The sequence below is a fragment of the Cherax quadricarinatus genome, chromosome 19 (genome assembly GCF_038502225.1).
Source record: "Cherax quadricarinatus isolate ZL_2023a chromosome 19, ASM3850222v1, whole genome shotgun sequence".
Lineage (NCBI taxonomy): Eukaryota > Metazoa > Arthropoda > Malacostraca > Decapoda > Parastacidae > Cherax > Cherax quadricarinatus.
In genome coordinates this window covers 48233940-48296060 of record NC_091310.1, presented here as the reverse complement: position 1 = coordinate 48296060, position 62121 = coordinate 48233940, and the positions used below count along the sequence as shown (strand labels likewise).

Here is a 62121-nt window from a genome sequence, read left to right as displayed (position 1 = left end):
CTGGCCGTCTTCTTGTCATCAGTGCCGTGGTTGGGAGACCACTCTCTCCTGTCTTCGCATTGGCCACACTCGTCTTACTAACAGGTATCTCATGGAGAGGCACCCTGTACCTCTCTGTGAGCAGTGTCAAGTTCCTGTATCGATTAGCCACATTCTGTTAGACTGCCCTCTCTATCAACGAGCACGCAGAATTTACCTCCAACGCCGTCTTCGTTCGACTACTTTCTCTTTACCTTCCCTTCTTGCTGATGGACCCTCCTTTAATCCTGACTCTCTCATTGACTTGTTGACGACGACTGATTTACTCCACAAACTCTGATGATGATACCTTACGCACTCCCCTCAGCCCTTTCTAGCTCAGTCTCTTGCTGCCCTTTACCCTTTCAACATCCACTGCTCCGCTGTTATCCGTAACCTATTACTTGTCCACCTCCCTTTTGCCACCTGATGCCCTCGCTTCCTTCCTGCCCTGCAGCGCTGTATAGCCCTTGTGGCTTAGCGCTTCTTTTTGATTATAATAATAATAATTTAAACATGAACCAAAACCTTTGTTGGCCAATTTAATTAGATGACAAAGATGAGCCAGGAAAAAAGAGAATGACTTCATATGCCTATACTGCAAAAAAAGATATTTGAATCCAAGTTATTTTTTCATCAAACCACAATTGAAATTTGTTGTCCTTCCCTCACTGTCAGTTGTAGAAAGATAGGCTCATACCTGTGTATTTCCCACTCTGCTCACACATGGTCACTTGGAAAAATGTCCAGTTCCACTCTTGAGAATTGATTCTCATTTATCGTTCATGCCATACTGTATGACCCTTGTGGGTTTAACGCTCAGTTGTTATAATATTGTTCGTGCCACTTTTATTATTTACCTTTTTCATTGCCTGACTTACTCAGCTTGTCACTCTCTTTGAAGGTTGTCCCCCTTTAATGCAGATTTTGTCTTAACTTCTGCACTGACTGTGAACCCTTCACCAATACGTACCTCCATCTCGCTCCCTCACTTTTATGTAGTGCTGAATGACCTCACATGGGTTAAATGTTTTCTTTTAATAAAATAACACTTTCCATGAATAATAATTGGAATGCAGCCGTGCCTTATGCAACACCATTGTCGACAGAATATTTTTAATTGTATGCTCCGAGTATGTCATGTTTCAAATAGTTATTATTTATTACCTTGCTGTTATGAGATCAGTAAAATTTTAATTTTATTGTAAATATTGTAATGATTTTTTTTACTAAATTTAAAATACTTGTTATAAAGAATTTTTTGTAGTGTGCTAAATGGTACCAGTGCTTGGTAAATATTATAAATCAATAAATTCTCATGCCATGTTCAAAACTTCAAGTATTTTTACATAAAACACTTTATTCTGTGTCCTGAAGGATAGTGGTGTCTTGATGCCAGCGAGGGGTTTTGGATCCAAGGAACTGGACTTATCCTCCCCTTCCTGGGCTGAGACATGACTGCTGTGGGTTTTGCAGTTTCCCCAATTAAAAATAAATAACCATATAAATAAGGGTAAGTTATGTCAAGGAGGGTAGTAATTCAGCTGGGTAATGCTGATAACAAAATAATGGACTTTTGTAATGAGTTTAATTTTTTTGCTGCCTCAGCAGCAATCTCACACTAAGGTAGGATGACTTTATATTAGTCATTTTGCAATTATAGCCTTTCAGTTAAAGTAGGCAATTTTAAGCATCATCTCATGGTTTATGCTAGTTAGGAAGTGTTAACCATGAAGTATTGTGGATCTGTCTGGTTTTAGATTTTTTTTCAGTCATGAAGAGGTAGGAGACCCAAACAGTTATGCTGAGGTTATCTCCAGTTTATGAAGGGAGTGTTACTAATGTGACATTTATTGTGGCAACGTTTCGCTCTCCAGGAGCTTTATCAAGCCATTACAAACAATACATGGACACAGAGGGTATATAAAGGCTCAGAGTGAGGTGTAATGCTAGTGAGGTACCATTTCGATGTTCACTAGTGGTAGTAGTAGTAGTAGTAGTAGTGGTAGTGACAAAAGTAATACAATATGGTAGAGCAATTAATTCGTACATGAGTAAAAGGATATAAAAGCTATTACTTGGGTAACATAAAAATAGGTTGGACAAATATAGAGTGGAATGAGGCAGCTTGTTTCAGTGTTCACTCTCTGTGCTTTGTGTAGTATAACAAGAGAGACTATGTGATGGCAGGGTTTACTGTTTTCAGGAGGATTCTTGCTAAGACTTCGGAGATGGTGAAGCTGCCGTTGTTTTGTTTAATTGTATTCGAAACAGCGATCAGTGCTGATTCGAGGCACTTGCGTCTGCGGAAATTAGTTTCTTTGATCACTAATTGGGCATCTCTGAATTTCATGAGATGATTGGTGGAATTTCGGTGTTGTACACAGGCGTTGTTCAAGTTATCGTTCCTACATGCGTAAATGTGTTCATTGAGGCGGGTGTCGAGGTTTCTGGCTGTTTCACCTACGTAAATCTTGTCACAGCCTCCACAGGGTATAGTGTAAACTCCTGCATTGACTGGTTCGTGGTGCTTGGATTTTGTTCTGGTTATATCCTTTATTGAAGTGCTAGAAGCGATGGCGACTCTGGTGTTAGCTTGTGAAAGTACTTTTGAGACGTTCAGTGCAACCTGGCTGTTGGGAAGAATTATAACTTTGCTGGGAGTGGTGTTGATTCCCAGCAGTTATAATTCTTCCTAACAGCCAGGTTGCACTGAACGTCTCAAAAGTACTTTCACAAGCTAACACCAGAGTCGCCATCGCTTCTAGCACTTCAATAAAGGATATAACCAGGACAAAATCCAAGCACCACGAACCAGTCAATGCAGGAGTTTACACTATACCCTGTGGAGGCTGTGACAAGATTTACGTAGGTGAAACAGCCAGAAACCTCGACACCCGCCTCAATGAACACATTTACGCATGTAGGAACGATAACTTGAACAACGCCTGTGTACAACACCGAAATTCCACCAATCATCTCCTGAAATTCAGAGACGCCCAATTAGTGATCAAAGAAACTAATTTCCGCAGACGCAAGTGCCTCGAATCAGCACTAATCACTGTTTCGAATACAATTAAACAAAACAACGGCAGCTTCACCATCTCCGAAGTCTTAGCAAGAATCCTCCTGAAAACAGTAAACCCTGCCATCACATAGTCTCTCCTGTTATACTACACAAAGCACAGAGAGTGAACACTGAAACAAGCTGCCTCATTCCACTCTATATTTGTCCAACCTATTTTTATGTTATCCAAGTAATAGCTTTTATATCCTTTTACTCATGTACGAATTAATTGCTCTACCATATTGTATTACTTTTGTCACTACTACTACTACTACCACTAGTGAACATCGAAATGGTACCTCACTAGTATTACACCTCACTCTGAGCCTTTATATACCCTCTGTGTCCATGTATTGTTTGTAATGGCTTGATAAAGCTCCTGGAGAGCGAAACGTTGCCACAATAAATGTCACATTAGTTGCACTTGTGTCCTTTTACTTTACATATTGTCGGTAATTCTACCAACTTTATTACAAGGGAGTGTTATCCCCTCCCTCTGGAAGGGGAAAGGGGGTAATGACCCTCTCCAAAGAAGGTAGCCCCCTCAGAAGGGTTGCTTAATTAATATTATTGGCAGATGGCATAGTTAAGAACATAAGAACATAAGAACGAAGGAACACTGCAGAAGGCCTACTGGCCCATGCGAGGCAGGTCCAAGTCTCCTACCGGCTTAAGCCAATGCACCCAACCTAGACAGGTCAGGTCACATTGACTTAAGGGAGGAACACGGCAACCGACCTGTTAGCACAAGCTATCAGGTCTAACTCACACCCACCCACATCTACTCATGTATTTATCCAACCTATTTTTAAAGCTACACAACGTTCTGGCCTCTATAACGGTACTTGGGAGTTTGTTCCACTCATCCACAACTCTATTACCAAACCAGTACTTTCCTATATCCTTCCTGAATCTGAATTTTTCCAACTTAAAACCATTGCTGCGAGTCCTGTCTAGGCTAGATATTTTCAGCACACTATTTACATCCCCTTTATTTATTCCTGTCTTCCACTTATACACCTCAATCATATCCCCCCTAATTCTACGTCTTTCTAGAGAGTGCAGTTTCAGGGCCCTTAGTCTATCCTCATAGGGAAGGTTTCTGATACATGGGATCATCTTTGTCATCCTCCTTTGTACATTTTCCAGAGAATTTATATCCATTCTGTAATACGGTGACCAAAACTGTGCAGCATAATCTAAATGAGGCCTAACCAAGGATGTATAGAGTTGAAGAACAACCTGAGGACTCCTATTATTTATGCTTCTTGATATGAAGCCAAGGATTCTATTAGCTTTATTGCGAACACTTATGCACTGTTGTCTTGGTTTCAGATTACTGCTAACCAGAACTCCTAAATCTTTTTCGCAATCCGTAATATTAAGATCTACATTATTTAGTTTATATGTGGCATGGTTATTGTCCTGTCCAACATTTAGAACTTTGCATTTGTCTATATTAAACTGCATCTGCCACTTCTCCGACCACTGCATCAGTCTATTCAAATCTTCCTGGAGTGCTCGAATGTCCTCGTCAGAATGAATTCGACGGCCTATTTTGGTGTCATCGGCAAACTTGCCGATGTCGCTCTTTATGCCCTCATCTATGTCGTTTATGTAGATTGTGAACAGCAGGGGGCCCAACACTGACCCCTGTGGAACACCGCTCGTGACACTTCCCCACTCTGATTTCTCCCCATTTATGCAAACTCTCTGCTGCCTATTTGTCAACCATGCCTCTATCCAGGAAAAAATTTCTCCTCCTATTCCATGTGCTTTAATTTTCCTCAATAGTCTCTGATGTGGGACCCTGTCAAAAGCCTTACTGAAGTCCATATACACAATATCATATTCATTACCATGATCTACCTCCTCAAATACCTTAGTGAAAAAAGTTAATAAATTCGTAAGGCAGGAACGCCCCTTTGTAAAACCATGCTGAGATTCGTTGATTAATTTATGCTTTTCAAGGTGGCTACGAACTGCCTCGGCATTATTATTATTATTATAATCAAAAAAGAAGCGCTAAGCCCACAAGTAGACTATACAGCGCTGCAGGGCAGGAAGGAAGCGAGGGCATCAGGTGGCAAAAGGGAGATGCCACAAGATGAGTAATAGGTTACGGATAACAGCGGGGTAGTGGATGGTGAAAGGGTAAAGGGCAGCAAGAGACTGAACTAGAAAGGGCTGAGGGGAGTGCGAAAAGTATCATCAGAGTTTGTGGAGTAAATCAGTCGTTGTCAAGAAGTCAATGAGAGAGTCAGGATTAAAGGAGGGTCCATCAGCAAGAAGGGAAGGTAAAGAGAGAGTAGTAGAACGAAGACGACGTTGGAGGTAAATTCTGCGTGCTCGTTGATAGAGAGGGCAGTCTAACAGAATGTGGCTAATCGATACTGGAACTTGACACTGCTCACAGAGAGGAACAGGGTGCCTCTCCATGAGATACCCATGAGTAAGACGAGTGTCGCCAATGCGAAGGCGGGAGAGAGTGGTCTCCCAACCTCGGCACTGATGACAAGAAGACGGCCAGTAACCTATGCTCGGTTTAATAGAATGAAGTTTGTTACCAAGCAGAGTTGACCAACGTTGTTGCCAACGGGTGCGAAGGTGGGTAGCTATTGCAGCAAAATAGTCCAGAAATGGAACACCTCGATAGGAAATTGGTAGGTCATGTACTGCTGACCACGCAGCAGTGTCTGCCTGTTCATTGCCCTGTACGTCGACATGACCAGGGACCCAACAAAAAACAATATCTTTATGTTTGGTAGAGATACGGCGTAGCCAAAGTTGGATACGGAGAACTAGGGGATGAGATGTATCAAATTTTCGTATAGCCTGTAGAGCACTAAGGGAGTCTGAGACTACTACAAATGATGACACAGGCATAGATGCGATACGAATAAGTGCTGCAAGAATGGCATACAGTTCAGCAGTAAAAATGCTAGCTGAAGATAGTAAATGCCCCCGTACGACGCTGTCCGGAAACACTGCTGCGAATCCGACGCCGTCTGAAGACTTAGAGCCATCTGTGTACACAGCGGTGGCATGAGAATGGGAGTGGAAGTGATCAAGAAAAAGAGAGCGGGAAGCCACCGTAGGCAGTTGAGCTTTCGAGCAAGGGAGTGAGAAAGAACAGACCCGAACAGCTGGAACTTCCCAGGGGGGTAGGGAAAAGTGAGATGCTACATGAACATATATTATTATTATTATAATCAAGGGGGAAGCGCTAAACCCGGAGGATTATACAGCGCCTGGGGGGGGGGATGTGGAAGGCATTCAGGCTCAATTCGGGGAACTGGAGCACAGATCCAATTCCCTAAATCAAGAGCCCCTCACATGAACATATAAAGGTGGTAACTGAAGGGAAGACAAGAGTGAATGTAGGCGAAGAGAAAAGGGACGGAGCAAACAGGGGCGGCGAACGAATAAAGAATGTCTACTAATATCGGTGACCATTCTATAAATGGAAGGATTGTGTAGATCGTGAGAGCGTACATAGTAACGAAGGCAATGGGCATCACGGCGATCAGACAAGGATGGAACATTTGCTTCTGTATAGAGGCTCTCAACAGGGGAAGAGCGAAAAGCACCAAGGCACAAACGTAAGCCTTGGTGATGGATAGAGTTAAGGCTAGAGAGAGTAGCAGGAGAGGCCGCGGAATAAATCTGGTCACCATAATCGAGTTTCGATAAAACGAGGGCTGAATGTAGGCGAAGCAGAGTTCGACGATCAGCTCCCCAGGAAAGATGAGCAAGGGTTTTAAGAAGGTTTAGCCGGCTGTGACAAGTTGCCTTCAGAGAGGTAATGTGAGGTTTCCAGGTTAACCGACGGTCAAAGAGAAGGCCTAGAAACCTGACTGTATCACGTTCGGGGATACGGGAGCCATAGAGATACAAAGGATGATCGGAGATAACAGAGCGTCTAGTGAAAGTAATTTGGTGAGTTTTGGTACTTGAAAATTTAAACCCATGTGTGGTGGCCCAAGTGGAAACACGGTCGACCGCATGCTGGAGAGAAACTGCAATAAGGTGACAGTCAGCGCCTGCACAAGCAATAGCGAAGTCATCAACATAGAGTGATGACCAAATATTGGGTGGAAGAACAGAGGCCAAATCATTTATAGCAAGGAGAAAAAGTGTTGTGCTTAGAACACATCCCTGAGGGACACCTTCAGCTTGGACGAAGTCCGGGGAAAGAACATTATTGACTCGAACACGGAAATGTCTGTCAGTTAAAAAGTTCTTAAGGAAGGATGGTAGATTGCCTCGGAGGCCTAAGGAATAGGCCTGGGCCAAAATATTATACCTCCAAGTTGTGTCATATGCCTTCTCAAGGTCAAAAAATATGGCAATAACTGAGTGATTATTCGCAAAGGCATTACGAACATACGTATCCAAGCGTAGTAAGGGGTCTATGGTAGAACGACCCTTACGAAAGCCATATTGACTAGCGGAGAGACTGTTGTGAGTCTCTAAATACCACATTAAACGTCGATTTACGAGGCGTTCCATCACTTTGCAAACTGCACTAGTAAGAGCGATGGGGCGATAGTGGGAGGCATCATGTCCTGTAGTACCCGGTTTGCGGAAAGGGAGAACAATGGCAGATTTCCACAGCTGGGGAAGAACTCCTTGTGCCCAAATAAGATTGAAGAGGTGTAAGAGGACTACAAGGGCTGACCGATGTAAATGTTGTAACATACGAATATGAATGTCATCAGGCCCAGCTGCCGATGATCGGCAAGCTGAGAGCGTTGCCTCCAGTTCTTGAAGTGTAAAAGGCACATTATACTGTTCTTCTCCGAGAGAAGAAAAGTCCAAGGGTACTAACTCTCTGGCAGACTTTGAGGAAAGAAACGAGGGGCATAGATGGAGCCCTCGGGAAATACGGACCAGATGTGTGCCAAGTTCAATGGCAACGTCGAGAGGGTTTGCTATATCAACACCAGTGACCCGTAGAACAGGAGCTGGGTCAGGAGAGTATTTACCACTCAATTTCCTCACTTTTTTCCAGACTGCACTCATAGAAGAAGCAGAGGTGATGGTGGAAACATAGTCTCGCCAACAAGTGCGTTTAGCTTCACGGATGACACGGCGAGCGATCGCACGCTTCTGCTTAAAATCAACAAGTCTCTCAGCGGTTCTATTGTACCGGTACCTGCCCCATGCAGCACGTTTCAAACGTACTGCACGAGCACAAGCAGGAGACCACCAAGGCACGCACTTCTGAGAATGCCTGCCTGAGGTTTGGGGTATAGAATGAGAAGCTGCGGTATAAACTGATGTCGAGAAGATGTGTAGGAGCTCATCAATGGAGGATGAAGAAGGAACCTCACTAAAAGCAGTGAGGTGTGAGTAAAGATCCCAATTTGCCCGATCAAATTGCCAGCGAGGGCTACGGAAAGGTGGTGAATAGGAAGGAGAAGTAAGAATGATCGGAAAATGATCGCTGTCATGTAAGTCTGGTAGAACAGACCAGGTGAAGTCTAGTGCAGTGGAGGAAGAGCAGACTGATAGATCGATGCAAGAGAGAGTATGAGTACGAGGATCAAAATGGGTGGGAGTACCCGTATTTAAAACATGGATGGGGTGAGAGGCAAGAAAAGCCTCCAACTGGATGCCACGTGAGTCACAATGAGACCCCCCCCAGAGGAAATGGTGGGCATTAAAATCACCAAGTAACAGAAGTGGTGGTGGTAAGGATGAAACAAGAAAGGCAAAGTCTGGGATAGAAAATGCTCGAGAAGGAGAGAGATATAAAGAACATATTGTAAACCACTTATTCAAGTGGATACGGGCTGCAGTGTAATGCAGCGAGGTATGGACAAATAGTTGACAGTACGGAATATCATTGTGTAGAAGGGCACTTTCCTTAAAGGTCCCATCTGAGAAAGGATCTGAAGAATACAATAAATTATAGCCTGGGAGGTTGGAAAACAGTAGAGTGTAATTTTGGTTCTTGTAAGCAAGCACCAACAGGGGAAAACCTGGAAAGCAACATCTGAAGCTCACCCCAATTACCCCTGAGGCCGCGGATATTCCACTGTAAATAGGCCATGATTGGCGATGAAGAAAATATCAGGAATCTGTAGGTAAAGGCACCTACGGACTAGAGGGGTTAGAAAAGTCAACGTGTGGTGGCATTGGAAGATGTTCAAGTAGCGAAGGAACGGAGCGTTGCGAAGAATGGGGTTGTGAAGATGGAGGAGAGGGAAGAGAAGGAACAGGAAGTGAATCAGTGTCCATTGAAGGTTTAGTCTCTGCAATATATTCTGAAATGGCTTCAAGTGTTTCTGAATTCAAAGATGTATGGGAGACCATATTGGAGATAGGAGGAGGAGGGTGAGTAAAGATTGGGACAGTAATGGACTGTACCAAAGTAGAAGGGGAGGGAAAAGTGTAAGGGACTGGAGATGAAGTGTGGGGGGGGACAGAAGAGGCAGAAACCTGGGAGGTGACAGAAGAGGGAGAAACTTGGGAGGGGACGGGGGTGGAAGGCATAGTACGAGGAGGAGGGTGAATCTCCACACTTGTAATAGAGCCAGAGAGAGGGGAAGAACTAGGTACAGAGACTGGAAAGGTAAAGTGTGGAGGTGGAAGAAGGGAAGGAAGGGGCAAAGAAGATTTGAGCAATGTGGATTTTTTGGACTTCTGAGTAGAGGGGCGATTGGTATTAGGTGTCGTACGAGGTCTTGTCGATACTGGGGCTTGTGAGGAAGGACGCGAAGATGTGAGAACAGACTGAGTTGTAGTCGGGACGTCAGAGCCAAGGACAGCAAAAGGATTAGATGCCGGAGTGGCTATGGGAGGGGTAACAACAGAGGAGGCTGCAGAAGATGGGACCCCAGAAGTGGGGGGACGTTTGGAAACACGAGAATAAGAAACACGGGGTAGTCTCCCTTGGAGGCGGAGATGAGTAACTGCCATAGCATAAGGGAGACCTTCTGCCTCTTTGAGGCAACGGATTTCACGTTCATTTAAGTAGACCTGGCAACGGCGGGAGTACGAAGGGTGAGCTTCATTACAATTAAGGCAAGATGGAGGTTGACTGCAAGATGTATTAGAATGGTCGTCGGCACCACAGACTGGGCATTCGGCCATAGATCTGCAATATTTCGCTGGGTGACCAAAACGCCAGCAATTTCTACATTGTTGCGGTGTAGGTATCACCTTTCGAACTTGTAACCGATGTCCCGCGACATATACAGAGGACGGGAGTTCTCGGCTGTCAAAAGTTAAACGAGCCACATTGCAAGGGTAACGTCTCCGCCCCCGGGCAGGAAGGACATAAGTGTCTACTTTGAGGATTGGGAGATCCTGGAGTTCCAGCTGTTCAAAAATGTCATTGCCACATGACTGGAAATTCTGTTGGACTATGGTATGGGGCAGAATGACAGTACCACTACAAGAATTGAGAGAAAGATGTTTTTCAATAGTGATAGGAGTAGTATCGATATTCGAAAGGAGAGAAAGATCATGAGCTTGGGTAGCATTCTGGACAGTGACGATGCGCGTACCGCTCTTGAGAGCGTGAAATGAAATATCTCTGCCAACATGACGCAGGAGCGCTTTGGCAATACTATGGTCAGAAAGGTAGGCAGAAGAAGAAGTTGGTCTTAAAGTAAAGAATTTAGTCCATTGTGTGGTCCGAAACTGAGCGTGGAGAGGGAGTGCTTGACGTGTCGGTCTTTTCCGAGTAGAATGGGAAGGTAACGACGGAGCATCATCAGGAGATTGACGTTGGCGTTTAGGAGTAGGACCGGAGTTAGTCCGGCATGAAATGGGTGGGCGATTCGAAAATTGCCGTACCGTAGAGGGAGAAGCCGGAAGCATAGTCAAAGGAGAGCGGAGTTCAGACAAATCGAAGGAGTCAGTCGAAGCCCCGGTACCTGAAGCGGGTGAGGAAACAGCACCAGCAAGAGGTACAGGGGCATCAGGAGTGTCCAAAGAGTGGTCTAAACACAAGGCAGGGTCAGAATGGGGTGCGGTATCAAGAAGGGGCCCGGGGGTAGTGGTTTCATGGACTAGGGCTGCCATGGTTAGGTTACTCCTTTGCTTTTTGTTTTTAAGAAAAAAAAAGAAAGAAGAAAAGAAAATAAAAATAAAAAAAGAATAAAAAAAGGGGGGAGCGGGGAGGAATAGTTCTCAGGAGGAATGAAAGGGCCGTAAATCTCCCTCCGCGCCCAAGAGGACCTCAACACCGCTAGTAGCGCAGATGCAGCATGGAACCCGTGCCATACCCTACCCTTCATGCCAGTAAACCAGCAATCCGGGATAGCAACCTCACATCTGCCGAGCTACCTCGGTGGACAAAAGAGAGGGCGGCCGGATATCCGCCACAAAGCATACCTCCTTCGGCCACCACCCCCGGAATCCAAAAGGTGGCTTCCAGAGATACACCCGTCGCCCAAAAGACACCCCAAGCTACTCCGGGATACCAGAGAGGGATCGGGACATCCCCAGGCAATCCAGATTCCACGGCAAACTACGCCACCGCCAAGAACCTCAATGGAATGGGATGGACCCCGGTGTCCTTTCCCCTACCTAGGAACTAGCGCGCCTGTGGGAGAAATCCCGAAGGCCAAAAAGAGGAAGGGCAAAAGGGAGGGGTGAGGAGGAGGAGGAGGAATGGAAAAAGGGGAGGATGGGATAGGGGAGGGGAGAATGGGGGGTAATTAGGTTCGGTCTGAGGAAGAAGACCGACAGGGCTAATTCCTCAGACCAAGAGCCTCTTCACCACGCCAAGGAGCCCCCCTTGAAGAGGTTTAAGGGTTAAGCTTATCTAATATCTTGTTTTTCTTCAAAATACAAACTCTCACTGATGCTTCTCTGCACCTCTAGAATTAATCTCATTCCTCTTGGGTGCCATAGTTACTATCCAGAGACAATATGGGATGATTTAACAATTCCTCTCCCCTCAAGGAAGGTTCCTTGATGTTGGTGAGGGGCTCTTGATTTAGGGAACTAGATCTGTGCTCCAGTTCCCCGAATTAAGCCTGAATGCCTTCCACATCCCCCCCCCCAGGCGCTGTATAATCCTCCGGGTTTAGCGCTTTCCCCTTGATTATAATAATAATAATAATAATTCCTCTTGGATGCCATAGTTACTATACAGAGACAATATGGGATGATTTAACAATTCCTCTTGGGTGCCATAGTTACTATCCAGAGACAATATGGGATGTAACAATCAAAAATCAATTGACTAACACAAGTAAAATGCCAGATGCATACGCACGAACTGAGCAATGAAAGGTTATGTACATTAAGTAGGCCCTTTTCCATAAGACAATGGCCTGCCTATAGACCCAATGAGATGGAGGAGACAGAACGTAAAGCATCTCGTATTTTTCCAAAAATTTTACTCTGTAATAAATGATACACAGCACGCTCGTGAAAAATATGCTTCAATTTTTCAACCATATTTCCCTCAAGGCTCCTTGATGCTGGTGAAGGGCTCTTGATCTAGGGAATTGGATCTGTGCTCTAGTTCCCTTAACTGTACCTGAATACCTTCCATCCCCCCCCCCCCCCAATGTGCGCTGTATAATCCTACGGGTTTAACGTTTCCCCGTGATTATAATAATACTAATTCAACCTTGTTAACACAAAAATGTGTTAATAAATCATGAGTTATCACAGTCCACTGTACAACTTATACATGTAATGACAAAGCAAAATGAATGGTTAATAGTGCCATGTGAAAGTCCCAGTATTTTTTTTTTTTTACTATTAACCCTTCAAGGGAGTCCTTTGATGCTGGTGAAGACTTTAATCTGAAGAACTGAAGCTGCCTTCTTCCTTGGACAATGTATGACCTATTTAGGCTTAGCACATAAAATAAATATCTTCCTTCAATCAAGCCTGATTACCTCCCATTCTTCAGGTGCTGTATAATCCATATGGATTTCGCACTTTCCCATGAATATAATACCATACTCAAAGATTGCCGTATGATAAATTATACTTTTAAAGCTTGATTTACCTTAGGCATCTAATTTAGTTGATAATGTAATGAAAATATTGTCATACAATTTTCACTTAAATGGCTTTTTTTTTTATATTATTATTATTATAATCAAAAAGAAGCGCTAAGCCACAAGGGCTATACAGCGCTGCAGGGTAGGGAAGGAAGCAAGGGAATTGGATGGCAGAAGGGAGGGGGGATGATCAGCAGGTTACAGAAAACAGCGGGGCAGGGGATAGTACGGGGGTAGAGGGTAGCAAGAGATACAAGTAGAAAGGGCTGAAAGTATCAGAATTTGTGAAGTAAGTCAGTCGTTGTCAAAAAGTCAATGAGAGAGTCCGGATGAAAGGTGGGTCCATCAGCGAGAAGGGAAGGTAAAGAGAGAGCAGCGGGGCGAAGACGACGACAGAGGTAAATTCTGCGTGCTCGTTGATAAAGTGGGCAGTCCAACAGAATGTGGCTGACTGATAATGGAGCTTGGCAATTCTCACAGAGAGGAGCAAGACGCCTCTCCATGAGATATCCATGAGTAAGACGAGTATGGCCAATGCGAAGACGGGAGAGAGTAGTCTCCCAACCTCGACACTGGTGATAAGAAGACGGCCAGTAACCTATACTCGGTTTAATAGACTGAAGTTTGTTGCCGAGCATAGTAGACCAACGTTGTTGCCAACGGGTGTGAAGGTGGGAAGATATTACAGCAAAATAGTCCGTACATGGAATACCTCTATAAGAAACTGGTAGGTCATGTACTGCTGACCGCGCAGCAGTGTCTGCCTGTTCATTGCCCTGTACGTCAACATGACCAGGGACCCAACAAAAAACAATATCTTTATGCTTAGTAAAGATGCGGCGTAGCCAAAGTTGGATACGGAGGACTAAGGGGTGAGGTGTATCAAATTTTTGTATAGCCTGTAAAGCACTAAGGGAGTCTGAGACAACCACAAATGATGACACAGGCATAGATGCAATACGGATAAGTGCTGTAAGGATGGCATATAATTCAGCAGTAAAAATACTAGCTGAAGATAGTAAATGCCCTTGTACGACGCTGTCCGGAAACACTGCTGCGAATCCTACGCCGTCAGAAGACTTAGAGCCATCTGTGTACACAGCAATGGCATGAGAATGAGAGTGAAAGTGGTCAAGAAAAAGAGAGCGGGAAGCGACCGTAGACAGTTGGGCTTTCGAGCAAGGGAGGGAGAAAGAACAGACTCGAACAGCTGGAACTTCCCAGGGGGGTAGGGAAAAGTGAGATGCTACATGTACATAGAAAGGTGGTAGTTGAAGAGAAGACAAGAGCGAATGAAGGCGAAGAGAGAAGGGACGGAGTAAGCAGGGGCGGCGAACAAATAAAGAATGTCTACTAATATCAGTGACCATTCTATAAATGGAAGGATTGCGGAGATCATGAGAGCGTACATAGTAGCGCAGGCAATGGGCATCACGGCGATCGGATAAGGATGGAACGTTCGCTTCTGCATAGAGGCTTTCGACAGGGGAAGAGCGAAAAGCACCAAGGCATAAACGTAATCCTTGGTGATGAATGGGGTTAAGGCTAGAGAGAGTAGCAGGAGATGCCGCTGAATAGATCTGGTCACCATAATCAAGTTTCGATAAAATAAGGGTGGAATGTAGGTGAAGGAGGGTTCGACGATCAGCTCCCCACGAAAGATGAGCAAGGGTTTTAAGAAGGTTCAGCCGGCTGTGACAAGTTGCCTTCAGAGAGGTAATGTGAGGTTTCCAGGATAACCTACGATCAAAGAGGAGGCCCAGAAACTTGACTGTATCACGTTCAGGGATACGTGAGCCATAGAGGTACAAAGGATGATCAGAGATAACAGAGCGTCTAGTGAAAGTGATTTGGTGGGTTTTAGTGCTGGAAAATTTAAACCCATGTGTGGTGGCCCAATTGGAAACACGGTCGACTGCATGCTGGAGAGAAACTGTAAGGAGGTGACAGTCAGCGCCTGCACAGGCAATAGCGAAGTCATCAACATAGAGTGATGACCAAATATTTGATGGAAGACTAGAGGCCAAATCATTAATAGCAAGGAGAAAAAGTGTTGTGCTCAGAACACATCCCTGGGGGACACCTTCAGCTTGGACAAAGTCCGGGGAGAGCACATTATTAACCCGAACACGGAAATGCCTGTCAGTTAAAAAGTTCTTAAGGAAGGATGGTAGATTGCCTCGAAGGCCTAAGGAGTGGACTTGGGCTAAAATATTATACCTCCAAGTTGTGTCATATGCCTTCTCAAGGTCAAAAAATATGGCAATAACTGAGTGGTTATTCGCAAAGGCATTACGAACATACGTATCCAAGCGCAGTAAGGGGTCTATGGTAGAACGTCCCTTACGAAAGCCATATTGACGAGTGGAGAGACTGTTGTGTGTCTCTAAATACCACACTAAACGTCTATTTACTAGACGTTCCATTACTTTGCAAACTGCACTGGTAAGAGCAATGGGACGATAGTGGGAGGTTTCATGTCCCGTAGTGCCTGGTTTGCGGAAAGGGAGAACAATGGCGGATTTCCACAGCTGTGGAAGAACTCCTTGTGACCAAATAAGATTGTAAAGGCGTAATAGGACTGCAAGGGCTGACTGATGTAAATGTTGTAGCATACGAATATGAATGTCGTCGGGCCCAGCTGCCGATGATCGACAAGCTGAGAGTGTTGCCTCCAGTTCTTGAAGTGTAAAAGGCACATTATACTGTTCTTCTCTGAGAGAAGAAAAGTCCAAGGGTGCTAACTCTCTGGCAGACTTTGAGGAAAGAAATGAGGGGCATAGATGGAGTCCCTGAGAAATACGGACCAGATGATTGCCAATTTCATTGGCAACATCTAGTGGGTTTGCTATATCAACACCGGCAACTCGCAGAACAGGAGCCGGGTCAGGAGAATATTTACCACTCAGTTTTCGTACTTTTTTCCAGACTGCACTCATAGAGGAAGCAGAGGTGATGGTGGAGACATAATCTCGCCAGCAAGTGCGTTTAGCGTCACGGATGACACGGCGAGCGATCGCACGCTTCTGTTTAAAATCAAGGAGTCGCTCTGTGGTTCTATTGTACCGGTACCTGCCCCATGCAGCGCGTTTCAAACGTACTGCACGAGCACAAGCAGGAGACCACCAAGGCACGCATTTCTGAGAATGCCTGCCCGAAGTTTGGGGTATAGAATGAGAAGCTGCGGTGAAAACGGAGGACGAGAAGAGGTGTAAAAGCTCATCGATGGAGGACGAAGAAGGAACCTCTTTAAAAACAGTCAGGTGTGAGTAAAGGTTCCAATTTGCCCGATTAAATTGCCAGCGTGGGGTGCGAAGAGGTGGCGAATATGAAGGGGAAGAAAGAATGATTGGGAAATGATCACTGTCATGTAAGTCCGGGAGAACAGACCAAGTAAAGTCTAATGCGGCGGAGGAAGAGCAAACTGAGAGATCGATGCAAGAGAGAGTATGAGTCCGAGGATCAAAATGGGTGTGAGTACCTGTATTTAAAACATGGAGGGGGTGGGTGGCAAGAAAAGCCTCTAACTGAATTCCACGGGAATCACAGTGAGACCCTCCCCAGAGGAAATGGTGGGCATTAAAATCACCAAGTAACAGAATCGGTGGCGGTAATGACGAAACAAGGAAGGCAAAATCCGGAATAGATAATGCCCGAGAAGGAGAGAGATATAAAGAACAGAGCGTATACCACCTATGTAAGTGGATACGGGCTGCTGTGTAATGCAGCGAAGTATGAATAAATAGCTGATGGTACGGAATATCAGTGCGGAGAAGAAGGGCACTTTCATTAAAGGTCCCATCAGGAAAAGGATCTGAAGAATACAATAAATTATAGCCTGAGATGTGAGAAATAACAGCAGAGTGTAATTTTGGTTCCTGTAAGCAAACACCAACAGGGGAAAACTGGGAGAGTAACATCTGAAGCTCACCCCGATTACCCCTGAGGCCGCGTATATTCCACTGTAAAAAGGCCATGATTGGCAATGATAAAGATACTTGAAATCCGCAGGTAAGGGTTCCTACGGACTAGAAGGGTTAGAAAAGTCCACATGCGGAGGCAGTGGAAAATGTTCAAGCAGCGAAGGAACGGTGCGCTGTGAAGAAAGGAGTTGCGCAGATGGAGCAGAGGAGAGAGAAAGAGCGGAAGGTGGATCAGTGTCCATTGATGGTTTGGTCTCTGCAATATATTCAGAGATTGCTTCAAGTGTTTCGGAATTCAGAGATGTCGTATGGGAGACAATATTGGGAATGGTAGGGGGAGGATGAGTAAAGATTGGAACTGTATTGGACTGTACCAAGGTAGGGGGGGGCGAAAGGGTGGAGGGAACTGGAGAAGCGTGGCAGGGGACAGAAGAGACAGGAACCTGGGAGGTGGCAGAAGAGGAAGAAACTTGGGAGGGAACAGGGGAGGAAGGTACATTACGAGGAGGAGGGTGAACCTCTGCACTTGTAACCGAGCCAGTGAGAGGGGAAGAACTAGGGACAGAGACAGGGAGGGTAAAATGAGGAGGTGGAAGATGGGTAGGAGGTGTTACCGGACCTTTTTTTGACTTTTGAGAAGTAGAGGGACGATTGGGAAGAGGTGTCGTACGAGGTCTCGTCGATACTGAGGCTTGTAAGAGAGAACTCGAAGAAGCGAGATTAGACTGAGGCGTTGAAGTAGGGACGTCTGAGCCGAGGACAGCAAAAGGATTAGATACAGGAGTGATTATGGGAGAGGTAACCACAGAGGTGGGTGTAGAAGATGGGATACCAGAAGTGGGGGGACGTTTTGAAACACGGGAATAAGAAACACGTGGGAGTCTCCCTTGGAGGCGGAGATGAGAAACTGCCATGGCATAAGGGAGACCTTCTGTCTCTTTGAGGTAACGGATTTCCCGCTCGTTTAAATAGACCTGACAACGGCGAGAGTACGAAGGGTGAGCCTCATGACAGTTAAGGCAAGAGGGAGATCGATTGCAAGACGTATTAGAATGGTCATCGGCACCACAGACTGGGCATTCGGCGATAGATCTGCAATATTTCGCTGGATGGCCAAATCGCCAGCAATTTCTACACTGTTGTGGTGTAGGGATCACCTTTCGAACCTGTAACCGATGTCCTGCTATATAAACGGAGGATGGGAGTTCTCGGCTGTCAAAAGTTAAACGAGCCACATTGCTAGGGTATCGTCTCCGCCCACGGGCAGGAAGAACGTAAGTGTCTACCTTGAGGATTGGGAGATCTTGGAGTTCCAGCTGTTCTAGAATGTCGGTGCCACATGTCTGGAAATTTTGTTGAACTATGGTATGGGGCAGAATAACGGTACCACTACAAGAATTGAGGGAATGATGTTTTTCAAGGGTGACAGGAACAGTATCTATATGGGAAAGACGAGAGAGCTCACGAGCCTGGGTAGCATTCTGTACGGTAATGATGCGCGTACCGCTCTTAAGAGCATGAAAAGAAATATCTTTACCAACATGGCGTAGGAGTGCCTTGCCAATACTATGGTCAGAAAGATAGGCAGTAGAGGAAGTTGGTCGTAAAGTGAAGAATTTAGTCCACTGTTCAGTCTGAAACTGAGCGTGGAAAGGTAGTGAAGGACGTGTCGATCGTTTCTGAGAAGAACGAGAAGGTGAAGGTGGAGAAGTATCATCAGCAGGTAATTGTCGTTGACGTTTAGGCGTGGGACCAGAGTTGGTCCGACGTGGAACGGGTCGGCGATTTGAAAATTGCCGCACCGTAGAGGGAGAGGCCGGAAGCATAGTCAGAGGAGAGCGAAGGTCTGATAAATCGAAGGAGTCAGTCGAGGCCTCAGTACCTGAAGCGGGTGAGGAAACAGCACCGGCAATAGGTACAGAGGCATGAGGAATGTCTGAAGAGTGGTCCAAAGACGAGGCGGGGTCAGAACGGGGTGCGGTATCAAGAAGGGGCCCGGGGGTACTAGGTTCATGGACTAGGGCTGCCATGGTTAGGTTACTTCTTTCTTTTTGTTTTTAAGAAAAAAAAAGAAAGAAGAAAAGAAAATAAAAACAAAAAAAAGAAAAAAAAAAGGGGGGGACCGGGGAGGGATAGTTCCTAGGAGGAATGAAAGGGCCAGAAATCTCCCTCCGCGCCCAAGAGGACTCGACACCGCTAGTAGCGCAGATGCAGCATGGAACCCGTGCCATACCCTACCCTTCATGCCAGTAAACCAGCAATCTGGGATAGCAACCTCACATCTGCCGAGCCACCTCGGTGGACAAAAGAGAGGGCGGCCGGATATCCGCCACAAAGCATACCTCCTTCAGCCACCACCCCCGGAATCCGAAAGGTGGCTTCCAGAGATACACCCGTCGCCCAAAAGACACCCAAAGCTACTCCGGGATACCGGAGAGGGATCGGGACATCCCTAGGCAATCCAGATTCCACGGCAAACTACGCCACCGCCAAGAAACCTCAACGGAATGGGATGGACCCCGGTGTCCTTTCCCCTACCTAGGAACTAGCGCGCCTGTGGGAGAAATCACGAAGGCTAAAAAGAGGAAGGGCAAAAGGGAGGGGTGAGGAGGAGGAGGAGGAATGGAAAAAGGGGAGGATGGGGAGGATGGGATAGGGGAGGGGAGAATGGGGGGTAATTAGGTTCGGTCTGAGGAAGAAGACCGACAGGGCTAATTCCTCAGACCAAGAGCCTCTTCACCACGCCAAGGAGCCCCCCTTGAAGAGGTTTTTTTTTTTTTTTTTTTTTTTTTTTTTTTTTTTTTTTTTTTTTTTTTTTTTTTTTTTTTTTTTTTTTATAGCAAAACATACCTGGTATTTATACATGTAAATATATACTGTAGAATAGAGAGCATAAATCTTTATCATAAAAATAAACATATCCTTTAAGTAGCAAAAGTACCTGAATCAAATTCATTAAATATTACTGATATGCACAAATATCATTAATTGTAAAAATAATCATAATCTTTATACTGTATAGCTGGATGTGAATATTTTAATGCAAGATACCTTGCCAACAAATTTTTATGTACAAGTCTACATACAGTATATTCTTTACCAAAAATTCAGTTCTGTAGAAAAAGATTTCAAATGACTAGACTACCTGGAGAGGGTTTCGGGGATCAACGCCCCCAAGGCCCGGTCTGAGACCAGGCCTCTAAACATTTCAACAATTAAGATACCCAACTGTTGCACATGGGTCTTTATCTTTCAAAGACCCTGATAATGTGGGGCATTAGGGTTATTGGTCTGTAGCGTTGTGTCATGGGCCTGGTCTAGGATCAATCCACGGGACCATGTACACACACACACACACACTGTACGTACGTACGTAAGCATTATAAAATAAAATAGTAATATTTAGTTATTGAGAGAGAGAGAGAGAGAGAGAGAGAGAATCTTCACTCCCTCACCTCCATCATGATTGACTATGTTTATCACAGTTCACTGTTAGTTTAGCTGGTTCAGCAAGTTCAGCTAATTAATTCAAAATGTTCCCATGATGGAAGTGTTCAATATCTTAAAACACATTAGCACAGCAATCAAGTGAGCATAAATGTCTGATATTCTCAATTCAAACTGTTTCATGAACAAGCACATACCTATATTATTTCTTTAATCGTAGTATTTGTACTTTAATCCTACTACTTTTATGGTATGGCCTATAACTGATTATCATGCTTGATATGGCTGTAAATATTATTCAATATTTATATGAAAGCATCTTTCCCAAGCAGTTTGTCTGATTTCTGGAGGATTTCTGAATGTACCGGCACTCTACATTACTCTTGCTTCTCCCATGAGCTCACCTGGAAAGACAGCAAATGTTAACCAGAATTAACAGAGATAAATATTTGTGAATAAATCAGAACAAATGGTTTTCATCAAAATATATTTTTATGAAGGATATTAAAGTAAAATAATTAGCTTGAATTTTCTGTAGTTTTATGAAAGTTTTGCATCCAAGGCAGCGCTGTATAGCCCTTGTGGCTTAGCGCTTCTTTTTTATTATAATAATAATTTGCATCCAAGTCTGACAGTTTACCTAATGGGAGGGGGGATGGGGTGGCATGATGAGATTACTTGACCATTAATCAGATATTTAGGAGTGGACGTGTCAGCAGATGGGTCTATGAAGGATGAGGTGAATCATAGAATTGACGAGGGAAAAACGGTGCAGAGATGATGAAGCTGCCTTTGTTTTGTTTGTGTTAGAAACTGCAATTAATGATGATTCAAAGCACTTGCATCTGCAGAAATTAGGTTCTTTGATCACTAATCTGGCGTCCCTGAATTTCAAGAGATAACTGGCGGAATTTTGGTGATATACGCAGGCGTTCAAGTTATCGCTCCTACATGCATTAATGTGTTCATTGAGGCGTGTTTTGAGGTTCCTTGCTGTTTCACTTACATAAATCCTGTCACAGCCTCCACAGCATATAGTGTAAACCCCAGTATTGAAAGGTTCATGGTGCTTGAATTTTGTCCTGGTTAGAGCCTCTACTGAAGTGCTGGATGCAATGGCAACTCTAGTGTTAGCTTGTGCTAGTACTTTAGAAACATTCAATGCAACCTGACTGCTGGGAAGAATTATAACTTTGTTAGGAGTGGTGTTGGTGCATGGAGAATTAATGATCTGAAATTCAGGGACTCCCGATTAGTGATCAAAGAACCTAATTTCCGCAGACGCAAGTGCCTTGAATCGGCATTAATTGCTGTTTCTAACACAATTAAACAAAACAAAGGCAGTGTCATCATCTCTGAAGTGTTAGTGAGAATCCTCCTGAAAACAGTAAAACCTGCCACCACAGTCTCTGCTGCTAATACTACACAAGCACATTAAAGAGGAGAAACACTGAAACAGACCTCAAATCCAACCACCAATATTTATTTAACCTATTTTTATGCTACCCAAGTAATAGCTTTTATAACCTTTTACTCATGTGCAAGTTGGCTGTTCTACCATATTTGTATTACTACTACTACCACTAGTATTACACCTCACTCTAAGCCTATATATACCGTGTCCATGTATTGTTTGTAACGGCTTGATAAAGCTCCTGGAGAGCGAAATGTTGCCACAATAAAATGTCATATTAGTTGCATTTGTGTCCTTTTACTTAACATATTATCGATAATTCTACTAATACAGTGGACCCCCGCATAATGATCACCTCCGAATGCGACCAATTATGTAAGTGTATTTATGTAAGTGCGTTTGTACGTGTATGTTTGAGGGTCTGAAATGGACTAATCTACTTCACAATATTCCTTATGGGAACAAATTCGGTCAGTACTGGCACCTGAACATACTTCTGGAGTGAAAAAATATCGTTAACCGGGGGTCCACTGTATTAATACAAAATGAACCCAACCTGAAGGTATGTAAGAAACACAATATTAACCTTCAAACTGTGTCTGACATACTAGTACGTAAATATACTGAGGTTAATATTTTTGACCTCAGCACAACTCTTCTTAAATCTATCCATACATTTGAAAAAAACCTAAGGCCAGGAAGGTCCACACAAGTGTATCATGATTAACTGCTTAGGTGATGATAATACAACAAACACACTAAACCATCTAACAAACCGGCCTGTAAATTAGTGTAGACAAAACCTATACTCAAATCTTTATCAGAAATTGAATAGCATAATTGCCCACCATAACCATCAGAAGCAACTTACCACTTTAACCTAGGAAAACCACATCACACAAAACATGCCACCCAGCCAAGGCTTGACATCCTCAAAGCCAAACTTGCACATCCTAGGGAAACTTTGCAAAATACTGCCAAGCATAAACATCAACACCATCTGACCTCCAAAAACTGGAGAAAATATGAAAAACTGCTATGTAAATCATTCATCACACACCAAGCCTCCAAGGAGAAACGGTGCTATAACACTAGCATACATCGTCTCTGTGCGATGTATGCACACCCAATATATCTAAACAGCTCCAAAATAACCTGTCATCATCATTTCCAATGAATCTACCACAACTACCTCTCACTGGCAACCTTTTTTATAAAAAGGTCTTATATAATCTCAATTCACACCAAAGCATCTTCCAAAACTAAGAAAGACCAACCAGTAATTCTGCTACTTCCCTCCATGGAACTACATTACCCTAAATGCAATAATATGCTTTGATAATGACATTCCCAAACAGCACCAAATGCAGTGAAAGCTTTTATCTTTACATCCACAATTTTTACCCTAATACAAATCTATATAAATGAATCAAGAATCCTCATCAACAATAAACCCACTGTAACATCTACAATGTGGATTCTTCATACAACTTAAATTGAAATGGAAACTACCTAAAGAACTTTCTATATTCACAGCCAAGCTGTATGGGATTTAACAGGCCCTAACATTAATTAATATGCTTCCAGTTGGTAACTATACAATATGCAGAGACTTCTAAAGTACAGGTCGGTCATCACTAATCCGGCACTCAGTTATCCGGTTTCATCAGTAATCCGGCACTAATTTTGGCTAGCATAATTTCAAATTTCATCATTATACTGACTCAGAAATTGTGCAGATGGTTGTAAATCCACAACAGCAAGCCAGTTGAGGACAAAGCAGTGATGAAAATGAGGAAGATGTAGCAGTCTCTCTATTGACAGGTTAATTAAGTGTATTCTAACCTAACCACTCTGTAATCTGGTAAACTCACTAATCCAGCACACTACAGGTCCCAATGATGCCAGATTAGTGATGGCCGACCTGCACTATCCAGCATATTACATGCTACAATACTGTGCTCTAAAACTTGCAAGAACTTGTATATCCATGTTTTGTACTCCTACATGAATACCATTCCAAAGTATATGATACATCCACACAATGGGTACTCAAACATTGGAATAATATATAATGAAATTGTTGATGAGCTAGCCAAGGGAATGCAAAATGCAACTTTTTTTTTTTTTTTACACAACTTTCAAGCCCATAAATAGCACGTAATGACACTGAAAACTACTGACATACACAATTTCACTGAAAATGGGAACTTTCATGCTAATAAACATTTTGGAACTATAAAAAAAAGGGAAGTGTTGAGACATACAGGAGGGCCCCACTTATACAGCAGGTTAGGTTCTGGGCTACTGCTATAAAGAGAATCATAGCCTTTTTCTCACTTTCAAAGGCAGATAAAAGCCTGATAACATGTTTACCCTATTATATATTAATGCATAATATAGCTAGGCTAAAAAATGCATATACAGTATTTTCATCCTTAGCTTATAGTAAGTGGTGAATATATTTATTGTTGGAAGTCTGAATAAATGAAAAATGGGTACAACTGTTTTTAAAACCGCTGTATTAGTGAAACGCTGTTAAGCGGGGCCTTCCTGTACAAGTGATCAAATTAATTATAGCAATACACAGCAATAACCAGATTAAGGCTAGGACACACTAAGCTAGCAGCTCACAGCTTCATTTATAGAACAGCTATGAATAAAACTTCCAACTACTGCCATGTTCCAGAAACAATACAGCACTTTCTATTCCACTGTTTTAGATACCACAGTACAAGAATTGCCTCCAATCAAAGATGCCACCATTAAAATCCCCAACACTACTGAAAACATTTTGGGAGACAGGACCTTCCCACTATACAAAAAACAAAAAATAACGAAAGCATTAGCTCAGTTCTTACAAGCTGCCAAACAAACCCCTTTGTCCTTTTAGTAATGCTAACAGTGATGGAATGAGTAAAAGTTTTTTCTCTGTTGCATCACCTGACTTCGGTGGGAGATGGCCGGAGTGTTAAAAAATGGCGGTATCTAAACACAAAAAAATGTCTATCTAAAATCTCAACAGAAGGAAGAGAAACACTGAAGACAATTCCAACAGGCCACCAACACTGACAACAGACATCAATGAACCAACATGAAGTGACAACACACCACAATTCATGCAGTCATCGGAAGAAACTTTTAAGTAAACTGTACATATCCTGAAGAAGTGCCCTTGATGCTGGCAAGAGCTCTTAAGCCAAGGAATTGGACTTGTTCTCTCCTTACTTGGATCGAACCTGACTGTCATCCATCCCCCCAGTGATGTACAACTCCTACAGGCTTGGTGCTTCCTGTATACATGCCAGAAGTGACTCACTTCTCGGCAGGGTCCTCTCAAAGAAGGCACACTGATGCCGGTGAGGGTCTTTTAATACAAGGAATTGCATCTGTCCTCCTTTTCCTTTGATCAAATTTAATTACCTCCCATTTCCCAGATACTATATGGTCCTTGGAGGCAAAGAGGGGAATGTATGAGAGTATAGTTTTACCAACGCTCTTATATGGGTGTGAAGCATGGGTGATGAATGTTGCAGCGAGGAGAAGGCTGGAGGCAGTGGAGATGTCATGTCTGAGGGCAATGTGTGGTGTGAATATAATGCAGAGAATTCGTAGTTTGGAAGTTAGGAGGAGGTGCGGGATTACCAAAACTGTTGTCCACAGGGCTGAGGAAGGGTTGTTGAGGTGGTTCGGACATGTAGAGAGAATGGAGCGAAACAGAATGACTTCAAGAGTGTATCAGTCTGTAGTGGAAGGAAGGCGGGGTAGGGGTCGGCCTAGGAAAGGTTGGAGGGAGGGGGTAAAGGAGGTTTTGTGTGTGAGGGGCTTGGACTTCCAGCAGGCATGCGTGAGCGTGTTTGATAGGAGTGAATGGAGACAAATGGTTTTTAATACTTGACGTGCTGTTGGAGTGTGAGCAAAGTAACATTTATGAAGGGATTCAGGGAAACCGGCAGGCCGGACTTGAGTCCTGGAGATGGGAAGTACAGTGCCTGCACTCTGAAGGAGGGGTGTTAATGTTGCAGTTTAAAAACTGTAGTGTAAAGCACCCTTCTGGCAAGACAGTGATGGAGTGAATGATGGTGAAAGTTTTTCTTTTTCGGGCCACCCTGCCTTGGTGGGAATCGGCCAGTGTGATAATAAAAAAATAATAAATAAAATATATGGTCCTATGGATTAAGTGCTCCTTCTCCCTCCCTCCCATACCATAGTTGCTCAACTCGTTTCAGTTACTGAATGATCCAATAAAAGGCATCTCCTGTATTACATAGATGCACCTCACTGGGGTTCTGTGATACTTATAGGATACCACACCATTTCCCTGTAGACTCTTATGTATATCCCATGCTGTTTCTCTACTTTTAAGACAATAAAACTGCAGACCTAGTGATTGTACAAAGAGCCTTTAAAAGACTGAACACACAAATTCAGTCAAGCATGTAAATCACTGGAAATGTTTGAGGTTCCTCAATCTCTTTCCCATGGAATGCAGATGAGAAAGATGCATCATAGTTTACACCTGGGAAATCCTAGAGGCTGGTCCTGAATCTGCATACAGAAATCACTGCCTATGAAAGCAAGAGGCTCAGCAGATGATGAAATACCCACAATCAAAAGCAGGGGTGCCATGAGTATATGGAGATATCATCGTACTATCACAATTTCACCTCTAGACTGATCCTTTCCCTGCTTTACATCATTCAATATCGATCTGTTTTTTGTGCTACATTTTTCCACTGCAATTTCTTTATTATGTTAAGACAATCTTGTGCAGTCTAAGTGCATTTTAATTAACAATTTACTGCATTTAAAATACTTTTGTATTTTAGCCAAAAGATATTCAGTAGGAAAGCATTTTAAACATTCTATCTAACAAAAGATACTACTACAGTACTATAATGTATATTACTGTAATACATTTACTAGTCAACGATATAGGTCAGGATGATGCATGTCAAAACTTTCTGGGAAAATGTCATGGGTCTTATTTTTTGAAAAGGAAAGCAACCGTGATATTTCTTTTCTGCATTCAGTATACAGGCATGGAATAACAGTCGAGGTCAAAGGTGCAATTTATAATGGAACTACTTGCACTGAGGCTTGCCTGAAAAATTAAGAGGCTATCACAATGTTTAATAATTTTTAGCATAGTCTAGCTTTTAAGAGGATATTACCAAAGGCTTTTAAATGCATTAAACAGTACAGTATTAGGTCTATATTGTCTTATTTATTTTCATATATCAATATAAACACTTAATGGTCTTTAACCCGTAAACGGTCCAAGCAGATCTACGTTCACATGTGTAGTGCTACAAAAGTAGATCTACGTTTTTTTTTTACATATTTTCAATAACAAAAAAAAAAAAAAAGTAGATCAAAGTTTTTTACACATTTTCAAATGTAAAAAAAACAAAAAGAAAAGAAGATCTACTTTTTTTACATACTTTCAAATGTTGAAAAAACGTATATATACATTTGGACCGTTTACGGGTTAAACTTAAGACTATGCCACATATAATGGCATGTGCTGACTGACTTGTACCTGTTTAATCAATTTAAAATGTGTACTGAGATACTTTGTAGCTTATTTGAAAGAGGTGCTTGTTCTGCCTGTTTACTTGTACTTGCAAGTGAAGTGCAGTTGGCTGATGGATTAATTGAAAGATAGATTTAGAGTTACATTATATTTAAAGATATACTGCATTATATTTAAATACAGTATATATTTATAAGAAATTTGTATTTGCACACAGAAATGCCTTTAAATAAATGGGATTTAAGAGGGCAAGCCTGGCTAGCTCCTTAATTACCTTTTTTCTTGTTTGGATAAACAATGAAGAGGAGAAGCTGAAAACCTGCAATAGCGCAGCAAATCATATTTGGATATTGGACAAAGCTATTTTGAATAACAATTCCATACAGCCACCAAAGTCCAGTCACCAAGAAAGTTGCAAAGATAAGGGGAAATGGTAGCATCTCTGTGCTTTGAGTTTGGAACACGTCCTTCAGTGATATCAGAGGAGACGCACAGAAGATGATACTCCCGAGGCAGCACATCATGCCCACACGCACCTTCATCAACTCAGGAGCTTCACCTGCAAACACCAAGACAGATGTTCAAAATGTATGCATTCATTCTACATATTTAATGTGCACAAATATAAATGATTAAGTTAGATACAGTATACTAACAATAATCATGCAAGATGTGGAAATGTGAGTGATCACATTAAATATGCAAATGTCATTTTTTTTAACACGCTGGCAGTCTCCCACCAGGAAAGAATGACCCAAAAAAGACACTCACCCTCATTCACAATACAGTGGACCCTTGACCAACAATGGCATCAACTAACGATAAAATCAGGTATAGATGAGTTTTTGCATAAAAATATTGGCTCGACCAACGACGAAAAACTCGGGTAAGGTCATTCGTCCTGAACGCATTCGCCTGTCTGTCCATCCTGAGCGCCTCAGTTGCCCTGCCTTCAGCTAGTGTGCCTTTGTTTACATGCCAGGGCGGATGGTTCCACGCATACATTCAATACATTTTGTATTATTTCATTGTTTTTAGTGCTTGTAACTGCTAAATAAGCCATCATGGGCCCAAAGAAAGCTTCTAGTGCCAATTCTGTGGCAAAAAGGGTGAGAAATACTATCGTACCACAATCAGCTACTGCTGCGCCACCATCAGCTACTGCTGCACCACCGTCAGCTGCTGCTGCACCACCGTCAGCTGCTGCTGCACCACCGTCAGCTGCTGCTGCACCACCGTCAGCTGCTGCTGCACCACCGTCAGCTGCTGCTGCACCACCGTCAGCTGCTGCTGCACCACCGTCAGCTGCTGCTGCACCACCGTCAGCTGCTGCTGCATCAGCTGCGTGCAGTCAGCTGCTGCCGCACCACCGGCAGCTGCTGCTGCATCACCGTCAGCTGCTGCTGCACCACCGTCAGCTGCTGCTGCACCACCGTCAGCTGCTGCTGCACCACCGTCAGCTGTTGTTGCACCACCATCAGCTGCTGCTGTACCACGGTCAGCTGCTGCTGCACCACCATCAGCTGTTGCTGCACCACTGTCAGCTGTACTACTCAAAGATGTGGAGAGTGTGTTGTTGGTGTGGCTTAACGAGAAACAATTACCAAGAAACAATTAAGCCCAGAGGGTTAGCCACCCAGGATAACCCAAGAAAGTCAGTGCATCATTGAGGATTGTAACTTATTTCCATTGGGGTCCTCAATCTTGTCCCTCAGGGGGTGACCCACACCAGTCGACTAACACCCAGGTGAACAGGAAAAAATGCCTGGAACTAATGCTCATACTGGTGAATTTAAGGCCAGCAAAGGTTGGTTTGAGAGATTTAAGAATCGTAGTGGCATACACAGTGTGATAAGGCATGGCGAAGCTGAAAAATTCCAACCCCAACAAGTGTTCAATTGTGACGAAACAGGCCTGTTCTGGAAGAAAATGCCAAACAGGACCTTCATTACTCAGGAGGAAAAGGCACTCCCAGGACACAAGCCTATGAAAGACAGGCTAACTCTCATGTTTTGTTGTAATGCTAGTGGGGATAGCAAAGTGAAGCCTTTATTTGTGTATCACTCTGAAAATACCAGGGTGTTCAAGAAAAACCATGTCTCATCACTCATCAATATTCTTCAATAAAGGCAAGTGTCATTTTAGCATTTATTTATGTATTTATTGTGCATGTCTCACTGTTTTCTTTGTAGGGAAATGTATATCTCATGTAAAAAAATTTTTTTTTGATACTTTTGGCTGTCTGGAACGGATTAATTGGATTTCCATTATTTCTTATGGGGAAAATTAATTCGGCTAACAATAAATTCGGCTAATGACAAGCTCTCTGGAACAGATTAAAATCGTTAGTCGAGGGTCCACTGTATCACTGTCTTGCATGCAGATTTGACAGTTTAGATGGCACTCTAAACAGCAAATATCCCAACCCCTTCTTTAGAGTGCAAGCATTGTACTTCCCACCTACAGGAATTAAATTTGGCTAACCGGTTTCCTCGAGTCCCTTCAAGAAATATTACCCTGCTCACACTCCAACAGTTCGTCAAGTCCCAAAAACAATTTGTCTCCACTCCTAAAACACACATACCTGTGTGGACATCCAACAGGTGTTTACCTGGAGTTTACCTGGAGAGAGTTCCGGGGGTCAACGCCCCCGCGGCCCGGTCTGTGACCAGGCCGCGGGAGTGTGTGTTAGACATAAGCGAGTGGAGGCAAGTGATTTATGACTTGACGTGCTGGAGTGCATGCAAGGTAACATGTATGAAGGGATTCAGGGAAACCATTTAGCTGGACTTGTGTCCTGGAGGTGGGACATACAGTGCCTGCACTCTGAAGGAGGGGCGGGGATACTGCAGTTTGGAGGGGCATCTAAGTTATATTGTCTGCATGCCTCTAGCAAGAAGGTGATGGCATGAGTGGTGGTGAGAGATGGCAAATACAAATTTTATTTCTTTATAGTTACAATATAATGCAATAAAACATTGGTAGGCACAGAAAGCCATTAGTATGCACAGCATTTCAGGCAAACTAATCCTAATGCTTTAAGACTGCTTAAGATTTAGACACTATTAAGTAGGATTTCTTATGCAGTTATCTACAATCATATGTACAATGAGAAAGGTAGTTAATGAAAAAAAATGGTACAATTTTGAAAGTATGACTTATTCTCTAAAAATGAATCAATGATCCTCAGTTTTGTGGAGTGACTGAATAAAGATGGCAAAGATTCTAGAAGTTACTTAATTACAGTAGAAATGTACTGGGACAAGATGCATAACCAATTTTCTATGAGAATTAAAGGAAGACTGAAAGAACAAGGGACAGAGTTAGATGAGCTGGTTTTGTTTGACAGAGTACTGTTGTTTCAGTTATGTTAGGGAGATGGGTTTCTTTTTAACCATAGCTCTGAATTGACTGAAATTGTGGTTAGAGTAGGTGGGAGGCAGTGGTTGTTATGGCTGGTAGGTAACTCACAGGGCTAGTGAAAACATATAATTATACTAATTATAATAAACTCTTGTGCCTTATGCAGTCATTTATCTACCCTAGCTGCATTTACATAATTGTTGAATATGTTGGCGATTGATAATAAAGTATGACAAGTTAAAAGGCCACATGAACTATATCTAAACACTTGTGTAACAAGGACAAGAAGCAAGAAATAGAAGTTAATATGAAGCTCTTTCTTTCACTTTTTACTCTATTTTAAACAAGAATGTGAGCATCAAAACCATTGTATGATGCAAGTGCTAATGATTTTGTGGATCATACATGCTCGTGCTTCACACTTTCTGTGAAAGGAATATGTTATCTCTAGTTAATAGCTCTATTGAACTGAAAAAGGCAATAGTTCATGAAACCTTTTCAAAATAAAGATATTCAGGTATTGCCTATGTCTAATTCATCAATTTGCTATTCTATACTAGTACCAATTATGTCAGGAAAGAATGAACTCAAACCGAGTCGACACCCAGCTTCTGCCAGGCCTTAGAAAAGGAGGTCTGATGAACGAAACACTATTTTTCCCATGTGTTTTTCACTTCATAAGCTGCAAAAACCATTGGCAGCACAGTTTGTAGGTACATCACCCAGGCAAATTATGAATACAGTAGAAATAAAGTTTATTAGTTTTTAACTAGTTTTCATCAGTTTGGTATCAGTGTTTATTTACCTGAGAAGAATACATAGGACTGGATAATGCAGATAATTGTAAAAAAGAGTAACATTTGTCTCCTTGTAGCAATCCATGACGTCAGAGAAACACAGTACCTCACGTAGATGTACACATAACACACCTGTAAAACAAAATGCATTTCACTTTGAGCTAACAAAAGTTCCAGGAAAATTGTGCAGACTCCTTGCACACTTTCCCCCCAAAATTTTCATGTTAGTTATATAATGTTCAATACCAGTATGTTTACTTACAAGCCACCCAAATTGTAAAAACCTACATAATCTCTGTACTACTATGATTCAATTCACAGTACAACTGCTGAATATTTAATCTCTGTGAGAGATGCACTGAACTTAAAATCTGACATATGCTTCTAGATAATTTTCATGCAAAATGGTTTATACAGTTCAGTATATATCCTAGTATGTGCTGTAAAAATTTGAGAATACGAATATGGAAAAAAACAGGAACATTTTCAAAGTCTTAAAAATAACCCCTAAAAATAATTAAAAATAATAAACTAGTACAGTACAGTACAGTACAACCTGTCTTCTTGCATTCTGGCAGTCCTGACTTCTGAAGTGGAATAATCCATTTCAAGTTAAGGATTTGATCTATCCAGAATCAATGCTGCAACCTACTAATGCCATTCTACCTTGATCACAAACTATTTCAAGAATTTCTTTGTGCCACAAATAAAGCTTCTCTTCAGTCCACGTTGAAGTATGTTCCACCTTTCAACTCTCATTAGTATACTAGAAAGACATTTTTTATCAATTCAGGTACATTTTATTTTATTATTTTTTTTTTATTATCACACTGGCCGATTCCCACCAAGGCAGGGTGGCCCGAAAAAGAAAAACTTTCACCATCATTCACTCCATCACTGTCTTGCCAGAAGGGTGCTTTACACTACAGTTTTTAAACTGCAACATTAACACCCCTCCTTCAGAGTGCAGGCACTGTACTTCCCATCTCCAGGACTCAAGTCCGGCCTGCCGGTTTCCCTGAACCCCTTCATAAATGTTACTTTGCTCACACTCCAACAGCACGTCAAGTATTAAAAACCATTTGTCTCCATTCACTCCTATCAAACACGCTCATGCATACCTGCTGGAAGTCCAAGCCCCTCGCACACAAAACCTCCTTTACCCCCTCTCTCCAACCTTTCCTAGGCCGACCCCTACCCCGCCTTCCTTCCACTACAGACTGATACACTCTTGAAGTCATTCTGTTTCGCTCCATTCTCTCTACATGTCCAAACCACCTCAACAACCCTTCCTCAGCCCTCTGGACAACAGTTTTGGTAATCCCGCACCTCCTCCTAACTTCCAAACTACGAATTCTCTGCATTATATTCACACCACACATTGCCCTCAGACATGACATCTCCACTGCCTCCAGCCTTCTCCTCGCTGCAACATTCATCACCCATGCTTCACACCCATATAAGAGCGTTGGTAAAACTATACTCTCATACATTCCCCTCTTTGCCTCCAAGGACAAAGTTCTTTGTCTCCACAGACTCCTAAGTGCACCACTCACTCTTTTTCCCCTCATCAATTCTATGATTCACCTCATCTTTCATAGACCCATCCGCTGACACGTCCACTCCCAAATATCTGAATACATTCACCTCCTCCATACTCTCTCCCTCCAATCTGATATTCAATCTTTCATCACCTAATCTTTTTGTTATCCTCATAACCTTACTCTTTCCTGTATTCACCTTTAATTTTCTTCTTTTGCACACCCTACCAAATTCATCCACCAATCTCTGCAACTTCTCTTCAGAATCTCCCAAGAGCACAGTGTCATCAGCAAAGAGCAGCTGTGACAACTCCCACTTTGTGTGTGATTCTTTATCTTTTAACTCCACGCCTCTTGTCAAGACCCTCGCATTTACTTCTCTTACAACCCCATCTATAAATATATTAAACAACCACGGTGACATCACACATCCTTGTCTAAGGCCTACTTTTACTGGGAAATAATTTCCCTCTTTCCTACATACTCTAACTTGAGCCTCACTATCCTCGTAAAAACTCTTCACTGCTTTCAGTAACCTACCTCCTACACCATACACTTGCAACATCTGCCACATTGCCCCCCTATCCACCCTGTCATATGCCTTTTCCAAATCCATAAATGCCACAAAGACCTCTTTAGCCTTATCTAAATACTGTTCACTTATATGTTTCACTGTAAACACCTGGTCCACACACCCCCTACCTTTCCTAAAGCCTCCTTGTTCATCTGCTATCCTATTCTCCGTCTTACTCTTAATTCTTTCAATAATAACTCTACCATACACTTTACCAGGTATACTCAGCAGACTTATCCCCCTATAATTTTTGCACTCTCTTTTATCCCCTTTGCCTTTATACAAAGGAACTATGCATGCTCTCTGCCAATCCCTAGGTACCTTACCCTCTTCTATACATTTATTAAATAATTGCACCAACCACTCCAAAACTATATCCCCACCTGCTTTTAACATTTCTATCTTTATCCCATCAATCCCGGCTGCCTTACCCCCTTTCATTTTACCTACTGCCTCACGAACTTCCCCCACACTCACAACTGGCTCTTCCTCACTCCTACAAGATGTTATTCCTCCTTGCCCTATACACGAAATCACAGCTTCCCTATCTTCATCAACATTTAACAATTCCTCAAAATATTCCCTCCATCTTCCCAATACCTCTAACTCTCCATTTAATAACTCTCCTCTCCTATTTTTAACTGACAAATCCATTTGTTCTCTAGGCTTTCTTAACTTGTTAATCTCACTCCAAAACTTTTTCTTATTTTCAACAAAATTTGTTGATAACATCTCACCCACTCTCTCATTTGCTCTCTTTTTACATTGCTTCACCACTCTCTTAACCTCTCTCTTTTTCTCCATATACTCTTCCCTCCTTGCATCACTTCTACTTTGTAAAAACTTCTCATATGCTAACTTTTTCTCCATTACTACTCTCTTTACATCATCATTCCACCAATCGCTCCTCTTCCCTCCCACACCCACTTTCCTGTAACCACAAACTTCTGCTGAACACTCTAACACTACATTTTTAAACCTACCCCATACCTCTTCGACCCCATTGCCTATGCTCTCATTAGCCCATCTATCCTCCAATAGCTGTTTATATCTTACCTTAACTGCCTCCTCTTTTAGTTTATAAACCTTCACCTCTCTCTTCCCTGATGCTTCTATTCTCCTTGTATCCTATCTACCTTTTACTCTCAGTGTAGCTACAACTAGAAAGTGATCTGATATATCTGTGGCCCCTCTATAAACATGTACATCCTGAAGTCTACTCAACAGTCTTTTATCTACCAATACATAATCCAACAAACTACTGTCATTTCGCCCTACATCATATCTTGTATACTTATTTATCCTCTTTTTCTTAAAATATGTATTACCTATAACTAAACCCCCCTCTATACAAAGTTCAATCAAAGGGCTCCCATTATCATTTACACCTGGCACCCCAAACTTACCTACCACACCCTCTCTAAAAGTTTCTCCTACTTTAGCATTCAGGTCCCCTACCACAATTACTCTCTCACTCGGTTCAAAGGCTCCTATACATTCACTTAACATCTCCCAAAATCTCTCTCTCTCCTCTGCATTCCTCTCTTCTCCAGGTGCATACACGCTTATTATGACCCACTTCTCGCATCCAACCTTTACTTTAATCCACATAATTCTTGAATTTACACATTCATATTCTCTTTTCTCCTTCCATAACTGATCATTTAACATTACTGCTACCCCTTCCTTTGCTCTAACTCTCTCAGATACTCCAGATTTAATCCCATTTATTTCCCCCCACTGAAACTCTCCTACCCCCTTCAGCTTTGTTTCGCTTAGGGCCAAGACATCCAACTTCTTTTCATTCATAACATCAGCATTCATCTGTTTCTTGTCATCTGCACTACATCCACGCACATTTAAGCATCCCAGTTTTATAAAGTTTTTCTTCTTCTCTTTTTTAGTAAGTGTCTACAGGAGAAGGGGTTACTAGCCCATTGCTCCCGGCATTTTAGTCGCCTCATACGACACGCATGGCTTACGGAGGAAAGATTCTTTTCCACTTCCCCATGGACAATAGAAGAAATAAAGAAGAACAAGAACTATTTAGAAAAAGGAGAAAAACCTAGATGTATGTATATATATATGCATGTGCGTGTCTGTGAAGTGTGACCAAAGTGTTAGTAGGAGTAGCAAGATATCCCTGTTATCTACATATCTTCATTTTAATGTATGTTTAATTAGTATTTATTATTGAAGTACTGAATACCTTCAATAGAGAACAAACTAGCAGTCTTATTCCCATGTACTACGCATATATATATCTCTTTGTCTATTATAAGTTAGTTCTAAGGCTGCTCAAAATGCCTTGCATAACAAGGGGCTTTCTGAAAAGTACTTTATACATGAAAATGAAAATGTTTATATCCTTGCAAAAATTACAATGTGTGGTTTACATATTATAAAATATTAATTACATAGGTCACTAGCATGCCTAGGCATTTCAGACAGCCTAATACTAATTCTTACTCTATATTGACACTGGTTATGGAGCAGTACATTTTAATATACCTTATTGCATACTGATATATAAAAATTAGGTAACTGAAGTGATTAATTAGATTTATAATAGTGAGGTAGTACAAAACATATAACAATAATATAATTAGTAAATTTAGTAACGAGAATGGTATTGTCTTGGCATGATACACAGTTTCTATTAAAGCTCCAATATTGGGAGAGTATCTTAGCCAAACTTAGGAATAACTTAAGATTTATTAAGAAATAGCTATAGTATTAGGAATTTTATGTTTACAGTCATAAACCATATCCCGGCCGGGGTATGGTTTGTTTGCAATCGTGTCATTACGATTTCGTGAGTCATGTTTACAGTCATTAGGTAAGTATTTATTTTTATTATCACACTGGCCGATTCCCACCAAGGCAGGGTGGCCCGAAAAAGAAAAACTTTCACCATCATTCACTCCATCACTGTCTTGCCAGAAGGGTGCTTTACACTACAGTTTTTAAACTGCAACATTAAATGTAAATTAGGGGGAATTACAGATAACAAGAGTAAGTCTATGTAAAGTAAAAGGACACAAGTGCAACTAATGTGACATTTTATTGTGGCAACGTTTCGCTCTCCAGGAGCTTTATCAAGCCATTACAAACAATACATGGACACAGAGGGTATATAAAGGCTCAGAGTGAGGTGCAATACTCACTAGTATTGCACCTCATGGTACCTCACTAGTATTGTACCTCACTCTGAGCCTTTATATACCCTCTGTGTCCATGTATTGTTTGTAATGGCTTGATAAAGCTCCTGGAGAGCGAAACGTTGCCACAATAAAATGTCACATTAGTTGCACTTGTGTCCTTTTACTTTACATATTGTCGGTAATTCTACCAACTTTATTACAAGAGTAAGTCTAGTTTGTTTTGGATGTGTTGTAAAGTAAAAGTAATTCTACCAACATATATACTATATAATTTGGATGTGTTCATGATACAAAAAAGAGAATACGTGGTTTTCACATAGCTGATGATGGGGTGTGTTAGGGCAATAAAGTGTTTTTTAACAGTAGTTTTGAAAATGCTGGCTAAGTCTGCAGTTCTAGAGTTCTCAGGTAGGGAGTTCCAGATTTTAGGCCCTTTCATGTACACCAAAATTTTGTAGAGATTTAGCCGGACAAGAGGAATGTCAGAGATTTTTGTGTCTGGTATTGTGTCTATGGGTCCTGTTGCAACTATCAAGTGTGTTTTAGATCAGGGTTAATATTACAATTTATGGTTCTGTAAATGTAGGTTGTACAGTACAGCCTCTCCTCACTTAACGATGGAATTCCGGTCCTAAGACCACGTATTAAACGAATTCGTCACTAAGTGAGGAGCATACTATAATGGTAGTGAGTTTGTATCAACCATGTTTGATATTGTTTTAATGTCACCTTTGCACCATTTATAACATTTCTGGAATATTTTTTAAATGTTCACACAGTAGTGTACTGTATACTGAAATAAACAGAATAGAGGAAATCAGCTCTAATATACATTATTTAGGTATGAATACTGGTTAGAGCCCATCGTAAGTCCGAAGCATTGGTAAAGGAGTACATCACAAAGTAAGGAGATGCTGGAGTACGTGTGAATGTTTTGTACATTGAGTAAGTTTAGGTCTTTGAAGAGTGGGGGGGGTGTGATGACTAGCACTGGATTGGGTGATAATTCTTACTGCAGCTTGTTTTGGGGCTATTATTGGCTTTAGGTGGGTTGCTTCTGTTGATCCCCAGGCACAAATAGCATAGGTGAGGTAGAGATGTCAATTACCCTAATTATATACTGTACAGTACTCCACTCTATAAAAAATAAAGTTGTCTGTTTTTGTTTATCTGAACTCATAAAATTAAAAAAATTTAATTCCTAGTCTCAAAATGTGACAGATTTGCAAGTAAATGTTACTGGGGTAAATGGAACGAAGCTAACCGCATAAAAGGTCCAGGGAAAAATCAGGTAAGAAGTGAATTATGGGTCATGACGATCCTTCCACAGCCCAGCTGAAACCTAATGTAATGAACTGGTACTCATTTTTAACCGGGTTGTTACTAGTGAGATAAGGATTTGACATTGGACCCCTTAGATCCTTATTTTTAACTCATTCACTGTCCAGATCCCCAATCTGAAACTTGCCCACCCTGTCCAAGAATTTTCAAAACAAAATTATATGCATTTTTTTCTTATGAAATGGTAGAGAATCTTTTTCTGAAGATAAAACAAAAAAGTACAAAATTTTGTGGAAAATTGAAGAAATTAAACTTTCACGAATTCTGCTGTGTCAGCGATAATTATACATTCATACTTATACTATGAGTCCTATTTTAGGCCAATTACACTGTTCCAGTCAACAAAATCCTTAGCTATTTCACTAGTGTCTTCCATTTTATCAACTGAGCACAAAAATTTGCCCAATCAACTATTTCAAGTACCCAAAATTGATCAGAAATTGGTAATTTGGCCAATTTCACACAAATTTCAAAACAAGGTCCAGAATAAACAATGTAGGCTTTCTTGGCACTAAAATAACATTTCCTCTGTTCATTAGTTTCACAAAAAAATAGATTTACTGTTATGTAATATTATAATAATTGTATAAACAATATCAGTGTATTCATGAACATATATTAGACCCACCAGCTGGACATGTGTTGGATGCGTGACATGATTCATTTACTCTTGGACATCGGCAAAAATCAAACATTTCTGCTACTTTGAGCTCAATTTCAAGCTATTTTCAGTCAAAAACAAACCAAAATCATCCTCTATTTCTGTAATATATTTTCCATTTTATCACATGTGACCAAGAAACCGAGAACACAACAATAAAAACCACATGAAAATGCACTGCAAAGTCGGTGTTTTAAACCAAAAACACAATTGCAGTTTTTCTCATTATGCACTGCATGCTGCAGGATTCTTTTCATATGGTGCATACTTACCACAGAATATTTCTCCCATATCTAAGGCCAAATTTGCCACTCACAGTGACCTCAATGCTGTAGTACTACAACACAGTCAGCAAAAGGGTTAATCCTACAGGTACTGTATTCCAAAATACAAGTTCTTCATTTAAATTATTGTGAGATCTGGAGTTACGAAATATGATCCAAATAGGTTGGGGTATGTTTATAATGCCAGAGTCAAAGAAAATCAGATAAAAATAGATTTAGGAACCACAAGAATCCTTCCATAGCCTAGCTGGGAGCCCTTAGAACCTTAGTTCAAATCCTACTAGTGTTCTAAAATTAAAAATCTAGTTTCATGCTATTTTAAGGTAAAGTTTTCCATCGTGTTGGTCTCAAGTACACGTATATGCTAAAGGATGAAGTGCTATTAAAAATTAAGAGGTAAAAAAAATGGTCCATCCACTTTATGCAGTAAATATGCTGCAAATCATGAGTTCTACTTGACCAGAGCATATACATTAATATTATTTACCCTGATTATTCCAAGTCTATTGAGAATATTGCTAATGAAACAGTGAATAATTATTTTTGTAACCGGTTATTTTTGTATAGCCGGACTTGAGTCCTGGAAATGGGAAGTACAATGCCTGCACTCTAAAGGAGGGGTTTGGGATATTAGCAGTTTGGAGGGATATGTTGTGCATCTTTATACGTATATGCTTCTAAACTGTTGTGTTCCGAGCACCTCTGCAAAAACAATGATTGTGTGAGTGAGGTGAAAGTGTTGACTGATGATGAAAGTATTTTCTTTTTGGGGATTTTCTTTCTTTTTGGGTCACCCTGCCTCGGTGGGAGACGGCCGACTTGTTAAAAAAAAAGATCAGTATTACTATTAACACATGTGAATAATCCAAGAGCAGCTGTTAAAGAAATATAAAGCACACCACACAGTATTACAAATCCCATATCCAAAAAGGTATTGCAATTTAACAGCTCAGCTGTCCAAGATATACTACGATTACGTCATAGCTATCAGGGTTCATGATGTACTAGTACACTTAATTCACAGTGCCCTGAAATTTGCCACAAACCATAAATTGGGAGAACTGGTCTGTGAGATAGATAGGCATGTGAAGTATAAAAAAAAAAAAAAAAATCTGACGCATAACAATTTCAGTGCGATTTTTTGTTTTATTGACTTTTTGGTACTAACAGATGAAATGCAAGATGTACTAGGAAAAAGGGAGAAAATTTTGGCCAGCCTAAGATAAAAGAGGCCTGAAATAGGCATCATAATGGCAGAAATGGCAAATTTTGAGTGACTTTCCTGGGAAGGGTAAGGAGCCCCTTTCCCACTCTGGTCTCTCTGAATTTGTAATAAGTCTGCTTCACTTATTGGGACTGCCTAAACTCTTACCAAGCTTTTTTTGGTTATGGTTTATCAGCTGAGAAATATAAAAAAAAAAAAAAAAAGAAACAAGTTAGGTCCATGAAAGACAAGGTGAACCACAAAATAGATGAAACGGGGCAGGAGAAGAGGAAGGAAGGTGGTATGCTGAGACATGTGGAAAAAAGAAAAGTTTATCTACAGAGGGAAAAAAAAAAAAGATGGAAATATAAACACAAATGCAGTATAATGAGATCCTTTATTGACTACGTTTTGCCCACACAGTGGGCTTTTTCAAGTTCTGTTTGTGACTTGAAAAAGCCCACTGTGTGGGCGAAACGTAGTCAATAAAGGATCTCATTATACTGCATTTGTGTTTATATTTCCATTGTGTCGGTATTTTATACCATTTTTTTCCAAAAAAAAAAAGATATTGTGTCAGTACAGGTATAGTGGTACTAACACTATACATGTGTAAGGCACAGTCTTTAAATGTTCCAGTGAGGAGGAGGCTGGAAACAGTGAAGATGTCATGTTAGATAAAAATGTGTGATGTAAATATTGTGCAGAAAATTAGGAGCACAAAAATTAAAAGATGATGTGAGATTACAAAAAAATCATACAGTAATTCAAAGAGTGGAAGAGGGATTTTCGAGATGGTTTGGCCATTTAGAAAGGTTGGAGCAGAATGGAATGGTAAATTGGGTACTGAAATCTGGGGTTCAGAATACGAGGCATAGGAGGTCATCCAGGGAAGGACTGGAGGGAGGGGTGAAACGATCTAGGTGTAATGTTAACCCTTTCAGGGTCCACAGGTCCTCTCAGAGACTTGTTCTCAGGGTCCCCCAAATTTCAAAAAAAAAAAAAATTATTTTTTCTTATGAAAAGATAGAGAATCTTTTCCCGGTCATAATGATACCAAAAGTATGAAATTTGATGGAAAACTTACAGAATTATGCTCTCACAAAGTTAGCGGTCTCAACGATGTTTACGCATCGGCGATTTTGCCCAATTTGAGCCCTATTTTCGGCCAATTCCAGTGTACTAGTCAACAAAAATCATAACTATTTCGCTAGAACTCCATTTTTTCTATCAAATGAGTACAAGAAACCACCTATTTACTGATTTCAACTATCCAATACAGTGGTCAGAATTTAGCAATTTTGCCAATTTCACACAAATTTCAAAAGATGCCAATTTCCAAATAGGGTCCAGAATAAACAAGACAGACATTCCTGGCACTAAAATAACATTTCCTCTGTTCATTAGTCACGTCCCCACACCCCTCTTACATTTTTTTGCTTTCCATTTTGAATTTTTATTCTCACAAAAAATAGAAGATTTCCTGTTATGCAGACTACTGCATTAGTGTAGAAATGGTATAAATAATATTGGCGCACTTGTGAAAGAATATTAGACTCACCAGTTGACGTGTATTGGATGCTTAGCATGATTTGTTTACTTTTGAACTTTGGTAAAAACTGAACATTTCTGCTACATTGAGCTCAAGTTCAAGGTACTTTTCATTGTAAAACCAGTAAAAATCATCTCAATTTCTGTAATATGTCTTCCATTCTATAATATGAGACCAGGAAAACTAGAATACAACAATAAACACCATATGAAAATACAGTGCAAAGTCGCTGGTTTAATCCAAAAACAGTCAGTTTTTTTTTCTCATTACGCACTGTGTGCTGCAGGATTTTTTTTATACTGCGCACACTGACCACAGACTCATTCTTTCATATGCAGGCCTACCAGCTTTCTCTCACTAGATTTGAAGGCGCTAGAATTTATGAGTACTAGTACGTCAAGGACCCTGGCACGTAAGCCGTACTAGTACGGCCGAAACCCTGAAAGGGTTAAAGGTTAGAACAAAAAGCAGGCACTTGTGAGTGTGTTAGATTGGAGTGGAGACGGGTGGCTTTTTAGGATTTGACATGTTATTAATGTGTGTACAAGGTAATATTTATGGAAGGATTCATGGAAAAATGATTAGCCATAGATTCAAAGCAGTGTTTGTGCTTTGAAAGCATGGTGATATTGCTGTTTGAAGACTCACATGAATTGTGATGTCTGACTCTTCTGGTAAGACGGCTATTGTATAAGTGATGGTGAATGTTTTCTTGTTTGGATCATCCTACCTTGGTAAGAAATAGCTGATAGGATAAATAAATAAATAAAAAATATAGTGTTGTTTACAGTACACATACAGCATATATGCAATGTGATAAGGCATAAAAAAGAGTAATACAGTATATCACATTTGATATTATGCAAAGAATTCAGGGGCTGTAGAAATTGTGTGTGTGTGTGTGTGTGTGTGGGGGGGAGTTACCAAAGATATAATTCAGTGGACTGAGGAGGGGCTGCTGAGGCTTTTGGAGAGGGGATGGAGGGTACACATATGTGTATGTGTGGGGGAAAAGGGGGATGGGGGGGGGGAAGAAGTGTGAGGGGTCATTCCAAGAAGGGTTAGCGGGAAGGGGTAGAGCAAAGGTGGTTATAAGTGCTAAGGGTCTGATCACCTACCAGACTTGAGTGTTAAATCTAAGTGGAGAAGAGTGGGTTTTAAGGCTTGATGTTATGTTGGGTGGGTGACCAAGCAACATTTATGAAGGGACTCAGGGATAAAACAGTAAGCTGGACTGGAATCCTGGAGGTAGGAGATACAGTGCATACACTTTAAAGAGGGGATATCATAGTTCAATGGGTCATTTAAATTTTAATCCATGCATAGTTCTATATAAATGAAAGTGAATGTTTTCCATTTTTTTTCTGGTTCACATATCTAGTTGGAGATAGCTGGTGTTAAAAATAAAAAAACAAAAATGGTGCAGACAAAACCTACAAAAATATTTAAGAAATAACCTTTGAAGTTTCCTGGTAATTTACATTTAATTAAAATAATAAAGTATTCCAGATAATACAAGTTTCTGATGACATAAGAAAGTTCCCAACAGTTTCCAATGCAAATTATTAATTCATAAAAAGAATAGCAATACACTTTTAGCCTTAAACATTAAAAACCCACCTTTTGGAAACTTCTGCTGCAAAGTCAAGAGAAAAATTTAAGATGTAAAAATATTTAACATCAATTTATACATAAGGAAGAGACATTAAAATGCAGTTGAAGTTTGTACAGTGCTAATAAAATACACGTGAAGAAAGAGTGGCAATTTTAGGAATGAAGACTACTAAAAAACAATGGAAGGTGTAGAGAGCTAGATATAATTATTCTTGCACATAAAGCGAGATATAGGGGCATGTCTTCTTACATTCACTGCTTCACTTTTACTTAACAGTAAATATCATATGTACCAAAGTGTTAGTCAATTGATGAGACACAGGCTATGCTATAACAGTCGTTAACCTGTAAGATGAGCCCTGCATACAAGTGGCTATTTTACATCATTCCTACAAAAAGTATCATTACAAAAAGGTCACAGATAATAATTCCCAAACAGTCTTACACTGCCACAGACTCAGTCGCAGATATTTGATCTTCAGTTTATTACAGGTACAATAGTGAATCTGCTAAATTGCCTAATAATACTAAATACTAATTACTGTACAATGAATATTACTTTGCTGAGTCACGTCCATACAATGAAATTTGTAAGCTATAACTTACTACACATTAGACACTGTCATTTTTCTATAAAAAATAATCACTAATATTAACATTTACAAATAAAATTATATCACTGACTTTCATTTTACAGTAATGAACTAAGGATGATATTAAAATAATTTAATTTAAAATAAAATAAAATAAAATTAATTTTTTTTATTATCACACTGGCCTATTCCCACCAAGGCAGGGTGGCCCGAAAAAGAAAAACTTTCACCATCATTCACTCCATCACTGTCTTGCCAGAAGGGTGCTTTACACTTCAGTTTTTAAACTGCAACATTAACACCCCTCCTTCAGAGTGCAGGCACTGTACTTCCCATCTCCAGGACTCAAGTCCGGCCTGCCGGTTTCCCTGAACCCCTTCATAAATGTTACTTTGCTCACACTCCAACAGCACGTCAAGTATTAAAAACCATTTGTCTCCATTCACTCCTATCAAACACGCTCACGCATGCCTGTTGGAAGTCCAAGCCCCTCGCACACAAAACCTCCTTTACCCCCTCTCTCCAACCTTTCCTAGGCTGACCCCTACCCTGCCTTCCTTCCACTACAGACTGATACACTCTTGAAGTCATTCTGTTTCGCTCCATTCTCTCTACATGTCCGAACCACCTCAACAACCCTTCCTCAGCCCTCTGGACAACAGTTTTGGTAATCCCGCACCTCCTCCTAACTTCCAAACTACGAATTCTCTGCATTATATTCACACCACACATTGCCCTCAGACATGACATCTCCACTGCCTCCAGCCTTCTCCTCGCTGCAACATTCATCACCCATGCCTCACACCCATATAAGAGCGTTGGTAAAACTATACTCTCATACATTCCCCTCTTTGCCTCCAAGGACAAAGTTCTTTGTCTCCACAGACTCCTAAGTGCACCACTCACTCTTTTCCCCTCATCAATTCTATGATTCACCTCATCTTTCATAGACCCATCCACTGACACGTCCACTCCCAAATATCTGAATACATTCACCTCCTCCATACTCTCTCCCTCCAATCTGATATTCAATCTTTCATCACCTTATCTTTTTGTTATCCTCATAACCTTACTCTTTCCTGTATTCACCTTTAATTTTCTTCTTTTGCACACCCTACCAAATTCATCCACCAATCTCTGCAACTTCTCTTCAGAATCTCCCAAGAGCACAGTGTCATCAGCAAAGAGCAGCTGTGACAACTCCCACTTTGTGTGTGATTCTTTATCTTTTAACTCCACGCCTCTTGCCAAGACCCTCGCATTTACTTCTCTTACAACCCCATCTATAAATATATTAAACAACCACGGTGACATCACACATCCTTGTCTAAGGCCTACTTTTACTGGGAAAAAATTTCCGTCTTTCCTACATACTCTAACTTGAGCCTCACTATCCTCGTAAAAACTCTTCACTGCTTTCAGTAACCTACCTCCTACACCATACACTTGCAACATCTGCCACATTGCCCCCCTATCCACCCTGTCATACGCCTTCTCCAAATCCATAAATGCCACAAAGACCTCTTTAGCCTTATCTAAATACTGTTCACTTATATGTTTCACTGTAAACACCTGGTCCACACACCCCCTACCTTTCCTAAAGCCTCCTTGTTCATCTGCTATCCTATTCTCAGTCTTACTCTTAATTCTTTCAATAATAACTCTACCATACACTTTACCAGGTATACTCAGCAGACTTATCCCCCTATAATTTTTGCACTCTCTTTTATCCCCTTTGCCTTTATACAAAGGAACTCTGCATGCTCTCTGCTAATCCCTAGGTACCTTACCCTCTTCCATACATTTATTAAATAATTGCACCAACCACTCCAAAACTATATCCCCACCTGCTTTTAACATTTCTATCTTTATCCCATCAATCCCGGCTGCCTTACCCCCTTTCATTTTACCTACTGCCTCACGAACTTCCCCCACACTCACAACTGGCTCTTCCTCACTCCTACAAGATGTTATTCCTCCTTGTCCTATACACGAAATCACAGCTTCCCTATCTTCATCAACATTTAACAATTCCTCAAAATATTCCCTCCATCTTCCCAATACCTCTAACTCTCCATTTAATAACTCTCCTCTCCTATTTTTAACTGACAAATCCATTTGTTCTCTAGACTTTCTTAACTTGTTAATCTCACTCCAAAACTTTTTCTTATTTTCAACAAAATTTGTTGATAACATCTCACCCACTCTCTCATTTGCTCTCTTTTTACATTGCTTCACCACTCTCTTAACCTCTCTCTTTTTCTCCATATACTCTTCCCTCCTTCCATCACTTCTACTTTGTAAAAACTCTCATATGCTAACTTTTTCTCCCTTACTACTCTCTTTACATAATCATTCCACCAATCGCTCCTCTTCCCTCCTGCACCCACTTTCCTGTAACCACAAACTTCTGCTGAACACTCTAACACTACATTTTTAAACCTACCCCATACCTCTTCGACCCCATTGCCTATGCTCTCATTAGCCCATCTATCCTCCAATAGCTGTTTATATCTTACCCTAACTGCCTCCTCTTTTAGTTTATAAACCTTCACCTCTCTCTTCCCTGATGCTTCTATTCTCCTTGTATCCCATCTACCTTTTACTGTCAGTGTAGCTACAACTAGAAAGTGATCTGATATATCTGTGGCCCCTCTATAAACATGTACATCCTGAAGTCTACTCAACAGTCTTTTATATACCAATACATAATCCAACAAACTACTGTCATTTTGTCCTACATCATATCTTGTATACTTATTTATCCTCTTTTTCTTAAAATATGTATTACCTATAACTAAACCCCTTTCTATACAAAGTTCAATCAAAGGGCTCCCATTATCATTTACACCTGGCACCCCAAACTTACCTACCACACCCTCTCTAAAAGTTTCTCCTACTTTAGCATTCAGGTCCCCTACCACAATTACTCTCTCACTTGGTTCAAAGGCTCCTATACATTCACTTAACATCTCCCAAAATCTCTCTCTCTCCTCTGCATTCCTCTCTTCTCCAGGTGCATACACGCTTATTATGACCCACTTCTCGCATCCAGGACTCAAGTCCGACTATAAAAAAATAACCGGTTTCCCTGAATCCCTTCACTAAATATTACCCTGCTCACACTCCAACAGATCGTCAGGTCCCAAGTATCATTCGTCTCCATTCACTCCTATCTAACATGCTCATGCACGCTTGCTGGAAGTCCAAGCCCCTCGCCCACAAAACCTCCTTTACCCCCTCTTTCCAACCCTTTCGAGGACGACCCCTACCCCTCTTTCCTTCCCCTATAGATTTACATGCTTTCCATGTCATTCTACTTTGATCCATTCTCTCTAAATGACCAAACCACCTCAACAACCCCTCTTCTGCCCTCTGACTAATGCTTTTATTAACTCCACACCTTCTCCTAATTTCCACACTCCGAATTTTCTGCATAATATTTACACCACACATTGCCCTTAGACAGGACATCTCCACTGCCTCCAACCGTCTCCTCGCTGCTGCATTTACCACCCAAGCTTCACATCCATAGAGTGTTGGTACTACTATACTTTCATACATTCCCTTCTTTGCCTCCATAGATAATGTTTTTTGACTCCACATATACCTCAACGCACCACTCACCTTTTTTCCCTCATCAATTCTATGATTAACCTCATCCTTCATAAATCCATCCGCCGACACATCAACTCCCAAGTATCTGAAAACATTCACTTCTTCCATACTCCTCCTCCCCAATTTGATATCCAATTTTTCTTTATCTAAATCATTTGATACCTTCATCACCTTACTGTTTTCTATGTTCACTTTCAACTTTCTACCTTTACACACATTCTCAAACTCATCCACTAACCTTTGCAATTTTTCTTTAGAATCTCCCATAAGCACAGTATCATCAGCAAAAAGTAACTGTGTCAATTCCCATTTTGAATTTGATTCCCCATAATTTAATCCCACCCCTCTCCCGAACACCCTAGCATTTACTTCTTTTACAACCCCATCTATAAATATATTAAACAACCATGGTGACATTACACATCCCTGTCTAAGACCTACTTTTACCAGGAAGTATTCTTCCTCTCTTCTACACACCCTAACCTGAGCCTCACTATCCTCATAAAAGCTCTTTACAGCATTTAGTAACTTACCACCTATTCCATAAACTTGCAACATCTGCCACATTGCTCCTCTATCCACTCTATCATATGCCTTTTCTAAATCCGTAAATGCAATAAAAACTTCCCTACCTTTATCTAAATACTGTTCGCATATATATATTACATTATATGGAAAGAGGGGGTAAAGGAGGTTTTGTGGGCGAGGGGCTTGGACTTCCAGCAAGCGTGCATGAGCGTGTTAGATAGGAGTGAATGGAGACGAATGATACTTGGGACCTGATGATCTGTTGGAGTGTGAGCAGGGTAATATTTAGTGAAGGGATTCAGGGAAACCGGTTATTTTCATATAGTCGGACTTGAGTCCTGGAAATGGGAAGTACAATGCCTGCACTTTAAAGGAGGGGTTTGGGATACTGGCAGTTTGGAGGGATATGTTGTGTATCTTTATACGTATATGCTTCTAAGCTGTTGTATTCTGAGCACCTCTGCAAAAGCAGTGATAATGTGTGAGTGTGGTGAAAGTGTTGAATGATGATGAAAGTATTTTCTTTTTGGGGATTTTCTTTCTTTTTTGGGTCACCCTGCCTCGGTGGGAGACGACCGACTTGTTGAAAAAAAAAAATAAAAAAAAAATATATATATTATATATATATATTATTTTTTCAACAAACCGGCCATATCCCACCAAGGCAGGGTGGCCCAAAAAGAAAAACAAAAGTTTCTCTTCTTAAATTTAGTAATTTATACAAGAGAAGGGGTTACTAGCCCCTTGCCCCCGGCATACTGAAATATATACAGTGGAACCTCAAAAATCGAACGTATCATATATCAAACATTTCGAAAATAGGAGCATTTTTTCGGACAAACTGTGTCCCTATTATCGAACACACCCCTATTTTTGGACCACCGAGTACGGGACATGTCCACAGGCCCGCTCTGTCCTCGTCCCCGCTCAGGTGCCGTGAGCAGTCTAGCTTTGTTTATGCTTGAGTGAACACTAACTGTGCTCTCATTCACACATTTTATGATTATTTCGTTGTGTTTAGTGCTTGTGGGACTGTGAAATAAGCTGCCATGGGCCCAAAGAAACTTGCTAGTGGTACCCCTGTGGTAAAGAAAGTGAGAAAAACCGTAGATGTGAAGAAGGAAATAATAAAGAAGTATGAGAGTGGTGTGAGACTTGTTGAGCTTGCCAGGATGTATAAGAAAAACAAGTCGACCATCGGTTCTATCCTGTCAAAGAAAGAACAAATCAAGGAAGCTGATGTTGCGAAAGGTGTTAATATGCTAACCAAAAAAAGACCACAAATAGTTTATTTATTTATTTATTTATTTATTTATTTATTTATTTAGTAATTTGAGCATACATACAGAGGTACAAAAAAAATACAGGTAAGAGCAGCATGCCAAAGCCACTTATATGCATAGCATTACGGGCTGGCTTAAAATTAACTTAAGATTAACTAAGCAATGATGAAATCAGTGATAAAACATTATTGTAAACAGATAACTATAAAGCACAAATGAGTATTACAAAGACAGGTCATATGGTTGCTTGCATTGCTGTACATTCAGTCGAATGGAGTATTCTGTTAGGTAGTGTATTTAAAAAATAATAAAGTTAGATTGGGTTTTAGGTTTAACATTTATGTGATATAATTGTGAGAAACATTTAAGATATACAATTTATAAGGTTCAGTTATTCAGTATTTATTTGGTTTTGGGTGAGTAAGTGATCTTTGAGAAGAAACTTGAATTTATAAACAGGTAGTGTTTCTTTTATATTTACAGGTAATGAATTCCAGATTTTAGGGCCTTTTATGTGCATTGAGTTTTTGCATAGCGTGAAATGGACACGAGGAACATCAAAGAGTGATCTGTGCCTTGTGTTATGGTCATGGTTGAAGAGGTTGAGAAGTTGTTGCTGGTGTGGATCAAGGATAAAGAGATTGCAGGTGATAGTGTTTCAGAGATGATTATTTGCGAAAAGGCAAGGAAGTTGCATGCTGATCTGGTACAGAAAACTCCTGGAACCAGTGCTGATAGTGAATTTAAGGTCAGCAGAGGCTGGTTTGACAGATTTAAGAAGCGTAGTGGCATACACAATGTTGTAAGACATGGTAAGGCAGCCAGTTCAGACAAACGGGAGGCTGAGAAGTTTGTACAGGAGTTTAAGGGGTACACAGACAGTGAAGAATTCAAACCTGAACAAGTGTTTAATTGTGATGAAACAGGCTTGTTTTGGAAGAAAATGCCAAAAAGGACCTTCATCACACAGGAGGAAAAGGCACTGCCAGGACACAAGCCTATGAAAGACAGGCTTACTCTTTTGTTCTGTGCTAATGCTAGTGGTGATTTTAAAGTGAAGCCTTTACTTGTGTATCATTCAGAAAATCCCAGTGTGTTTAAGAAAAACAATGTCTTTAAGAACAAGTTATGTGTCTTGTGGAAAGCTAATCATAAGGCATGGGTCACAAGACAAATTTTCAAAGAGTGGGTCTATGAAGTGTTTGGCCCCAGAGTGAAAAAATACCTCCAGGAAAAGAAACTGCCATTCAAGTGCCTCCTGTTAATGGACAATGCTCCTGCTCATCCTCCAAATTTATTAGACCTCTTGTCTAAGGACTTCAATTTTATAATAGTGAAGTTCTTGCCTCCTAACACCACTCCTCTCCTCCAGCCCATGGACCAGCAGGTCATTTCTAACTTCAAAAAACTCTACACAAAAGCAGTGTTTGAAAAGTGCTTTGAAGTGACAACAGACACTAAGTTGACCCTAAGAGAGTTCTGGAGGAATCACTTCAACATCTACAGCTCCATAAGCCTTATAGGTAAGGCTTGGGAGGGAGTGACTTCCAGGACTTTGAACTATGCTTGGAGACAACTGTGGCCAGATTGTGTCCAAAAGAGGGATTTTGAAGGGTTTGAGGCTGACCCTGACCCTGACCCAGCTCACCTTCTGCCTGTTGTGGACTCGATTGTGGCATTGGGGAACACCCTGGGGTTGGAGGTGAGTGGTGAGGATGTGGAAGAGTTGGTGGAGGACCACAGGGAAGAGCTAACCACTGAAGAGCTGCAAGAGCTTCATCTGTAGCAGTATCAGATCACAACTGAGGAACTTGCTTCAGAGGAGGAGGAAGAGGGAGTGGATGAGGTGCCTTCTTCAAAGATTAAGGAGATTTGTGCCAAGTGGAATGATGTCCAAATGTTTGTGCAGAAGTACCACCCTGAGCAAGCTGAAACAAGCCATCTTTGCAACAAGTTCAGTGACAAAACCATGTCCCATTTTAGGGAAATGGTAAAGAGGCACCAGAAACAGAGGACTGTGGACAGTTATTTTGTGAGACAGGGGTCCAGTGACTCTCAAGCTGGTCCTAGTGGCATTAAAAGACAGAGAAGGGAAGTAACCCCAGAGAGGGCTTTACCTGAAGTCCTCATGGAGAGGGATTCTCCTTCCAAACACTAACCCCAACTCCCTCTCTCCTCCTCCCTATCTTCCAGATGTCATCACCAATCTTCAATAAAGGTAAGTAAAAATGTTATTTTATATGTATTACTATACATAATTAAAAACTATAGTATTTGTTGTATGTAAAACTGTAATTAATCTCAATAAAATGTATTTTTTTGTGTGAATATTTTTGGGTTTCTGGAACGGATTAATTGTATTTCCATTATTTCTTATGGGAAATATTGCTTCGAATTTCAGACTTTTGAAATTTAGAACTAGCTCCTGGAACGGATTAAGTTCGATTTTTGAGGTTCCACTGTACTTTATTATTTATATTAGTAACAAAGCTGTCATTTTCAGACCTGTCACTACTGATGCAATATTTAGTAAATCTGAAAATTTTATATGGCACAAATAATATAGCTTATAATAGAGTAGACTCAACATTTTATTATTATTTTATTATCACACTGGCCGATTCCCACCAAGGCAGGGTGGCCCGAAAAAGAAAAACTTTCACCATCATTCACTCCATCACTGTCTTGCCAGAAGGGTGCTTTACACTACAGTTTTTAAACTGCAACATTAACACCCCTCCTTCAAGTTTAAAAAAGACATTAAGTAATGTTTATTAAATAGTTAGAATTAAAATTTGGTTAATTTGCCAAATTCCTATTAAGTTTACCCTAGTCAGCATACAGTAGAATACGTACTGTAAAAGGTGCCAAATACAGATATTTATTAATGGGTTCTACACCTAGGATGTGCCCTACAACATTACTGCATTATCCTTAAATAAATGTTATGCTTTAAGGTTAAATATGTAAAACACACAGATTAAAACAAAAATAATATTTGATATAGTAGAATGCCAAAAGTTATAAACTATAATGAACTTGAAGAATTAACAAAATGCCACATCATACCTGTAAGAGAAGGCCCACTGCATTAGTCACACTCATCGATACATCCATCAACAGTATACTGTATGTAAGCCATGTGCTGTAAGCAATTACAGTAAATAATATTAGCCAATACAGTAACTCTACATCTCATCAATGCACTAATTTAAGTACTGTATCAATCACTTCTATATTAATAAAGGGCATGCAAATATGAATTAAAGAACACTACTGCAATGTTAAGTATTATTTATTGAGAAGTGCTAAGAATCATACAGTGCCTAGGGAATGGGAGACATCCAGATTAGATCTGAGGAAGGGGAGGACAAGTCCAATCCCTTGGATCAAGAAACCCTCACCAGCAACAAAGAACCTTCCATGCGAGACAGCTATATTATGAAATCATTTCACACAACAGGAGTTTTATTAAACACAGTTATATAAATCTTCTTTCTTTCAATGCACCAGCTGTATCCCACTGAAGCAGGTGGCCCCAAAATAAAAATGAAAGTTTCTCTTTATAAATTTAATAATGCATACAGAAGGGGTTACTAGCCCCTTACTCCTGGCATTTTAGTAGCCTCTTACCACACGTATGGCTTACGGAGGAAGAATTCTGTTCCATTTTTCCATGGAGAAGTTATATAAATATTGTATATCAATATTTATTCACATGTATGTCTGGTGAATTAATTTATGTTAAGATATGTTAATTTCTTTTTTTTTCTACTATTTACCCTCATTCTTTAGGCAATCTACAGAACCTTACCCCAACATTGCAATTATTGTCCATGCATTCGAATTCATCTGCAGTTAGTACTATAAATACTTTAATTATGCACCCTATACCCATCCTGTAGGCTTTTAGTCAAGTTCAGACACACACACTGGATTACTGATCTAGGATTCAACACTGTTAGCTATGCGAGTTACATCAGTAAGGAATTATTGCAGAATACTGTAATAGACTCAGAAGCAAGGAGTTTGTTACAAAACTAGTGAATTAAAGTACAGTGGTACCTCAAGTTTCGAACAGCTCCCAACTCGAACAATTATGTAAGAGTATTTTTGTAAGTGCTTTTGTAAGTGAATTTTTGGGGGTCTGAAATGGACTAATCTAATTTACATTATTCATTATGGGAACAAATTCGTTCGGTATCAGCACTCGAACAGCCTTCTGGAATGAATTAAGCTTGTAACTCGAGATACCACTGTACAATAAAATATTTCATTGTTACACACTTGTTTAAGGGACTGAATGAAGTTGAAAAATAAGTTGAACAATTCCACATGCTGGTTTAGTAATGTAGTTTCAAGCAAAGAAAGCACTTGCTACTTTAGTATTATTCTTTGCTACAGATTCTGATCAATTCATACAAAGCATGCTCAAGGAAACATTACCAAATTATTATTACTATTATTATTATTATTATTATTATTATCATCATCATCATCATGTCACAAAATTGTTAAACCAATAGGGGTGACTGTCAAAATGACATTTACTCACGTTGTGGAAAATACTCCTCCAACAAAGGGAAATCCTGAAATATTTCCTGTCGACCCTTGCTTGATGATCTTGCGACAGATGTCAATCCCACTTAAAAACTGGATAATTGTAACAGTAGTTGCAACTATTGCTATCATATCTTTGTAGTCTTCTAATGCCATGGTCAATGCCTGTTGTAATAAATAATTAAAAATTATCAAATAAATATAAAAATCAGTACTGTATGATATACTACATACATTAGAATGTACAATTTAGAGGAATTATGAAGTGTCTACTTTTAAACATGCCACAACATAAAAACAAAATATTTTGACAGAAATAATGCAAGTACATACTGTACTTGTATTTTTAGCATTTTCAGGTGACCTATAAATAGGTAATTATGTTAGTTGCCTGATAAAAGTAACATCCAAAAGAATGATCCCAATTCAAAGGTCAAGACTAACTGCGCTGAACTACATTTGTTTAAAAAAAAATATTTGTGATTGAATATACATTTTTATATGCAGCTTAACTTAATCTATCAACTGGTATCTATCTGTCATGTATATAGCCTTAATAAATTTTTCATTATCTGTCAGCTAGTGGAATGGGCACTTCCCAATTTAAATATACCTTACTACTGGGATTTATTGGATTATTCTGGGTTTATATCTCATCTTTAATTAATAATGCAGAGGCCATCTTTCTTCATTTTCATCATCAACTTTACATCCGTACATCCTACTGAATACTTTTATGAACTTTTTTAGACGATTTAAAAGAAAGACTCAGAGGAAATTAATTTTTCTTATAAACATGTGATGATTTGCCTAAATTTATGCTTCTCAACCAGACTTTGGTAATAACATTAAAAGTTAAAAATAATTCCAAACGTGTGTCTGTTCATGCACAGCACGACCCCATACGGAGGCAACTGAGAGGATATATACTTGTCTGATACTCAAATTAAGTCAAAGTTAAAACAGTCACAAACATAACTTATATACTTGTACACTTGACAGACTGAGCTGCCAAAACATCTTCATCTAGCCATTTAGGCACCTCATAGTCTTAAGTGTTACAGTACTCAGCCGATAACCAAAGGATCCAGGTTGAATCTTGGGCAGGGGCAGTTATATGCAAGTAAACAGACACCTAAGAGTTGACTGGTGTGGGTCATATTGTGTGACTGTATCAAGTTACTCTAGGTTAAACCCACATAACTGATCACTAAAGTATACATACAACACTGTGAAAGTTTATATCATTATTTATATTTATTAATTATATGGCTATTAGTATTAATTATATTATTATTAGTAGTAAGTGCTAAACCCACAGGAATTGTACAGAACCTGGGAACTGAGAGGCAATTAGGCTCAACCCAAGGAAAGAGAGAATAAGTCCAATTCCTTGAATCAAGAGCATCATCAACGACTGTCATATTTCCATTGTGATATTTTAATCTTGTCCCCCAGGCTGCGACCCACAACAGACAACTAATACCCAGGTACCTACTTACAGCTAGGTGAAGGACAGCAGGTGTAAGGAAACACCCGGGTTCAATCCCCAACACGGCACGTTAGGTGTGTCGTGCCGGGGATTGAACCCGGACACTCAGTGTGAGGCGAGTGCGTTGATAACCACTGAGTTACAACTGAATAATGTCTGGAGTTTACGGAGGTACTAAAACGGCCATTGGCTTTAATTAAGGTCAGTATCGAACCTGCACCAGAACAGACCAACAATTATTCCCCCATAAGTTGACCACTGGAGCTGAGACTCAAAAGCCCAAGTTCTCAACGTCAGTATGGTCTCTGAACGGGAATTCTCCACACATGTCACTACATATCAGATAAGAACATCAGAAAATGAATGCGAGAACGGAAAATAAATCGCTCTTACTAATGAGTGTAATGCTGACAGGTTGTCAAGGATCCAAGTAGAAATAAGTCACTTGTCTGACTTTTTTGGGTTATCCTAAGTAATTTACAATGTGATAATTGTACTTATGTGTAGCCGTGTGTAATACACTCACTGAAAGACAGAGAATATAAGAGTCAACAGGTGTTGGAGGCACCAGCGTCCACGACTACACTACGTGACGTCATCAAACAATGAAGAATCACTTGTAGTTTTCAAACATTTTACGGCATCGCAAATTTCAACTCGAAAATTGGAACGCAGTAGTTAAGTTTTAGTTTAATATGTTTATTATGGACCCCATACCCATCTTGTGGGCGGTAGTCAAACAATTGTAGAGTCATATAATGGGTCTAAAGACTTGGCCCCAAATGGAAATAAGTTTATTCATGTATACACAAATACAGTTACACACACACACACACCACACACACACGTCACACACATACACGTCACACACATACACGTCACACACATACACGTCACACACATACACGTCACACACATACACGTCACACACAAACACACACACACATACACAGGAGGCAGGATCCATACATAGCTTTAAGCAGAGGTACAATAAAGCTCATGGTTCAGGGAGAGTGACCTAGTAGCGACCAGTGAAGAGGCGGGGCCAGGAGCTTGGACTCGACCCCTGTAACCTCAACTAGGCGAGTACAACTAGGTGAGTACACACACGCACACACACACACACACACACACACACACACACACACACACACACACACACACACACACACACACACACACATGTCCTATGAAGAAAGATTAAGGGAAATCGGCCTGACGACACTGGAGGACAGGAGGGTCAGGGGAGACATGATAACGACATATAAAATACTGTGTGGAATAGACAAGGTGGACAAAGACAGGATGTTCCAGGGAGGGGACACAGAAACAAGAGGCCACAATTGGAAGTTGAAGACACAAATGAGTCTGGAGTTTACCTGGAGTTTACCTGGAGAGAGTTTCGGGGGTCAACGCCCCCGCGGCCCGGTCTGTGACCAGGCCTCCTGGTGGATCAGCGCCTGATCAACCAGGCTGTTGCTGCTGGCTGCACGCAAACCAACGTACGAGCCACAGCCCGGCTGATCAGGAACTGACTTTAGGTGCTTGTCCAGTGCCAGCTTGAAGACTGCCAGGGGTCTGTTGGTAATCCCCCTTATGTGTGCTGGGAGGCAGTTGAACAGTCTCGGTCCCCTGACACTTATTGTATGGTCTCTTAACGTGCTAGTGACACCCCTGCTTTTCATTGGGGGGATGGTGCATCGTCTGCCAAGTCTTTTGCTTTCGTAGTGAGTGATTTTCGTGTGCAAGTTCGGTACTAGTCCCTCTAGGATTTTCCAGGTGTATATAATCATGTATCTCTCCCTCCTGCGTTCCAGGGAATACAGGTTTAGAAACCTCAAGCGCTCCCAGTAATTGAGGTGTTTTATCTCCGTTATGCGCGCCGTGAAAGTTCTCTGTACATTTTCTAGGTCGGCAATTTCACCTGCCTTGAAAGGTGCTGTTAGAGTGCAGCAATATTCCAGCCTAGATAGAACAAGTGACCTGAAGAGTGTCATCATGGGCTTGGCCTCCCTAGTTTTGAAGGTTCTCATTATCCATCCTGTCATTTTTCTAGCAGATGCGATTGATACAATGTTATGGTCCTTGAAGGTGAGATCCTCCGACATAATCACTCCCAGGTCTTTGACGTTGGTGTTTCGCTCTATTTTGTGGCCAGAATTTGTTTTGTACTCTGATGAAGATTTAATTTCCTCATGTTTACCATATCTGAGTAATTGAAATTTCTCATCGTTGAACTTCATATTGTTTTCTGCAGCCCACTGAAAGATTTGGTTGATGTCCGCCTGGAGCCTTGCAGTGTCTGCAATGGAAGACACTGTCATGCAGATTCGGGTGTCATCTGCAAAGGAAGACACGGTGCTGTGGCTGACATCCTTGTCTATGTCGGATATGAGGATGAGGAACAAGATGGGAGCTAGTACTGTGCCTTGTGGAACAGAGCTTTTCACCGTAGCTGCCTCGGACTTTACTCTGTTGACGACTACTCTCTGTGTTCTGTTAGTGAGGAAATTATAGATCCATCGACCAACTTTTCCTGTTATTCCTTTAGCGCGCATTTTGTGCGCTATTACGCCATGGTCACACTTGTCGAAGGCTTTTGCAAAGTCTGTATATATTACATCTGCATTCTTTTTGTCTTCTAGTGCATTTAGGACCTTGTCGTAGTGATCCAGTAGTTGAGACACAGTCAGAGAGATATTAGGAAGTATTTCTTCAGTCATAGAGTTGTAAGGCAGTGGAATAGCCTAGAAAATGACGTAGTGGAGGCAGGAACCATACACATACACGAGGTTTGATAAAGCTCATGGAGCGGGGAGAGAGAGGGCCCAGTAGCAACCGGTGAAGAGGCGGGGCCAGGAGCTAAGACTCGACCCCTGCAACCACAAATAGGTGAGTACATACTATACACACAAACTCACACAACAGGCCTAGTGTCTAATCGACATGTACCTAGGACAAAATGGTAACTAAGTAACTAACTAACTGAATTATCATACATAGCAACATATATGTAGAAAACCTAGGGTAACCCCATAAAAGTCACAGAGTGACATTTCCACTGGGGTCACTGACTTTTTGGGGTTTATCCTAGGTAATTTACATAATGTATGATAATTGTACTTATGTGTACCTGTGCTTACCTGGAGTTTACCTGGAGAGAGTTCCGGGGGTCAATGCCCCCGCGGCCCGGTCTGTGACCAGGCCTCCTGGTGGATCAGAGCCTGATCAACCAGGCTGTTGCTGCTGGCTGCACGCAATCCAACATACGAGCCACAGCCAGGCTGATCCGGAACTGACTTTAGGTGCTTGTCCAGTGCCAGCTTGAAGACTGCCAGGGGTCTGTTGGTAATCCCCCTTATGTGTGCTGGGAGGCAGTTGAACAGTCTCGGGCCCCTGACACTTATTGTATGGTCTCTTAACGTGCTAGTGACACCCCTGCTTTTCATTGGGGGGATGGTGCATCGTCTGCCAAGTCTTTTGCTTTCGTAATGAGTGATTTTCGTGTGCAAGTTCGGTACTAGTCCCTCTAGGATTTTCCAGGTGTATATAATCATGTATCTCTCCCTCCTGCGTTCCAGGGAATACAGGTTTAGGAACCTCAAGCGCTCCCAATAATTGAGGTGTTTTATCTCCGTTATGCGCGCCGTGAAAGTTCTCTGTACATTTTCTAGGTCGGCAATTTCACCTGCCTTGAAAGGTGCTGTTAGTGTGCAGCAATATTCCAGCCTAGATAGAACAAGTGACCTGAAGAGTGTCATCATGGGCTTGGCCTCCCTAGTTTTGAAGGTTCTCATTATCCATCCTGTCATTTTTCTAGCAGATGCGATTGATACAATGTTATGGTCCTTGAAGGTGAGATCCTCCGACATGATCACTCCCAGGTCTTTGACGTTGGTGTTTCGCTCTATTTTGTGGCCAGAATTTGTTTTGTACTCTGATGAAGATTTAATTTCCTCATGTTTACCATATCTGAGTAATTGAAATTTCTCATCGTTGAACTTCATATTGTTTTCTGCAGCCCACTGAAAGATTTGGTTGATGTCTGCCTGGAGCTTTGCAGTGTCTGCAATGGAAGACACTGTCATGCAGATTCGGGTGTCATCTGCAAAGGAAGACACGGTGCTGTGGCTGACATCCTTGTCTATGTCGGATATAAGGATGAGGAACAAGATGGGAGCGAGTACTGTGCCTTGTGGAACAGAGCTTTTCACCGTAGCTGCCTCGGACTTTACTCTGTTGACGAGTACTCTCTGTGTTCTGTTAGTGAGGAAATTATAGATCCATCGACCGACTTTTCCTGTTATTCCTTTAGCACGCATTTTGTGCGCTATTACGCCATGGTCACACTTGTCGAAGGCTTTTGCAAAGTCTGTATATATTACATCTGCATTCTTTTTGTCTTCTAGTGCATTTAGGACCTTGTCGTAGTGGTCCAATAGTTGAGACAGACAGGAGCGACCTGTTCTAAACCCATGTTGCCCTGGGTTGTGTAACTGATGGGTTTCTAGATGCGTGGTGATCTTGCTTCTTAGGACCCTTTCAAAGATTTTTATGATATGGGATGTTAGTGCTATTGGTCTGTAGTTCTTTGCTGTTGCTTTACTGCCCCCTTTGTGGAGTGGGGCTATGTCTGTTGTTTTTAGTAACTGTGGGACGACCCCCGTGTCCATGCTCCCTCTCCATAGGATGGAAAAGGCTCGTGATAGGGGCTTCTTGCAGTTCTTGATGAACACAGAGTTCCATGAGTCTGGCCCTGGGGCAGAGTGCATGGGCATGTCATTTATCGCCTGTTCGAAGTCATTTGGCGTCAGGATAACATCGGATAGGCTTGTGTTAATCAAATTTTGTGGCTCTCTCATAAAAAATTCATTTTGATCTTCGACTCTCAGTCTGGTTAGCGGCTTGCTAAAAACTGAGTCATATTGGGACTTGAGTAGCTCACTCATTTCCTTGCTGTCATCTGTGTAGGACCCATCTTGTTTAAGTAGGGGCCCAATACTGGACGTTGTTCTCGATTTTGATTTGGCATAGGAGAAGAAATACTTTGGGTTTCTTTCGATTTCATTTATGGCTTTTAGTTCTTCCCGCGATTCCTGACTCCTAAAGGATTCTTTTAGCTTAAGTTCGATGCTTGCTATTTCTCTGACCAGTGTCTCCCTACGCATTTCAGATATATTGACCTCTTTTAGCCGCTCTGTTATTCTTTTCCGTCGCCTGTAAAGGGAGCGCCTGTCTCTTTCTGTTTTACATCTACTCCTCCTTTTTCTTAGAGGAATAAGCCTTGTGCATACATCGAGTGCCACCGAGTTAATCTGTTCTAGGCATAAGTTGGGGTCTGTGTTGCTTAGTATATCTTCCCAGCTTATATCGGTTAGGACTTGGTTTACTTGGTCCCACTTTATGTTTTTGTTATTGAAGTTGAATTTGGTGAATGCTCCCTCGTGACTAATCTCATTATGTCGGTCTGGGGCTCCGCGCATACATGACTGAACCTCAATTATGTTGTGATCTGAGTATATTGTTTTTGATATGGTGATATTTCTTGTCAGATCATCATTGTTAGTGAAGATGAGGTCTAGTGTATTCTCCAGTCTAGTAGGCTCTATTATTTGCTGGTTTAAATTGAATTTTGTGCAGAGATTTAAAAGCTCGCGTGAGTGTGAGTTTTCATCAGAGCTGCCTCCTGGTGTTATTACTGCAACAATATTATTTGCTATATTCCTCCATTTTAGGTGCCTTAAGTTGAAATCCCCCAGGAGCAAGATGTTGGGTGCAGGAGCTGGAAGGTTTTCCAGACAGTGGTCAATTTTTAACAGCTGTTCCTGGAATTGCTGGGATGTTGCATCCGGAGGCTTGTAGACTATCACAATGACTAGGTTTTGGTTCTCGACCTTTACTGCTAAAACTTCCTCTACATCATTTGAGGCATTTAGCAGTTCTGTGCAAACAAGTGACTCTGCAATGTACAGGCCAACCCTCCCCTTTTGCCTGTTCACTCTCACATCTGTATAGGTTGTAACCTGGGATCCATATTTTGTTGTCCAAGTGATCCTTTATGTGGGTCTCAGTGAAAGCCGCGAACATTGCCTTTGCCTCTGCAAGCAGTCCACGGATGAAAGGTATTTTGTTGTTTGTTGCTGGCTTTAGACCCTGTATATTTGCAAAGAAGAATGTTATCGGACTGGTGGTATTGTTGGTACTGGGGGGGGGGATTTTTTTTCCGGCATTAGTATCTGTATCTGTTGGTTTGGAATGGAGGCCATCGACTGTGGTTCCACTCCAGGAATGACTGGATTTGGTGTACGATTTCTGCCATTTCCTGCCAGTTTTTTTTCCTTCCTGGCACTAAAAAACCTCTCCCTCTTGAGTGGCTGTGGCTACCCAGGTTTTCCCATGGCCTGGATGTTTTGTATCTTTTTGTCCCCTTTAGATGGTATGCCTGGCAATTTAAGTTATAGCACAGTCTTTCCTGTACTGAAGAGGTACACAGTTCAGGGTGAAAAAGCTTACAGGAAGAGAGTTTGCATTTTCCTGTTGTCATATGGGCATGGCATTTCCTAGGGT

General features: G+C 41.2%; 1 protein-coding gene across 4 annotated transcripts; it reads right to left on the bottom strand.

Annotated features, from left to right (window-relative positions):
• Positions 1-19872: 19872 nt before the first annotated feature.
• On the bottom strand, positions 19873-56209 carry LOC128688392 (sugar transporter SWEET1). 4 transcript variants are annotated; one of them, XM_053776241.2, is made up of 6 exons: positions 56081-56209; positions 54058-54227; positions 52572-52647; positions 31554-31677; positions 27660-27944; positions 19873-20839 (listed from the first exon to the last, which is right to left on the bottom strand). In XM_053776241.2, exons 2-6 carry the CDS (start codon positions 54216-54218, stop codon positions 20808-20810), a joined length of 678 nt encoding a protein of 225 aa, XP_053632216.1. In that variant the 5' UTR covers positions 54219-54227; positions 56081-56209; the 3' UTR covers positions 19873-20807. The 4 variants fall into 4 exon arrangements, with proteins under 4 accessions (XP_053632216.1, XP_053632215.1, XP_053632218.1 ...); XM_053776240.2 differs by having other exon boundaries at positions 55948-56165; XM_053776243.2 differs by lacking the exon at positions 56081-56209 and adding an exon at positions 55561-55842.
• Positions 56210-62121: the final 5912 nt, after the last annotated feature.

Bases quoted from the DNA above. Each gene is read 5' to 3' on its own strand.
- LOC128688392 (XM_053776241.2), bottom strand. From the start codon at position 54,218: ATGGCATTAGAAGACTACAAAGATATGATAGCAATAGTTGCAACTACT. The intron at 31,678-52,571 runs GTATGATGTGGC...TTTGTTTTACAG, and splicing joins CAGTGGGCCTTCTCTTACAG to GTGTGTTATGTGTACATCTA. The intron at 20,840-27,659 runs GTAATTAAGGAG...CTGTCTTTCCAG, and splicing joins TTATCCAAACAAGAAAAAAG to GTGAGCTCATGGGAGAAGCA.